Raw genomic sequence first — 72,089 nt, 5'->3', positions numbered from 1 at the left:
GATGTTAGGGAGAGGGATGGAGTCAGTGTCTAGGGAACGGAGTTTGTGGCTGGGACCGAAAACAATGGCTTCAGTCTTCCCAATATTTAACTGGAGAGGATTTCTGCTCATCCAGAACTGTATGTCGGACAAGCAGTCTGACAATTTAGAGACCGTGGAGGGGTCGAGAGAAGTGGCAGTGAGGTAGAGCTGGGTGTCGTCAGCGTACATGTGGAAACTGACGCTGTGTTTTCGGATGATGTCGCCAAGGGGCAACATGTAGATGAGAAATAGGAGGGGGCCAAGGATAGATCCTTGGGGGACACCAGAGGTAACGATGCGGGAGCGGGAAGAGAAGCCGTTGCAGGTGATTCTCAGGCTACAATTAGATAGATCAGAATGGAACCAGGCGAGTGCAGTCCCACCCAGCTGGACGCCTGCCTATACCAGTGTAAGAGTTTAAACGAATATAAAAATTAATTCTTTTCAATTATTTAAACATTAAAACACTGGTAAAATAAGTTACAGTTATTTTTAGCCGCTTCAAAACATTTAAATTGTATTTTAAATATGTAATGATTTTTTTTTATTTATTTGTTATGTAATTGTGTTTTTTTATGTGATCTTCATTCATGCGTATGTGGATTCTGTACGGATATGGAATCCTCATAGGCATGAATGGGGATCCCTTTCTTTCACTGGCTGGGCCGGCCCACGTGATCCCGCCTGCGCCCCTGGGGTACCTGGGTCTCTGCGCATGTGTCCGTGTAGAGGCCCAGGAGCGCGAGTCTCAGTGTAGAGGCCCAGGAGCGCGAGTCTCAGTGTAGAGGCCCAGGAGCGCGAGTCTCCGTGTAGAGGCCCAGGAGCGCGAGTCTCCGTGTAGCGGCCCAGGAGCGCGAGTCTCCGTGTAGAGGCCCAGGAGCGCGAGTCTCCGTGTAGAGGCCCAGGAGCGCGAGTCTCCGTGTAGCGGCCCAGGAGCGCGAGTCTCCGTGTAGAGGCCCAGGAGCGCGAGTCTCCGTGTAGAGGCCCAGGAGCGCGAGTCTCCGTGTAGAGGCCCAGGAGCGCGAGTCTCCGTGTAGCGGCCCAGGAGCGCGAGTCTCCGTGTAGCGGCCCAGGAGCGCGAGTCTCCGTGTAGAGGCCCAGGAGCGCGAGTCTCAGTGTAGAGGCCCAGGAGCGCGAGTCTCCATGTAGAGGCCCAGGAGCGCGAGTCTCGGTGTAGCGGCCCAGGAGCGCGAGTCTCCATGTAGAGGCCCAGGAGCGCGAGTCTCCGTGTAGAGGCCCAGGAGCGCGAGTCTCCATGTAGCGGCCCAGGAGCGCGAGTCTCCGTGTAGATGCCCAGGAGTGCAAGTCTCGGTGTAGCGGCCCAGGAGCGCGAGTCTCCATGTAGAGGCCCAGGAGCGCGAGTCTCCGTGTAGAGGCCCAGGAGCGCGAGTCTCGGTGTAGAGGCCCAGGAGCGCGAGTCTCCGTGTAGAGGCCCAGGAGCGCGAGTCTCAGTGTAGAGGCCCAGGAGCGCGAGTCTCAGTGTAGAGGCCCAGGAGCGCGAGTCTCAGTGTAGAGGCCCAGGAGCGCGAGTCTCCGTGTAGAGGCCCAGGAGCGCGAGTCTCCGTGTAGAGGCCCAGGAGCGCGAGTCTCCGTGTAGATGCCCAGGAGCGCGAGTCTCGGTGTAGCGGCCCAGGAGCGCGAGTCTCCATGTAGAGGCCCAGGAGCGCGAGTCTCCGTGTAGAGGCCCAGGAGCGCGAGTCTCGGTGTAGAGGCCCAGGAGCGCGAGTCTCCGTGTAGAGGCCCAGGAGCGCGAGTCTCAGTGTAGAGGCCCAGGAGCGCGAGTCTCAGTGTAGAGGCCCAGGAGCGCGAGTCTCAGTGTAGAGGCCCAGGAGCGCGAGTCTCCGTGTAGAGGCCCAGGAGCGCGAGTCTCCGTGTAGAGGCCCAGGAGCGCGAGTCTCCGTGTAGAGGCCCAGGAGCGCGAGTCTCCGTGTAGAGGCCCAGGAGCACGAGTCTCCGTGCAGAGGCCCAGGAGCGCGAGTGTCCGTGTAGAGGCCCGGGAGCGCGAGTCTCCGTGTAGAGGCCCAGGAGCGCGAGTCTCCATGTAGCGGCCCAGGAGCACGAGCCTCCATGTAGAGGCCCAGGAGCGCGAGTCTCCATGTAGAGGCCCAGGAGCGCGAGTCTCGGTGTAGCGGCCCAGGAGCGCGAGTCTCCGTGTAGAGGCCCAGGAGCGCGAGTCTCCGTGTAGAGGCCCAGGAGCGCGAGTCTCCGTGTAGAGGCCCAGGAGTGCGAGTCTCGGTGTAGAGGCCCAGGAGCGCGAGTCTCCGTGTAGAGGCCCAGGAGCGCGAGTCTCCGTGTAGAGGCCCAGGAGCGCGAGTCTCGGTGTAGAGGCCCAGGAGCGCGAGTCTCAGTGTAGAGGCCCAGGAGCGCGAGTCTCGGTGTAGAGGCCCAGGAGCGCAAGTCTCGGTGTAGAGGCCCAGGAGCGCGAGTCTCGGTGTAGCGGCCCAGGAGCGCGAGTCTCCGTGTAGAGGCCCAGGAGCGCGAGTCTCAGTGTAGAGGCCCAGGAGCGCGAGTCTCGGTGTAGAGGCCCAGGAGCGCGAGTCTCGTTGTAGCGGCCCAGGAGCGCGAGTCTCCGTGTAGAGGCCCAGGAGCGCGAGTCTCCATGTAGAGGCCCAGGAGCGCGAGTCTCCATGTAGAGGCCCAGGAGCGCGAGTCTCCGTGTAGAGGCCCAGGAGCGCGAGTCTCCGTGTAGAGGCCCAGGAGCGCGAGTCTCCGTGTAGAGGCCCAGGAGCGCGAGTCTCCGTGTAGAGGCCCAGGAGCGCGAGTGTCCGTGTAGCGGCCCAGGAGCGCGAGTCTCCATGTAGAGGCCCAGGAGCGCGAGTCTCCGTGTAGAGGCCCAGGAGCGCGAGTCTCCGTGTAGAGGCCCAGGAGCGCTAGTCTCAGTGTAGAGGCCCAGGAGCGCGAGTCTCCGTGTAGAGGCCCAGGAGCGCGAGTCTCCGTGTAGAGGCCCAGGAGCGCGAGTCTTCATGGATCCGGGACCAGCAGGTGAGGTGCGTAGATTTATTGCGGTACAGAGGCCTCCGCCCGCGGGAAACCTCCGACCACAAATTCAGGCCCAATATCTCGAACTTCGAGCTTCAGCGCACAAAGAGCCCGAAGTCTCAGCGAAACGCTTTGGGACAGTTCTGAGAGCTTGATACCGAGTTAGATAAATAGAAGTCCTTTATTTTAGAACGTCGAGGCCCAGCGCAGGAAAAAGAAAAACAACTCCATCCATCGAGCACTTTGTCACATCTCTCAGCATTTTACCCAAATTACTTTTTTTGTGACACAGATTTCTGATAATTGGCAAAAGAACCAGGGGGGGCCGAGGGAAAAAAAATTCACCCCCCGTGTCCTAACTCGCACCGAGTCCCGTTCACCCATCACCCCCCCGTGTCCTAACTCGCACCGAGTCCCGTTCGCCCATCACCCCCCGTGTCTTAACTCGTACCGAGTCCCGTTCGCCCATCACCCCCCGTGTCCTAACTCGCACCGAGTCCCATTCGCCCATCACCCCCGTGTCCTAACTCGCACCGAGTCCCGTTCACCCATCACCCCCCCATGTCCTAACTCGCACCAAGTCCCGTTCACCCATCACCCCGCCGTGTCCTAACTCGCACCGAGTCCCGTTCACACATCACCCCCCGTGTCCTAACTCGCACCGTCCCGTTCACCCATCACCCCCCGTGTCCTAACTCGCACCAAGTCCCGTTCACCCATCACCCCGCCGTGTCCTAACTCGCACCGAGTCCCGTTCACACATCACCCCCCATGTCCTAACTCGCACCAAGTCCCCTCACCCATCACCCCCCGTGTCCTAACTCGCACCGTCCCGTTCACCCATCACCCCCCGTGTCCTAACTCGCACCAAGTTCCGTTCGCCTATCACCCCCCGTGTCCTAACTCGCACCGAGTCCCGTTCACCCATCACCCCCTGTGTCCTAAATCGCACCGAGTCCCATTCACCCATCACCCCCCGTGTCCTAACTCGCACCCAGTCCCGTTCATCCATCACCCCCTGTGCTCGCTGACCTACATTGACTCTCGGCCCACCAGCGCCTCGATTTCAAAATTCTCATCCTTGTGTTCAAATCCCTCCATGGCCTCGCCCCTCCCTATCTCTGTAACCTCCGCCAGTCCCACAACCTCTCCACGGCCCCCCTCCCGTCCCCCCCCCACCACCGCCGAGTTCTCTGCGCTCCTCCAATTCTGGTCTCTTGTGCATCCCCGATTTCCATCGCTCCACCATTGGCGGCCATGCCTTCAGCTGCCTGGGCCCTAAGCTTTGGAATTCCCTCCCTAAACTTCTCCGCCTCTCTCTCCTCCTTTAAGACGCTCCTTAAAACCTACCTCTTTGACCAAGCTTTCGGTCACCTGTCCTAATATCTCCTTATGTGGCTCGGTGTCAAATCTTGTTTGCTAATCGCTCCTGTGAATCACCTTGGGACGTTTTACTACGTTAAAGGCGCTATATAAATACAAGTTGTTGTTGATTTAAAGTGAGGTAACGGGCACGTTTTCAGATTAGTGACCATTGCGCATTCTCAGACAGAAGTCGAACAACACATTATCCGTTGACAAAAGAACATAAGAACTAGGAGCAGGAGTCGGCCATTCGGCCCCTCGAGCCTGCTCCACCATTCAATAAGACCATGGCTGATCTTCGACCTCAACTCCACTTTCCCGCCCGATCCCCATATCCCTCGATTCCCCTAGAGTCCAAAAATCTATCGATCTCAGCCTTGAATATACTCAAAGACAGAGAACTAAGCACGGAGAAACTTCAGGTAAGAAAGCTCCCCAGACAAAACCATCACCCGTAAAAAAAATATACACCACTGAAATCATTCAAAAAATACCATCCAGCAGGCAAAGTAACTTTAACATCCGCCACTAAATAATGAACTGATCGCGTCAGATTGTTCCTGCCCACAGGAGGAAGCTTTGAATTAGAATGTAAAGTACAGCATTGTCTCATCTGAAATCCTGCTTGTAGATCATGTAAAATTGTTATTAGGATCTGAGTTTGGTTACGAATCCTTGAGTAAACACTGAAAGTGTTCGCACTCTCCTTCCAGATGCAGCATTACGTTTTCAATTAGAAGTTAAACATCTCACAGTGAGTCATTTGAATAATTCTAAAATGATATACCAGAACTGTGTAATAATTAATATTGCAGTACCCAGGCTACAGAACCGTTGGACACAGAAGATAAATACTATGAGGAAGCATTTTCATTAAAGACTTTCTACACAAGCTCATTTCTCACAAGAATGCTTCTTGTTTAAGAATGTCTCCTTGTTTGACATTTATTTCAGGCAAAAGAGAAGCATTTCTCTTGGTCAAGACTGCCGGAGAGGATTTGGCAAGAAACCAGACACTCTGTTCAGTTCTTCCAGACTCTGCACCCAAGCCACCCCCCAATCCTAACCCTAACCCCCACCTGATTTCGCCTCTCTCCCTTCTCACAAAGGCTGAACCCAACTCACTGTTCAGCTCTAAGCTGAGCCTCAAATTTCAATTCTCCTCCATCACCAAAACAGCCTAATTCCACCTCGGCAACATTGCCCATCTCTGCCTCGACCTCAGTCCCACTGTCGCTGAAACCCTCGTCCACAATTCTGTCCCTCCCGGGCGCCACTTTTCCAAAGCTCTTCTGGCCAATTTCCACTGCGCCCAAAGTCCAAGTCCGTATCTCCGTCACCAGCGCCTTATCCCGTCCCAAGTCCTGCTCACCTCGGTCAGCTCTGGCCCCCACCCCCGGCTCACCACCACCTCCCAGAATGGATCATCTTTCACAAATCCTTCAGTGACCTCTCCTCACTCGATTCCCCGCCACCTCCTCGCAGCCTTGCACCTTCCTTGGGCTTCTGAGTCCGGGTTGGAGGGGGGGTTGCTGGGCAACACCCTTCCTCTCCGCACCGCTGTGCCATCCCAGGCAGACCCCTCACTTTCCCGTTGCCAGCAAAACCGGGCAAACCTCAGCCAGCAAGCGGATCATCGAAATACGGCAGCTTTCGACAACGACATTCAAAATGCAGGAACTTTTTTTTCACGTAAGTGAATAAAAGTCAAAACCCAGATTTTACTCACCCAGTCAAAATGGTTAAGATAGCAGAACGAGAGCCGGAGCGATTATTGGTTAAACGTTCAAACTCTGGACAAGTCAACCACTTATTCGCCCCGTCTGCAAAATATCGTTTTAGTCGCTAACCAATGGACCACAAACAACAGGAAAACCTTCAGTGTGGTTCATGAAGGATTTACAGTATTGCTGCTCTTTGCAAAGAAAGACTTCAGACAGACTTGCATTTCTATAGCGCCTTTCACAACCTCAGGATGTCCCAAAGCGCTTTATAGCCAATGAAGTACTTTTTATTTTGAAGTGTGGTCACTGTTGTAATGTAGGAAACGCGGCAGCCAATTTGCGCACAGCAAGCTCCCACAAACAGCAATGTGATAATGACCGGATCGTCTGTTTTTGGTGATGTTGATTGAAGGATAAATATTGGCCCCAGGACACCGGGGAGAACTCCCCCTGCTCTTCTTCAAAATAGTGCCGTGAGATCTTTTACATCCACCTGGAGAGCAGACGGGGCCTTGGTTTAACGTTTCATCCGAAAGACGGCACCTCTGACAATGCAGCGCTCCCTCAGCACTGCACTGGGAGTGTCAGCCTAGATTTTTGTGCTCAAGTCTCTGGGAGTGGGAGTTACTGGAATTTTTTCCTCAATGGGGCGGTAGTTTATCCAGTAACTGAGCCCCACGGACAAGGAAGGCTCCTGGCTTGATCCTCGGTCTGTGCTAAGTTCGCAGATCTACAATTGGTCTCAGCATCTTGTATTTTGGGGGGGGGGCGGAAAGACAACAGTCAGCGCTCCCGCTGCTGCTGATTATCCAGTGTGCCTCCCCCCCGCCCCCCCTCCCACTGTAGGATGAGCTTGAGTCCCAGGTGTGGGCACGATTGAGCACAACTGTGAGGTGTTCCCTACTCACTATCGCGTTGTCACCTGCAGTCACGCACCCACGAAGGGGTGTACACACATGTAATGACTACTGAGGTCATGTAAAGACAAAGGGGGAAAAATTGGGTGAGTAGCGCCACCTGTTAGCGCCTAAAGAGGCAGTCAGTGGCTGTAGCACCACTGGCTGCGCCTCCCGCGATATTCAGCAGGGGCGCTAATGGTGGCGTTAGCCATTTGTGCTGCGCCACCACCAATGACATCATCGGTGTGCGCAGCGCCCCATTCGCGCCCCGTTCGCGATATTTGGTAGCGAACGCCGCAGTTGCGCCGTTCGCTACCCGCGCCCGGTTCACGGGGCCTTGCTGTGCCGGCAGCGACGCAAGTTAAGGTGGAGGTGCGGGGGCGGCCGCCTGCCAGCACCTCCGTCCCCGGCCTCCTAGCCCCCCCCCCCCCGCGGCATTGCCGGCTGTTTCCCGAGAGCCCGGCACTTCTCCTCGGTGCCGGGCTCGTTTGCCGGCACTCGCGAGCGGGGATCGCGCTGTTGCAGGCCCCTCCCCCTTAACAATGGGAGGAAGGCCTGCAGTACCGCAGCGTGCCGTGCCGCAGCATGTGGCGCTGCGGCACGTTGTACTGCGATATTCAGTTTCAGCGCCCTAAGAGGGACGCGGAGCGCCTCGAGCCTCGCCCCGTCTCCCTCTAGGGGCAATGAAACTGAATATCTGACGATCGCTAAAGCCTCGAACGCTGCGCTAAATCCTGCGCTCAGGCGACTTTGGCGCCCCAACCCAATTTCTAGGCCAAAGAGTGCAAAATCAAGGAAGTTACGATGAACCTTTATAAGACACTGGTGTGGTTCAATTCTGGGTGCCGCACTTTAGGAAGGATGTGAAGGCCTTAGCAAGGGTGCAAAAAAGATTTACGAGAATGATTCCAGGGATGAGGGACTTCAGTTACGTGGAGAGACTGGAGAAGCTGGGGTTGTTCTCCTTAGAGCAGAAAAGGTTGAGAGGAGATTTGATAGAGGGGTTCAAAATCATGAGGGGTCTGGATAGAGAGAAACTGTTACATTGGCGGGTCGAGAACCAGAGGACACAGATTTAAGGTGATTGGCAAAAGAACCAAAGGCGACACAAGGAAAAACTTTTTACGCAGCGAGTGGTTATGATCTGGCATTCACTGCCTGAAAGGGTGGTGGAGGCAGACTCAATCACGGCTTTCAAAAGGGAATTGGATAAGTAGCTGAAGGAAAAAATTTGCAGGGCTATGGGGAAAGGGCGGGGGAGTGGGACTAGCTGAAATGCTCTTGCAGAGAGCCGGCACAGGCTCGACGGGCCGAATGGCCTCCTTCCACGCTGTAACCATTCTATGATTCTATGATTGTGCAGAGTAACACTGATCAACAGGAGCTTGTGGACTCGTTCCTTGAAAGGAGCCAACACCATTAAGAACGGAGCAGGAGAGATAATTGGCAGAAAGGGCAAGGGAAAGGAAGGAAGGGGTTGGGGGGAGAGACAAAGGCCAATTAGATTTGTGTACATTTACTAACAGCCTGAGTCAGGGCATCAAGGGACGGGCAATAAATGCTGGCCTTGCCCGCGACGCCCATATCCTGAGAATTCATTTTTTTAAACACTTAGCAAGAGTCTGTTGGCAGGTGATGGGGGAATGGGCACCATAGCCAAACCAAACCTGTTATCTACGGGATGGCAGTCAGAAATGGGAACCTACCTAGTTTGCTCCCTCTTCCCTACCCAACAGAGGTGGAAATTGTGTGATGTCCTCTCTGGAATGCCCACTGAGCACAGTCCAAGTCTCAATCTGGGATCCTCCATACAATTCATCACCACACCAGACTTACCTACTGAACCATAGCGTTTTCACCAAGATATGATTGGACTACCGCGCTCCTTCCAACAAGCGATTAGCTATTAAGCACCTTGGGACGTTTTACTATGTTAAAGGCGCTATATGAATGCAAGCTGTTGTCACTGCTGCTGATGTTGAGCAGCAAGAACTTCCTTGAGGACCCTTGTGCTCGGAGCTCTGCGTGCTGAATGGACAAGGAGGGGGAGGGTGGAAATTCCTTTATGTGTCGCAAGATGTCATGGGAAATAAAAACAAGTTCACGTCTATCCTGCTAATTTTCCCAGATTCATTACTCATCTTATCCATGGCATGTGAAGCCCCATTTCTGTTGATGGTGAAGACTACTTCAAAAAAGTAGTGCCAATCCACCCTCGTAAAACACTGTCTCCGGGAGCCAGACATCCTGTACAAGTGATTTGGGTGAGGGGACCAAATGTAATATATCCAAGTTTGATGATACAAAGCTGGGTGGGAATGTAAGTTGTGAGGAGGATGCAAAGAGGCTTCAAGGGGATATAGATAGGCTAAGTGAGTGGGCAAGAACATGGCAAATGGAATATAATGTGGAGAAATGTGAAGTTATCCACTTTGGTAGAAAAAAATAGAAAAGCAGAGTACAGGAAACTTTCGTTTATCCGGAGGTTAACTGTCCGGAATGCTCGATCCACCGGCAAAATTCAGGAGTCGGTTCAGTAAGTTTTTTTTCTTTTCGTTGCTTTTTTTCTCCAGTCAGGCTCTGCAAGGTCTAGCTGAAGCTGTTGCTTAGCTACAGAGATGCTTGCAAGCTACGGCTGACTGTTTTGAAGCTGTTGCTAAGAAACAGGGTTTGTTGCTTCACACGGAGCTCAAAAGCTCCGTATGTTTTAACATTAGCGCTGGTTTGTCCGGCAGTTTTGATGGGACGGCAACAGCTCGGTCCCATCAGTGCCGGATACCAGAAAGTTTCCTGTATTTTTTAAATGGTGAGAGATTAGGAAATGTTGGTGTTCAGAGGGACCTGGGTGTCCTTGTACATGAATCACTGAAAGTTAACATGCAGGTACAGCAAGCAATTAGGAAAGCAAATGGTATGTTGGCCTTTATTATCGAATGCCTTCTGGAAATCCAAATACACCACATCCACTGACTCACCTTTATCTACCCTGCTCGTTACATCCTCAAAGAACTCCAGCAAATTTGTTAAACATGATTTCCCTTTCCTAAAACCATGCTGACTCTGCTTGACTGCATTATGATTTTCCAAATGCCCTACTACTGCTTCCTTAATGAAGGACTCCAGCATTTTCCCAACGACAGATGTTAGACTAACTGGTCTATAGTTTCCTGCTTTCTGTCTCCCTCCTTTCTGAAATAGGGGTGTTACATTTGCAGTTTTCCAATCCGCTGGGACCTCTCCAGAGTCCAGGGAATTTTGGTATATTGCAACCAATGCATCCACTATCTCTGCAGCCACTTCTTTTAAGACCCTGGGATGCAGGCCATCTGGTTCAGGGGACTTGTCGTCTTTTAGTTCCATTATTTTACCAAGTACTTTTTCCTTAGTGATAGCGATTGTCTTTAGTTCCCCCCTCCTTGTGGCCCCTTGATTGTCCATTATTGGGATGTTGTTAGTGTCTTCTACCGTGAAGACAGACGGATGCTGCCTGGCCTGCTGAGTGTTTCCAGCATTTTCTGTTATTACAAAATATTTGTTCAGAGTCTCTGCCATTTCCCCATTCCCCATTATTAAGTCCCCATTCTCATTGTTTACTTTAGCTACTCTCTTCTTTCTTATATACCTGTAGAAGCTCTATCTGTTTTAATATTTCTGGCCAGTTTACTCTCATAATTCATCTCTCTCTTTATTTTTTTTTAGTCATCCTTTGCTGGTTTTTAAAAATTTCCCAATCCTCTGGCCTCCCACCAATCTTGGCAACATTGTATGCCTTCGTTTTCAATTTGATACCATCCTTTACTTCCTTAGTTAGCCACGGATGGTGCTCCCTTCTCTTAAAATCTTTCTTTCTCACTGGAATATATTTTTGTTGAGAGTTATGAGATATCTTCTTAAATGTCCGCCACTGCATTTCAACTGTCTTACCCATTAATTTATTTTTCCAGTCCACTTTAGCCAGTTCTGCCCTCATGCCATTGTAATTGCCTTTGTTTAAGATCAGGACACTGGTTTGAGATACAACTCTCTCATCCTCCAACTGAATTTGAAATTCAACCATGTTATGACCACTCTTACCTAGAGGATCCTTTACTATGAGATCATTTATTAATTCTATCTCATTACACAGTACCAGATCCAAGATAGCCTGCTCCCTGGTTGGTTCCATTACATACTGTTCTAGGAAACCATCCTGGATACACTCTATGAACTCCTCCTCAAGGCTACCATGGCCAATTTGATTTGTCCAATCAATATGGAGATTAAAATCACCCATGAATATTACCATACCTTTTTTACAGGCCTCCATTATTTGTTGATTTATACTCTGTCCAACAGTATTGCTACTGTTCGGGGGCCTGTAGACTACACCCACCAGAGACTTTTTCTCATTGGGGCAGAAATTCGGGTCGGGGGCTTGCCGCGCGTGCAAGCCCCCGATCTGCACTTACCCGACGCGCCTGCCGTTCACCTCCAGGGACGCCTGGAATTCCTGTTTGAAAGAGAAGAATCCCGGGCAGCGTCTGACGTCACGCCGCCCAGGAGTGCAGCCAGCGCGAAGCCTGGAGCGCGCAGTGCAACTGAGACACGCCCCTTGAGGTCTCAGTTTAATAGGACACGCCCCCAATGTTTCTCACAAGCTGAAAAGCATTTTTACATGCAGAGCAGCATTTCAAATAGGTTTTTGGTATTTTTATGAAGCTTTTGGTAACTTTTATAAACTTTTAAAAACGTTTACATTATTTTGAAGAATCTGAAGTAGTTTTAAATAGAATTAAAGTAATTTAAAGACTTTTAAAAGCCCTGAAAGAATTGTTTTCATTCCATTTATTTATTTAGCAATGTCGTCGTCATACGTGTCTTCACACTGTTCCCTTTGGGGAACTGTATGAAGTGGTGGAAGGATTTATGGCCGTGATTAACGCTCCTTCCGTGACCGTAACCATCTTTGAACCAGCCATTAGGGTGGTTAGTCCTATGGCGGGAGGGTTTTACGGGCTCCCACAAGCTATACGAGGAGGGGGGGCCACCCACACCCACGGACGCAAATATCCCACTGGATGTCAACCCAGAATTTAGAGCCGGAGCTCCGACTCCACTTGCCGGGACTGTCTGGAGCGGGGTTCGAAACCCTACCCCGTCTGGCCCAGCGGCGGGGATCCTACCGCTACGCCAAAGGCCCACTCCGATTAGCAACGTGAAATGGCTGGAATGAGCACAATTCACGGCATTAAAAGAACTCACAATTGAACTGATGATGACCTCAGCAATCTCCTCAACGAGGTGGAGGCGCAGCGCCTGCTCATCATTGGTAATGAGAAGTCAAAGGCGCCGCAAAAAGGACAGATGATAGCTTGGTCTTTCAAGTGGCAGCATAGGGCTCCAGTCACAGGGAGGGAAAAGGCGCAGGAAACGTATGGGTGTCACCTTTTGCGCGGAGTGGGCCTTTTGCGTAGCGGTAAGCATCCCCGCCACTGGGCCAGAAGGAGTAGGGTTTTGAACCCCGCTCCAGACAGTCCCGGCAAGTGGAGTTGGAGCTCCAACTATAAATTCTGGGTGGACATCCAGCGGGATACTTGCGTCCGCGGGTGTGGGTGGCCCCCCCCCCTCAGATGGGTTGTGGGAGCCCGTAAAACCCTCACGCCATAGGACTAACCACTCTAATGGCTAGTATGAAGATGGTTATGGTCACGGAAGGAGCGTTAACGTGGCCAGAAATCCTTCCACCACTTCATACAGTTCCCGAAAGGGAACAGTGTGAGGATACGTACGACGATGACCTCTTGCGCAATGCACCTCCTTGGACCCTCAGTCGCCGATGCGAGGGGGCAAATCGTGCAATTGTTAAATTTTTCATTTTATTGACATGTAAAATGTTGGCCCAGTAATTCCGTTCCAAACGCATGAGTACGGTCGGGGTACTCACGCGTCTGGCCGGAGGAAATGCCGGTTTTCAGCATGCACAGCGCATGCGGGGAAAACCGGCATTTCCTGTCCTCTGAACGAAGGGGTTCAGAGGCAGAACGCGTGCGACTGCACAGGTAGCGCGTGCGCAGTAAAATTCGTCGGTTTCATTCATGCTTTCAGTGAGGTTAAGTCCTTACAACTTACACATGAAAAAAGCATGAGTACAGTTGCTCCAGAGGCTGCGGAGAAAGATATGTTTTATCGTGGAGCTTCTGAAAGGCAATATTTTTGTTTGGGAAAGGGAGGAAAGTTATTTTAAGAAATGCTGAGGTAAGTTTTAAAGTTTATTTTTGTTTTTTAAAACGGGTTTTCAGTACTGTAGGTAGAAGGAGCAATTGTGGCTATGTGAATTGAATTTGCTGTGTTTATTAAATGTGAAAATGACTCCAACATTTTTAAGAAAGAAACTTTTCATCAGTAATATATTCTTTTAAGTAATTATGTATGTATGTCTGTATATATTCCTTTGCATATATGTATGTATATATTCCTTTACTTATGTGTATGAATGTATGTATTTAATTATGACTTTCAGAGAAAGTAACTTATTGGAAAATCATAATTAAATACATACATTCATACACATAAGTAAAGGAATATATACATATACGTACTGTTGGAAATGTTTTAAACAGCAAATTCAATTCACACACCAAACTGCTGACCACCCAACTTCCTTTTCTGGCTCCTATGTTAGCGGACATTGTTAATGGTTCTCTCTCCCTCTCCCTCAAATCTGCCGTCATCATCCTACTCCTTAAAAAAAACCTTCATCCCTCCGTCCTTGCAAACTATCGCCCCATCTCCAGCCTCCCTTTCCTCTCCAAAGTCCTTGAACGTGTTGTCGCCTCCCAAATTCGTGCCCATCTTTCCCACAATTCCATGTTTGAATCCCTCCAATCCGGTTTCTGCCCTTGCCACAGTACCAAAACGTCTCTCATCAAAGTCACAGATTACATCCTTTGTGACTGTGACAAAGGTAAACTATCCCTCCTCGTCCTTCTTCACTTGCCTGCAGCCTCTGACACGGTTGACCACTCCATCCTCCTCCAACACCTCTGCATCGTCGTCCAGCTGAGTAGGACTGCATTCACCTGGGTGGGACTGCATTCACCTGGTTCCATTCTTATCTATCTAATCGAGGCCAGAGAATCACCTGCAATGGCTTCTCTCCCGCTCCCGCATCGTTACCTCTGGTGTCCCCCAAGGATCTATCCTTGGCCCCCTCCTATTTCTCATCTACATGTTGCCCCTTGGCGACATCATCCGAAAACACAGCGTCAGTTTCCACATGTACGCTGACGACACCCAGCTCTACCTCACTACCACGTCTCTCGACCCCTCCACGGTGTCTAAATTGTCAGACTGCTTATCCGACATCCAGTTCTGGATGAGCAAAAATGTTCTCCAATTAGCTATTGGGAAAACCGAAGCCATTGTTTTCGGTCCCCGCCACTGACTCTATCCCTCTCCCTAACATCTGTCTGAGGCTGAACCACACTGTTCACAACCTTGGTGTTGTACTTGACCCTGAAATGAGCTTCCGACCACATATCCGCAGCATAATAAAGATCACCTACTTCCACCTCTGAAACATCGCCCGTCTCCACCCTTGCCTCAGTTCATCCGCTGCTGAAACCCTCATCCTTGCCTTTGCTACCTCTAGACTTGACTATTCCAATGCACTCCTGGCTGGCCTCCCACATACCACCTTACATAAACTTGAGGTCATCCAAAACTCGGCTGCCCATGTCCTAACTCACACCAAGTCCCGTTTGCCCATCTCCCCTGTGCTCGCTGACCTACATTGGCTCCCAGTTAAGCAGCGCCTCAATTTCAAAATTCTTATCCGTTTTCAAATCCCTCCGTGGCCTCGCCCCTCCCTATCTCTGTAACTCCTTCAGCTCCACAAGGCCCCCACGCCCGAGATATCTGCGCTCCTCTAATTCTGCCCTCTTGAGAATCCCTGATTATAATCACTCAACTTTTGATGGCCGTGCCTTCGGTTGCCTAGGCCCTAAGCTCTGGAATTCCCTGCCTAAACCTCTCCGCCTCTCTTTCCTCCTTTAAGATGCTCCTTAAAACCTACCTCTTTGATCAAGCTTTTGGTCACCTGCCCTAATTTCTCCTTATATGGCTCGGTGTCAAATTGTTTGTCTTAAAATACTCCTGTGCAGCACCGTGGGACATTTTACTATGTTAAAGGCGCTATATAAACATATAAGTCGTTATATTCTCTATTTAGAAGAATGAGGTGATCTCATTGAAACATACAAAATTCTTACAGGGCTTGACAGGGTAGATGCAGGGGAGTCTGGAACCAGGGGTCACAGTCTCAGAATAAGGGGTCGGCCATTTAGGACTGATATGAGTAATTTCTTCACTCAGAGGGTGGCGAATCTTTGGAATTCTCTACCCCAGAGGGCTGTGGAGGCTGTCGTTGAGTATATTCAGAGATCCATGGATTTTTGGATATTAAGGGAATCAAGGAATATGGGGATAGTGCAGGAAAGCCATGATCTTATTGAATGGCGGACAGGCTCGAGGGCTGAATGGCCGCCTCCTACTCCTAGTTCTTAAGTGCGTGTGGTATTCATGATGTTTCGTGGGGAAGAAGAACTCCCTCCAACCTTATAGGAAGCATCTTTATTTTAATTATGATTCAAGACCAATTATCCTGAGCTGTTAATCAATTCTGCCATTGAGCTTTAGAGCAATGTTGAAGCTGCCTTGACTGTCAGCAGCTGACGATTCAGGGGAAGATATGTTTTAATCTGCAATTGAATCCATTTCATTGTATCGTCACTGCACTTCTCGTGTGAATGTTACCTGAATCCGGAGTCAGGGCCCCATCCGGACTGAAGTGAGGCGAGACTGCCTTAAAGAAGGAATCATAATCTGCTTTGGAGTCAGTTCAGGTGCCAGTGCCCGATTCGCACAGCTTCATAATTCACATTAAGCTTGTATTTTAAAGTGGCATGAGGTGGCAAAGGAAGTGAAAGCACATTAACAAGTGCCAACAAGACAACCGCAAATGATAAACCACTTGACACAAGCGGGTGTTATCATAACCATCCATCAAATGTTGCATTAGATAAAATGAAAGAGAGCGTGCCCAAGAGGTACCAGTCCTCCAGCTCACATCACACAGAAACCACAGACCAGCAAACCAATACTTCGTTTATATTTAACAAGAGGGGTTTGGCATGACTTCCTTGTTTTTTTACAAACCAGAGGGCAGCGAGTTGTTGTGATCTGGAACGTGCTGCCTGAAAGGGCGGTGGAAGCAGATTCAGTAGTAACTTTCAAAAGGAAATCGGGGATAAATACTTGAAGGGGAGAAATTTGCAGGTCTATGGGGAAAGAGCAGGGGGAGTGGGACTAATTGGAGAGAATCTTTCAAAGAGCCGGCACAGGCACGATGGGCCGAATGGCCTCCTCCTGTGCCGTATCGTTCTATGGTATGATTCGGCCTATCGTGTCTGTGCCGGCTCTTTGAAAGAGCTCTGCAATTAGTATAGAATTAATCAAATTCTGCCCTGAACAAGAGTTGCAATAAGATTGCTTTGGTGAATTGTGTGATATATAAATGATGGGATTTTACTGTTCAGTTGTATACAGTTTAAATGTATTAATGAGGGACTGAATGGCCTACTCCTGTTTCTAATTCACATTCCATATACTAGAATGTTAAAATCCTGATCTGGATTATCGAGTGACATCGAATCTATAGCTCAGAAACAGGCCATTCGGCCCAACTGGTCCGTGCCGGTGTTTGTGCTCCACACGAGCCTCACCCCATCAGCATATCCTTCTATTCCTTATAGGTCGCTGTTGTTTAAATATCATTCAGGGAGTCTGGACTGTTCAATGAGTGGTGTAGCAGCAACCTCCTGGTCCTCCCGCTTAGCGCCAGCTCTTCTCTGTCATGTGTCCTCCTCTCATGGATATCAACAAAAGGCAGAAACCTTCAACACCGTCCACCACATTGGCAACTGCGCCGTCTCGGCTCCATGTTATGTGCGTAGGCAACAGTTAGAGTATGGTCTGACCTCCTCCGAAAAGGCTCTCAATCGCTCCCCCTCCCCAACCCACTCAAACCACACAGACTCAAAACAGCACCAGAAAGATTTTCTATATTGGCCACACATCTATTACAAAGTTGTTTTTTTAAAAACCGCGATGACTATAACTGAAAACAGAAGATTACAACCACTCGGAAAAATTCACCAGATAGTGTTTCATTTCTACAACCGATGAACGTCTCTACACTCTTGTAACGACTGTTATTCCAAAGCCCAGTGAAGTGTGACCAGGTCCTGTTTCCGTCTCAGTAAGCCCTCGGCTGGCTCGAACTCCAAGGGGGCAGATTTTGCTTTTTTCTTTGGTTCTTTTTCAAACAGCTGTTTTAAAAAAAAAACACAAATACATCGATTGAGAGAACTGAAGGTGATGCAGTCTATACCTTGGAGTTTCCAGCCATCAAGGCCCCCCCCCCCAGTCTTTTGGTGTCACCCCACTCCCCCTTTGCCTCGCCGCCCACGTTGCTTCTTCTTTCTGTTGTGCTTTGGGATGTTTTTCTATAACCTGGCAGGGCAGGTTGAGAAATCGGTTAACAAAGTAAAATGTGATCCTGGGCTTCATGAATAGAGGCATAGAGTACAAAGGCGAGGAAGTTACGATGAACCTGTATAAAACACTGGTTCGGCCACAATTCTGGGCACCGCATTTTAGGAAGGATGTAAAGGCCTTAGAGAGGGAAAAAGAAAAGATTTACGAGAATGATTCCAGGGATGAGGGACTTCAGTTACGTGGATAGACTGGAGAAGTTGGGGTTTTTCTCCTTGGAGCAGAGAAGGTTGAGAGGAGATTTGATGGAGGTGTTCAAAATCATGAGGGGTCTGGATAGAGTAGAGAGAGAGAAACTGTTCCCATTGGCAGAAGAGTCGGGAACCAGAGGACACAGATTTAAGGTGATTGGCAAAAGAACCAAAGGCGACACGAGGAAAAACTTTTTTTTACGCAGCGAGTGGTTAGGATCTGGAATGCGCTGCCTGAAAGGGTGGTGGAGGTAGACTCAATCATGGCTTTCAAAAGGGAGTTGGATAAGTACCTGAACGAAAAAAATTTGCATGGCTACGGGGAAAGGGCGGGGGAGCTGGACTAGCTGAAGTGCTCTTGCAGAGAGCTGGCACGGGCTCGACGGGCCGAATGGCCTCCTTCTGTGCTGTAACCATTCTATGATTCTAACCATTCTATGATTCTAACCTTCCGAGATCTCTGAGCTCCTTCAATTCTGGCCTCTTGCGCATCCCCGATTTTAATCGCTCCACCATTGGCAGCCGTGCCTTCAGCTGCCTGGGCCCCGAGCTCTGGAATTCCCTCCCTAAACCTCTCCGCCTCTCTCTCTCTCCTCCTTTAAGACGCTCCTTAAAACCTGCCTCTTTGACCAAGCTTTTGGTCACCTGTCCCAAGATCGCCTTATGTGGCTCGGTGTCAAATTTAGTTTGATAATTGCTCCTGTGAAGCACCTTGGGACGTTTTACTAGTTAAAAGGCACTATATAAATGCACACTGTTGTTGATCAAGTGTGGTAATTGTCCTGGGGCCAATATTTATCCCTCGACCAACATCACTAAAACAGATTATCGGGTCATTATCACATTGCTGTTTGTGGGAGCTTGCTGTGCGCAAATTGGCTGCCGCATTTCCTACATTACAACAGGGACTACACTTCAAAATAAAAAAGTGCTTCATGTGTAAAGCGCTTTGGGACGTCCGGTGGTCATGAAAGGCGCTATAGAAATGCAAGTCTTTTTTTCTCGGTCAGGCCCCATATCCAGCGACGGCGAGTTCACCTGCTGTGGCTCATCTCTTAACTAGTTCTTCTCCATGCCCAGTTTGTGTGTGGGCTGTACAGGAATCAGAGGTATCTCAATATTGGGGGTGGGGGAGTAACTAAAGAAACCCACAGAATCTGATGACCGTGTACAGATACCACAGCACTGTGCGGCATTCAAATACTATTAACGTGCTATGGAACGCACTGAAGCTCGGAGTGTTATTGCTTCCACTGCAGTGTGGACTCTGTTTGTAAATCAGACTATTTTCTCACTCCCTCTCTCCTCCAAAAAAATCCTCCCTTCGTACACAAAGTGCAAGGACATAGCATTTCATCAAGAATATCGAAATGTGTTAGGCACAGATGTAGCAGAATTGTCCACTTGCTTCGGGTCTTTTGGAGGAAGATCAATGAACTACAGAGGTTTCAGCATGGAGTCCATTCGGCCCATCGAGCCTGTGCCAGCTCTTTGCTGGAGCAATCCCAAACTAATCCCACTGCCCCGCTCTCACCATAGCCCTGTATCAATCCCCAAACTAATCCCACTGCCCCGCTCTCTCCCCATAGCCCTGTATCAATCCCAAACTAATCCCACTGCCCCGCTCTCTCCCCATAGCCCTGTATCAATCCCACTGCCCCGCTCTCACCATAGCCCTGTATCAATCCCCAAACTAATCCCACTGCCCCGCTCTCTCCCCATAGCCCTGTATCAATCCCAAACTAATCCCACTGCCCCGCTCTCTCCCCATAGCCCTGTATCAATCCCAAACTAATCCCACTGCCCCGCTCTCTCCCCATAGCACTGTATCAATCACAAACTAATCCCACTGCCCCGCTCTCTCCCCATAGCCCTGTATCAATCCCAAACTAATCCCACTGCCCTGCTCTCTCCCCATAGTCCTGTATCTTCCTTAGCTTCAAATATTGATCCAATTCTCCCGTACAAAAATTATATGATCTCAGCCTCAACACTCCCCGTGGGGAAAGCAGCCCTCTGTGTACAATGCATGTGGCATTGCACTGAATGAGAGTTATAAAGCAGAGTCCATGTATTTACTCCCGTTGGCCTATATTTGGACGTTCAGAAGGCTTTCGATAAGGTCCCGCGTAAGAGATTAGCGTGTAAAGTTAAGGCACATGGGTTTGGGGGCAAGGTATTGACTTGGATAGAGAACTGGTTGGCAGACAGAAAGCAAAGAGTTGGAATAAACGGCTCTTTTTCCGAGTGGCGGGCAGTGACTAGTGGGGTACCGCAGGGATCGGTCCTTGGACACCAGCTATTCACAATATATATTAATGATCTAGACGAGGGAACTAGATGTAATATCTCCAAGTTTGCAGACGACACAAAGCTGGATGGGCGTGTGTGCTGTGAGGAGGATGCCGAGAAACTCCAGGATGATTTGGACAGGTTGGGTGATTGGGCAGAAGCATGGCAGATGCAATATAACGTGGATAAATGTGAGGTTATCCACTTTGGTGGCAAAAACAGGAAGGCAGAATATTATCTGAATGGCAATAGATTGGGAGAAGGGGAAGTGCAACGAGACCTGGGTGTCCTTGTGCACCAGTCGCTGAAGGTAAGCATGCAGGTGCAGCAGGCGGTTAAGGCGGCAAATGGTATGTTGGCCTTCGTAGCGAGAGGCTTTGAGTACAGGAACGAGGATGTCTTGCTGCAGTTGTACAGGGCCTTGGTGAGACCACATCTTGAGTATTGTGTGCAGTTTTGGTCGCCTTATCTGAGGATGTTCTTGCCATGGAAGGAGTTCAGCGAAGATTCACCAGGCTGATACCTGGGATGGCAGGAATGACGTATGAGGAGAGATTGGGTCGATTGGGCTTATACTTGCTGGAGTTTAGAAGATTGAGAGGGAATCTCATTGAAACTTATAAAATTCTGACAGGACTGGACAGACTAGATGCAGGAAGGGTGTTCCCGATGGTCAGGGAGTCCAGAACCAGGGGTCACAGTCTAAGGATAAGGGGTAAGCCATTTAGGACAGAAATGAGGAGGAATTTCTTCACCCAGAGAGTGGTGAACCTGTGGAATTCTCTACCACAGAAGGCAGTAGAGGCCAATTCATTAAATATATTCAAGAAGGAGTTGGATATATTTCTTAAGGCTAAAGGGATCAAGGGGTATGGGGAGAAAGCAGGATGATCAGCCATGGTCCCATTGAATGGCGGAGCAGGCTCGAGGGGCCGAATGGCCGACTCCTGCTCCTATCTTCTATGAATCTATATAACATAAAGAAACATTCCCAAGGCATTTCACAAATGGAAAAAAGGGAGAACAATGAGTGCACTTCAAGGAATCTCATTGAGTTTGAAGCTCTTTGGGACCTGCCCGGGGAGGTGATGAGTTGCTCTATATATATGCACGAGCCCTTTCTTTCTTATTGCCCTTCCTTATTGGAACAGTTTTTCTTGCAGACTCCAAAATAATCGATGGCTCACACAAGCAATTCATACAATATTCATCCGAGGCGCTGCACCAATGTCATTATCGAATACGCAACTCCTCGCTCATTCCAACAGATTTCCTGCACCACTCCTTTTATGAAACGCTCAGCTAAGCCACAGTAACGAGCTCACAGAACGTCAACTGATGTTCGTTCAGCTGCCCTTCAGCTGAATACAACCAACTTTTTTTAATGTTTTATTCTCGGGATGCGGGCGTCGTTGGCAAGGCTGGCATTTCACTGCCCACCCCTAGTTACCTCCGAGAAGTTGGTGGTAGTGGGCCTTCTTCTGAAACTGCTGCAGTTCTGGAGCTCCCGACAATGGTCAGGAATTCCAGGATTTTAACCCAGCGGTGAGGAGTAATTGAAATGTTAATGGCCAACTTGCCAATTCAACTGGGTCCAAACAGCGTCATTTGTGACTTTGGTACTGCGAGTGATTTGTCACGGGTTATTTCTCTTCTTTGACCTCCCACTTTCCTCCCATGCAAGCCACTCACCACCAGAAGTCCCTCGGCTTCTCAACAACCAGTCCAGGACCTGAGGTTTAAGTGAAGCATCTTTCACTCTCAGGAGGAAGTGTCCCTCACTTTCGAAAGGGACTTTGTGGCCGGAACAGGAACTGAAGTGCGCTCAGCCAATGGAAGTAAGCAAACCCGAGTCGCAGGCCGCAGTGCAACCCCAGGTCGGAAGTCAAGTAGAGAATCACAACTAGGCCCCCCTCTATCTTCATTCCAAGCAACAATCAGCAAGGCTTTTCAAAAGTTAATGAGAGCCAACATCTTCTCCATTAGCCAGCAAATACCTTCGGAAGCCCCACTTTCATTAAATGAGAATCTGGAATTTCCATTTGATCTGTGGGTGTCACTGGCAAGGCGGCACTGATTGACCATCGCCGGTTGCCCTTAGAAGCTGTTGCTTTCACAACTGAGCGGCTTGCTGGGCCACTTCAGAAGGCATCAACAATTAGCCACTTGGTGTAGGGACTGGAGTCACATGCAGACCGGACCGGGTAAGGACAGCAGGTTCCCGTCCCTGAAGATCAGTAGTGAAAAATATATTCCACTGAGGAAAAAAGGGTGTAAAAGAAAAGATAGCCATCCGTGGCTAAGTAAAGTAATTAAGGATAGTATCCGACTAAAAACAAGGGCATATAAAGTAGCCAAATCTAGTGGGAGGATGGAAGATTGGGAAGTCTTTAAAAGACAGCAAAAAATAACAAAAAGATTGATTAAGAAAGGGAAGATAGATTATGAAAGTAAATTAGCAAAAAATATAAAAACAGACAGTAAAAGTTTCTATAGTTATATAAAAAGAAAAAGGGTGGCTAAAGTAAATGTTGGTCCCTTAGAGGATGAGACCGGGAAATTAATGGTGGGAAACATGGAGATGGCAAAAACACTGAACAATTATTTTGTATCAGTCTTTACAGTAGAGGACACTAAGAATATCCCAACACTGGACAAACAGGGGGCTCTAGGGGGGGAGGAACTAAATACGATTAAAATCACTAAGGAAGTGGTACTTGGTAAAATAATGGGACTCAAGGCGGATAAATCCCCTGGACCTGATGGCTTGCATCCCAGGGTCTTGAGGGAAGTAGCGGTAGGGATTGTGGATGCATTGGTAATAATTTTCCAAAACTCACTGGACTCAGCAAAGGTCCCGGCAGATTGGAAAACTGCTAATGTAACACCCTTATTTAAAAAGGGTAGTAGGCAGAAGGCTGGAAACTATAGACCTGTTAGCCTAACATCTGTGGTTGGTAAAATGTTAGAGTCCATTATTAAGGAGACAGTAACGGGACATTTGGATAAACATAATTTAATAGGGCAAACTCAGCATGGTTTCATGAAGGGGAAGTCATGTTTAACAAATTTGCTTGAGTTTTTTGAGGAAGTAACATACAGGGTGGATAAAGGGGAACCAGTGGACGTAGTGTATTTAGACTTCCAAAAGGCATTTGACAAGGTGCCACACAAAAGATTATTGCTCAAGATAAAAAATCACGGGATTGGGGGTAATATTCTGGCGTGGGTGGAGGATTGGCTCTCTAACAGAAAGCAGAGAGTTGGGATAAATGGTTCGTTCTCAGATTGGCAACCAGTAACTAGTGGTGTTCCGCAGGGGTCAGTGCTGGGTCCCCAACTCTTTACAATCTATATTAACGATTTGGAGGAGGGGACCGAGTGTAACATATCAAAGTTTGCAGATGATACAAAGATGGGACGGAAAGTAGTGAGTGAGGAGGACATAAAAAACCTGCAAAGGGACATAGACAGGCTAAGCAAGTGGGCAGAGATTTGGCAGATGGAATACAATACTGGAAAGTGTGAGGTTATGCACTTTGACAGGAAAAATCATAGAGCAAGTTATTATCTTAATGGCAAGAAACTGGAAAGTACTGTAGTACAAAGGGATCTGGGGGTCCTGGTGCACGAAACTCAAAAAGTTAGTATGCAGGTGCAGCAAGTGATTAAGAAGGCCAATGGAATGTTGGCTTTTATTGCTAGGGGGTTGGAATATAAAAACAGGGAGGTATTGCTGCAGTTGTACAAGGTATTGGTGAGGCCGCACCTGGAATACTGCATACAGTTTTGGTGTCCATACTTAAGAAAAGACATACTTGCTCTCGAGTCAGTACAAAGAAGGTTCACTCGGTTAATCCCGGGGATGAGGGGGTGGTCATATGAGGAGAGGTTGAGTAGATTGGGACTCTACTCATTGGAGTTCAGAAGAATGAGAGGCGATCTTATTGAAACATATAAGATTGTGAAGGGGCTTGATCGGGTGGATGCGGTGAGGATGTTCCCAATGATGGGTGAAACTAGAACTAGGGGGCATAATCTTAAAATAAGGGGCTGCTCATTCAAAACTGAGATGAGGAGAAACTTCTTCACTCAGAGGGTGGTAGGTTTGTGGAATTTGCTGCCCCAGAAAGCTGTGGAAGCTACATCATTAAATAAATTTAAAACAGAAATAGATAGTTTCCTAGAAGTAAAGGGAATTAAGGGTTACGGGGAGCGGGCAGGAAATTGGACATGAGTCTGGGTTCGGAATGGTCATGGCCCTGTGGGTAGTGGAGCGGGCCCAGGGGCCGTGTAGCCTTGTTCTGCTCCTACTGTGTTCTAATTCTGTTAGATTTCAGGAGATGGTTTTATTCCTGTTCCTGGCTGGGGTGGAGATCGCCTTTACAGAAGGTAAGTACTGTAGAAAATATAGGGACAGAGTGATCTCCTGGAAGAATTTCGATCGCCTAGATGGGTCGGAGAGGAATTTCCCAGATTTTTTTCTCCCAAATTGGCCATTGGGTCTTTATCTGGTTTTTCGCCTCTCCCGGGAGATCACATGGGTTCGGGTGGATGCAGAGTGATAGAAGATTAGAGGTTAGGATCAGATCAGCCATGATCTTATTGAATGGTGGAGCAGGCTCGAGGGGCCGATTGGCCTACTCCTGCTCCTATTTCTTATGTTCTTATGTAACCAGTTGGGTTTTTACAACAGTTCGCCAGATCTCATGGTCATTTTACCCGGGGCCACAGCCCATACACTACCAGGTTTGAACTCATGACCTCTGGGTTGCGAGTCCAGTACCAGAAACACTGGGCCACCGTATCTCGGCATTCCATGATTCGGGAAGTTGATGATTAAACGCGTTGCATTGAGAGAATAAATCATGGGAATTATAAAAAGAAAAAAAAGACAGACTTGCATATCGCCTTTCACGACCACCGGACATCCCAAAGCGCTTTACAGCCAATGAAGTACTTTTTGAAGTGTAGTCACTGTTGTAATGTAGGAAATGCGGCAGCCAAATTGCACACAGCAAGCTCCCACAAACAACAATGTGATAATGACCAGATAATCTGTTTTTTTGTGATGTTGATTGAGGGATAAATGTTGGCCAGGACACCGGGGAGAACTCCCCTGCTCTTCGTCAAAATAGTGCCATGGGATCTTTTACATCCACCCGAGGGGACAGACGGGGCCTCGGTTTAACGTCTCATCCAAAAGACAGCACCTCCAACAGTGCAGCACTCCCTCAGCACCGCCCTGGGAGTGTCAGCCTAGATTATCTGCTCAAGTCTCCGGAGTGGGACTTGGACCCACAACCTCCTGACTCAGAGGCAAGAGAGAGCGCGCTGCCCACTGAGCCACAGCTGACAATTAGGACATGGGATTCTTATGGGAGTTTCGATGATTCTATCCATTTTTCTGCGAAAATCACTAATCTTGCTGATCAGCAATGTACAGACCAAAATACTGCAGACGCTCAAAGATATTACTTACCACGGAGACAGAAAGATCGAGGAGTGTGCATAAGTCAGCCTCTTGGTTTGACAAATCTTTATTTATTTTAGCTGCTGCATTGGCGACGTCTGGATGGTAATGTTTCTGCAGCGTCTGGACGGGAGACAGAGAACAAAACAAAGTTGGCACCGATCCACCTTGAACAGAACTTCAGTCATATTCAAACACCGAGCAGAATTCGACGGGAGAAGGTTCACTGCACCACAGAACAAAACTGGAGAGCACAGTCCGTGCACAATACACTAAACTAGAGAGCACAGACCGTGCACAATACACTAAACTAGAGAGCACGGTCCGTGCACAATACACTAAACTAGAGAGCACAGACCGTGCACAATACACTAAACTAGAGAGCACAGTCCGTGCACAATACACTAAACTAGAGAGCACAGTCCGTGCACAATACACTAGGGAGCACAGTCCGTGCACAATACACTAAACTAGAGAGCACAGTCCGTGCACAATACACTAAACTAGAGAGCACAGTCCGTGCACAATACACTAGAGAGCACAGTCCGTGCACAATACACTAGGGAGCACAGTCCGTGCACAATACACTAGGGAGCACAGTCCGTGCACAATACACTAAACTAGAGAGCACAGACCGTGCACAATACACTAAACTAGAGAGCACAGTCCGTGCACAATACACTAAACTAGAGAGCACAGTCCGTGCACAATACACTAGGGAGCACAGTCCGTGCACAATACACTAAACTAGAGAGCACAGTCCGTGCACAATACACTAAACTAGAGAGCACAGTCCGTGCACAATACACTAGAGAGCACAGTCCGTGCACAATACACTAGGGAGCACAGTCCGTGCACAATACACTAGGGAGCACAGTCCGTGCACAATACACTAAACTAGAGAGCACAGTCCGTGCACAATACACTAGAGAGCACAGTCCGTGCACAATACACTAAACTAGAGAGCACAGTCCGTGCACAATACACTAGGGAGCACAGTCCGTGCACAATACACTAAACTAGAGAGCACAGTCCATGCACAATACACTAAACTAGAGAGCACAGTCCATGCACAATACACTAAACTAGAGAGCACAGACTGTGCACAATACACTAGAGAGCACAGTCCGTGCACAATACACTAAACTAGAGAGCACAGTCCGTGCACAATACACTAGGGAGCACAGTCCGTGCACAATACACTAAACTAGAGAGCAGTGTCTCACACACCCACCAAATAAAGAACGCAGAACTCTGTGCGCACAAAGTAAAGCTAGGGAACAGAGTGCCTACAAACTAGATTGATCCCTGGGATGAGAGGGTTGTCCTATGAGGAGAGATTGAGTAGATTGGGCCGATATTCTCTGGAGTTTACAAGAATGAGAGGTGATCTCACTGAAACATATAAAATTCTTACAGGGCTTGACAGGGTAGATGCAGGGAGGTTGTTTCCCCTGGCTGGGGAGTCTAGAACCAGGGGTCACAGTCTCAGAATAAGGGGTCGGCCATTCAGGACTGAGATGAGGAGAAATTTCTTCACTCAGAGGGTGGTGAATCTTTGGAATTCTCTACCCCAGAGGGCTGTGGATGCTGAGTCAATGAGTATATTCAAGGCTGAGATCGATAGATTTTTGGACTCTAGGGGAATCGAGGGATATGGAGATCGGGCGGGAAAGTGGAGTCGAGGTCGAAGATCAGCCATGATCTTATTGAATGGCAGAGCAGGCTCGGGGGCCGTGTTGCCGACTCCTGCTCCTAATTCTTATATTATAAAGTTAATGGAAATGTCCCTGTGTACTTGGCATTAAATTCCTTGCATTTTCCATAATGCAGGTACCTGGGATTAGAATAACAACAGACGTCTCTGGGTGCCCTGCATAGATATAGGAGAGCACATTCCCAACGTGCCGGAAACACTACTGACAAAATAACCAACCTGTAGTTCCCATAGAGAACTCTCCATCGCTCGGCACTTGGCAGGATCTTCCTCGTCCATTATGTATGGATCAGCGGAAAGATCTGGAAAACAGTTAATACAAAATGACTCTTCACTGGAGTAAGACCTTGAATTGATTACTAAAGCAGGGCAGAATAAAATTAAATAAAAATCACACAGATCAAAATGAAAGAGAATAAAATTAAACAATAATATGAAATGAAACTGTAATTTGCACACACCAATTTTGGAAATCACTGAATGATACAGCACAGGAGGAGGCCTGTGCCGGCTCTCCAATTAGTCCCACTCCCCCGAGCTTTCCTCATAGCCCTGAAAATCTTTCCTTATAGCCCTGAAAATCTTTCCTTTTCAAGTATTTATGCGATTCCACTTTGAAAGCTTAAATTCCGTCAACTCAATAAAATAATCCGAAATGCCTTTTGCTCCAAGTTCACTCTATTTCTGACACGTGGGAGCTTCGACTTGCTTTTCATCAGCAAGGCGTATCTCAGATTGTATTAAATTTAAGATGACACATGGAAAATGTGCAGCAACTGTTGAATCGCAGCAGTGAAGTTACACGGCAATACACAAAATAAAACCCCACTTCCAACGCAGATAATCAACAGTAGCCACGACAACGGTGAAAGGAGCAGTACCTTGCGCTGCGCCGGGCCGGTGAACGAGGGCCTTGCACGACGGATGCCGACGGATGAGATTACATATCAATGGAATGACCATCAGCAGGGCCGGAGGTGGTGCGGTAAGGCTCAGCCGGGATAACCGCTTGCTAAATGCTGCTACAAGATAGGCTGGCAAATGGCTGGATACAGGAAAAGAAAAAATTCAAACACCAACAGGTACGTACACAAACAGAGGCATAGAGAACAAGAGCAAGGAAGGTACGCTAAACCTTTACACAACACTGGTTAGGCCTCAGCTACAGTATTGTGGCCAATTCTGGGCACCACACTTTAGGAATGATGTCAAGACCTTGGAGAGGGCGCAGAAGAGATTTACTAGAATGGTACTCGGGACTTCAGTTATGTGGAGAGAGACTGGAGAATCACAGAATCACAGAAACCCCACAGTGCAGATAGAGGCCATTTCGGCCCATCGAGCCTGCACCGACACATATCCCACCCGATCCCCGTAACCCCTACACCAACACATATCCCACCCTATCCCCGTAACCCCACGTATTTAATCCCCCTAACACTAAGGGTCAATTTATCATAGCCAATCAACCTAATTCGCACATCTTTGGACTGTGGGAGGAAACCGGAGCACCCGGAGAAAACCCACGCAAACACGGGGAGAATGTGCAAACTCCACACAGACAGTCGCCCGAGGCCAGATTCGAACCCGGGTCCCTGGCGCTGTGAGGCAAGAGTGCTAACCACTATGCCACCGTGCTGGGCTGGGGTTGTTCTCCTTAGAGCAGAGAAGGTTTAGGGGAGATTTAATAGAGGTGTTCAAAATCATGAGGGGTTTTGATAGAGTAATTAAAGAGAAACTGGTTGGTAACCAGAGGACACAGATTGAAGGCAATTGGCAAAAGAACCAGAGGAAGATGAGGAGACTATTTTTGTTACGCAGCGTGTTGTTGTGATCTGGAACTGAAAGGGCAGTGGAAGCAGATTCAATAGTAACTTTCCAAAAGAGAATTGAATAAATACTTGAAGGGAAAACAATTCCCAGGGCTGTGGGGAAAGAGAGGAGTGGGACTAATTGGAGAGCTCTACCAAAGAGCCAGCACAGGCACGATGGGCCGAATGGCCTCTGTCTGTGCTAATTCTACTTCACATACAGAAACATACAGGGTAGCGAGCTATGGAGAGAGAAGTTAGAAGGGGCTTGTCGAAAAGATGGGTCTCAATAAAGTGGGAGAAAAAAAAGAGTGGAGGGGGTCAGTGAGGGAGTTGCAGAGAATTGGGGCGAGACGGTTGAAGGTACTGCCACTAATGTGAAGGGGGCTGCGTTGAAGGCCAGAGTCAGGGGACCATATATTGAAAGCGAGGGAAAAAATTCTGAACTCGTGAAAAAAAACAGTTGCAATGAGGGCGGATGAACTGATTATATCTACTTTTACTGTCAGAGCAGGATACGCAGAAATCTAACCAAATGTACAGGGTTTGGTAATGTGGCTTAGAAACCATACTTTAAAATGTAAACAAGAGCCGAACGCAGTTCATGAAGGGCCGCGTGGACACAAGATACTGACCTGGAAGACAGGAAGAGATCAAACAGATGGAAGAATCTTGCCCGGTACTTCACATGGAGCACAGATGGGTCCAACAAGCTGTAGAGCTTTTTGTAAAAGTCTGGGTATTCTCTACACACACACACACAAAAAAAACAGAGCCAGCATTTACACAATTCAAAAGGAAACAGGAAAAGGTCAAAAAGTCCCTTAAGCAAACTACGCTTTCACAATTACAGTCTTCTGAAGCAATTAAAAGCAGCTCTTCGCATCAGAGAATCACAAGTGTCGAGGAGATTTACTGGAAGGGTACCAGGGATGAGGGACTTCAGTTACGTGGCGAGACCGGAGAAGCTGGGGTTGTTCTCCTTACAGCAGAGGCGGTTATGGGGAGATTTAATAGAGGTGTTCAAAATCATGAATGGTTTTGATAGAGTAAATAAGGAGAAACTGTTTCCAGTGGTGCACACACAGAATCCACATGGACAATACAAATTCGGAGACTGCATGTACATGGACTGCACACCAACGATACACATGCACAGACTGCAAGTGGAGAATACATGATGAGAATACACATTCACTGTGTGCACACACACACACGAGATGTGCCGGTTAATCAACTGCTGCTCGTCCTTGTTTATAAAAAGGCAAAATCTTCACCAAATCGGATTCCAGATTTCGAGAGCTGGCCATGGTCCACTGAGGGACCCAGGGCTGTGGTTTATTAACTGTTCACATTCAACATTAGAGAAAGACTTACAAGTTGTGATGATGGATGAGGTAGAAGAGTCCGTTTAAGGCAAGTAGACTAATAGCTCCTCCTACAAAAGTCAAGGATACAACGTCGGTTAAACCATTCACAGAGGGCAGAGTCCACAGTCAGCAAGACCCTGAGCCAGTCACCTGCCCTTATACAGCACATGTATGACATAGGGAAGCGTTCCAAAGCACTTTACAATGAGGAGACTGGACACCAGGCAGGATTTTGGGAGGAGGGATGGGGCGGGGACTAAAGGCATCGTTGAGGAGGCTTTTCAAAGTTGGGAGAAGATGGGGAGGAGGCAGGAATTGACGCGGCAAGATGGAGGAATTTGGGGACGGACCTACAGTGACCCAACCTGACAGCTAACGACCCTACCAATGATGATGGAGTCGAAAGCAAGTCTTGCATTTCTATAGCGCCTTTCACGACCTCAGAACGTCCCAAAGCACTTTACAGCCAATGAAGTACTTCTGAAGTGTAGTCACTGTTGTAATGTGGGAAATGCGGCAGCCAATTTGCGCACAGCAAGCTCCCACAAACAGCAATGTGATAATGACCAGATCATCTATTTTTAGGCGTTGATTGAGGGATAAATATTGGCCCAGGACACCGGGGAGAACGCCCCTGCTCTTCTTCAGCTGCCAAATGAGCTCTGTGACAGCCCACAGGGTGATGAGTCGCAGGCACTACCACACAGTACGCTGCTCGGAGCTCTTGGTCTCAGCTGTGGTGGGCTGCTTAGCTGGAACTGGTGGGTGAGCCAATCCTGGCTTTCCTCCCAATGGCTCATCAGTAAAAGCTGGGATGAGGTCCCCTGCTTGGGGATCATATGGTTTCAGGAAAGCTTTTTGCAGGGAAAATAGTCACTTTGTTCCTTTATAATTCACTCCCGGCCTTGGCTGGGAGGGAGCCACACATCAGTATGTATACCCGCTGCGGTATTGCCTGCCCTCGCCCCCTTCCTCACCCCCCACTGCCACTGAAAGCTTCATCCATTCCTTGGGTCACCTACAGGCTCAGCTTCTCTTAACATCCTCCTTGCCCCACCACACATTGCCTCCATTCTGGCGTGGATAGGGGGCTCGTTATAATTTACATTATAGGAGCAAGGAGCAGAGAGGTTTAGGGAGGGAATTCCGGAGCTCATGAGCCCAGGCAGCTGAAGGCACAGCCACCGCGGTGGAGCGATTAAAATCAGCCATTTGCAGAGATCTCGGGGGTTGTGGCGCTGGAGGAGGTTATGGAGATAGGGAGGGGTGAGGCCAAGGAGGGATTTCAACACGAAGATGAGAATTTTAAAATTGAGGCTTTGCTGGACCAGGAGACAATGTAGGACAGCAAGCACAGGGGTGATGGGTGAGCGGGACTCGGTGTGAGTTAGGCTGAAGGGTCAAGAACCTGGACACAGATTTAAGGTCTTGACAAAGGGTTTGACCCGAAACGTTGACTCTATTTTCTCTCCACGGATGTTGCCTGGCCTGTTGAGTTTTTCCAGCATTTTCTGTTGTTATTTCGGATTTCCAGCATCTGCAGTATTTTGCTATCGTACAGATTTAAGGTGATTGGCAAAAGAACCAAAGGTGACATGAGGGAAAAGTGGTTAGGATCTGGAATGCACTGCCCGAGAGGGTGGTGGAGGCAGTCTCAATCGTGGCTTTCAAAAGGGAATTGGATAAGGACCTGAAGGAAAAACATTTGCTGGGCTACGGGGAAAGGGACTAGCTGAAGTGCTCTTGCAGAGAGCCGGCATGGGCTCGACAGGCCAAATGGCCTCCTTCTGACGACAAGGGACCTCAGTGTTACACTTCCAAATCATGCCACTGTATAATTAGATATTAGCCAATCCCTGGTTGTATGGGATGCAAAGTCTGCTTATGGGAAAGACCAGAGGCGCTGAACCAAGAGAATACCTAGAGCCGATGTTTTTTTAAACCGTATACGCTCTGCATTATTGTTCACATACCTATCTCGTAGGCAGCAGTGAGGAAATCTATCATCAGGGTTGGGTTGCTCATGTATGGCAATATGGACTCATGCAAAATCACCAGCACCTTCTTGTAGAGATTAGTTGGTAGCTGTGAAAAAAAATCAATGTCTTGTTTAAAACCATCAGCAATATTGCAGCCATTAGCGGATATCCCATGGTTACTGTGGTAACAAATGGTTGTTAGTCCTGCAACAATAACTTCCGCATGATTCTGGCCCGAGTGGTTTTACCCAACAAGCTTCAATATACATTGACTAATCTAAAATCCAGGCCGACACTCCCAGTGTAGTGCTGAGGGAGTGCTGCACGGTCGGAGGGGCCGTCTTTCAGATGAGACGTTAAACCGAGGCCCCGTCTGCTCTCTCAGGTAGACGTAAAAGATCCCGCGGCCACTATTTCGAAGAAGAGCAGGGGAGTTCTCCCCAGTGTCCTGGGGCCAATATTTATCCCTCAATCAACACCTAAAAACAGATTATCTGGTCATTATCACACTGCTATGTGTGGGACTTACTGTACGCAAATTGGCTGCCGCGTTTCCTACATTACAACAGTGACTACACTTGAAAAAAAAAATGTTCTTCATTGGCTGTAAAACGCTTTGGAACGTCCACTGGTCGTAAAGGGCGCTATATAAATGCAAGTCTGTCTTTTTTGACTGATAACAATACTGTTCTTATACAACTGTTCTACAGTATTACATTAAGTGACAAGCAATTAATATAACCCGTTTTCCCTGCGGATTTCAAGGGGATCAGACTTGTCCTTTGTGGGCTACCGTTAAGGCAAATGGACTTCCGACTGTCCCGAGAGCTCCCACAAACACTGACCACTAGCCCTATAATTATATCCAATAAACCAGGGTCTAATTACGTACATACTGGCCTTGCCCCTGCCCCAGGGTATATTGGCCTCAGAGGGAGTGCTGCGCAGATTCAACAGAATGATACCCAGATTCCAAGGGTTAAATTCCCTGGAATTTAGAAGATTAAGGGGTGATCTGATGGAAGTTTTCAAGATATTAAGGGGAACTGATAGGGTAGAGAGAGAGAAACTATTTCCTCTTGTTGGGGAGTCCAGCACAAGGGAAACAGCCGAAAAATGAGAGCAGAGGCATTCTCTCATTTAAATAAACGGCGGTACCACCTGCATTACAACAGCACGAAGAGGAACGTTACACGAGCCCGCTAAGATTTCACGTGACAGTAATTTCTGGGCTTCAATAGTTCGTGCACACGAGGGATGCAGATATCTGAATGGTCACCACACCACACTGCAATCCGCCCAACTCGTGCGACTAAAGCATTCAGTGTAATGCATTCACTCGTAAAAATAAATCTATTTAACGTTGATGGACCGCTAACACTGAAGGCTTACAAATGACATCTTTAACTATTGCTATTGATAGGAAGAAACCCAGAGATTTGATTCTCACGGGTCGATGAGTCATTTGCTTCTTGCATCTCACCACAGTCAAGATCCATTATGACACAGAAGAACTTAAGAAATAGGAGGAGTCGGCCATGTGTCCCCTCGAGCCTGCTCCGCCATTCAATAAGATCGTGGCTGATTTTCGACCTCAACTCCACCTTCCCGCACTATCCCTCGAATCCCCTAGAGTCCAAAAATCTATCGATCTCAACCTTGAATATACTCAACGACTGAGCATCCGCAGCCCTCTGGGGCAGAGAATTCCAAACATTCACAAACCTCTGAGTGAAGAAATTCATCTTCATCTCAGTCTTAAATGGCCGACCCCTTACCCTGAGACTGTGACCCCTGGTTCTAGACCCTCCAGCCAGGAGGAAACAGCCTCTCTGCATCTACCCTGTCAATCCCCCTCAGAATACGAGAGATCGGCAGGATGGACCAGTAGTTCTGTCATTTTTCACATGTTTATAATTGAGCATTTGTTTCCTTAAAGTTTATTAATGTGCAACTCCTCACTACAGTTCTCAATTCTATAGATGATAAACAACAACACTGATGGCTATGAAATGATACTGCGGCACTTCCAGAAGGTTAATCTTTCAGTAAACAGATTTAAAATCTTATTAAATTACTGAGGTAACAAGTGGAGGCGTTTTATCACTCCTGTTGCTCCCAATATAAAGGGACGGGGGATTATTAATGGCCCATTTACTAATCTCTTACAGCAGTATTACCAAGCGCCGAAAGCGTAGCCTGGTTATAGGGAGATCCTTGCAGTTGGGGAACAGGAAGTGCGTGTCAGGAGGATGAAGTAGAAAGGAAATTTTATCAGAGAATCTTGCAGCACAGGAGGCCATTCAGCCCATCGTACCTGTGCCGGCTCTTTGAAAGAGCTCTCCAATCAGTCCCACTCCCCTGGCTCTTTCCCCAGAGCGATTCTCTCCAATCAGTCCCACTCCCCCTGCTCTTTCCCCAGAGCGATTCTCTCCAATCAGTCCCACTCCCCCGCTCTTTCCCCACAGCGATTCTCTCCAATCAGTCCCACTCCCCTGCTCTTTCCACAGAGCGATTCTCTCCAATCAGTCCCACTCCCCTGCTCTTTCCCCAGAGCGATTCTCTCCAATCAGTCCCACTTCCCCGGCTCTTTCCCCAGAGCGATTCTCTCCAATCAGTCCCACTCCCCTGCTCTTTCCCCAGAGCGATTCTCTCCAATCAGTCCCACTCCCCCTGCTCTTTCCCCACAGCCCTGCAAACTTCTCCCCTTCCAAGTATTTATAAGAGCTTAATTTTTTTTTTTTTTTTTTACAGTAACTAAAATGCCTTAAAAAGAGATTAACAATGTCAGTGTTCAACTGAGGCATTGCAAACTGCTGCTTTCCATAATGAGCACAATATATTTATAGTCACCACCAGCGATCTGTGATATTACACAGGCTATACAGGACAGAAACAGGCCATTCGGCCCAACCAGTCCATGCCGGCATTTATGTTCCACTCGAGCGTCCTCCCATCCTTCCTCATCTAACTCTTAGCAGCATAATTCGCTATTTCTTTCTCCCTCATGTGCTTATCTAGCTTCCTTTAATGATGTTCCTCTCAACCACTCCCTGCACTCGGCACTCTCTGGGTAAAGAAGTTTCTTCTGAATTCCCCTTTCGATTTCTTGGCGACTATCTTATATTGATAGCCTCTAGCTTTGCTCTTCCCCACAAATGGAAACACTCTCTCTGTATCCACTCTATCAAAACCGTTCATGATTTTAAAGACCCCTATAAAAGATCTCCAGCCTGTTCATCCTTTCCTGTTGGGTATACCCTCACACCTTGTGAATCTTTTTGTACCCTCTCCGATGCCTCTACATCCTTTTTATAATATGGCAGCCAGAATTGTACACAGTACTCGAACTGTGGTCTAACCAAGATTTAATACAAGTTCAGCATAACTTTGCTATTTTCAATTCTATCTCGCTAGAAATAAATCCGAGTGCTTGCCTCTTATTACACGAGAGAAAGACACATCCTGTTTACCGCTTCAATCAACACACCTCAAAGTTTGAAAATAACAAGTTAACCGCTTGCAGTGACGTAAACTGACTAGCGCTCGACAGAAATAAGCTCGTCAGGGACAAATCAGAAGCAGGGCTCTGTGGCTGAAGCTCGCCATGGTCTTGTACCTGAGATAGATTAAGAAAAAAAAAGAACTTGCATTTCTACAGCGCCTTTCACGACCTCAGGACGTTCCAAAGCGCTTTACAGCCAATGAAGTTTTTTTTTTGAAGTGCAGTCACTGTTGTAATGTGGGAAACGCAGCAGCCAATTTGTGCCCAGCAAGATCCCACAAACAGCACTATGATAATGACCAGATAATCTGTTTTTAGTGATGTTGATTCAGGGATTAAATATTGGCCCCAGGACACCGGGGAGAACTCCCCTGCTCTTCTTCAAAATAGAGCCATGGGATCTTTTACATCCACCTGAGAGAGCAGACGGGGCCTCGGTTTAACGTCTCATCCGAAAGACGGCACCTCCGACAGTGCAGCACTCCCTCAGCACTGCACTGGGAGTGTCAGCCTAGATTTTTGTGCTCAAGTCTCTGGAGTGGAACTTGAACCCACAACCTTCTGACTCAGAGGCGAGAGTGCTGCCCACTGAGCCACGGCTAACAGGAACGCAAAGGTCCAGAGTTCCTGGACTCTGTGTTTCAGGAGATGGTCACACCTATGAAGTTAATTAATTCAGATGTAGCCCATGGTCAGGGACAGGACGGTGTGACTACGAGTGAGGCAGGTACGGGGATCCAGGAGGTAGTGTTGGAGGAGCCGCAGCCCTTGCTCTTGTCCAACAGGTTCGAGGTTCTTACTCCCTGTGGGGACAGGAGCAGGGGCTGCAGGGAGGATGAGCAACCTGGCCACAGCACCGTGGAACAGGGGGCCGTTCAAGAGGGGGGAGTAAATAGAAATGTTGTAGTGGTAGGGGATAGTATTATTAGGGGGATAGATAGAGTTCTCTGCAGCCGAGAGCAAGAGTCCCGAGGGCTGTGTTGCCTACCCGGTGCCAGGGTTAAGGACATCTCCTCTGGACTGGAAAGAAACTTGCAGTGGGAGGGGGTGGATCCAGTTGTCGTGGTCCATGTTGGTACAAACGACATAGATAGGACTAGGAAGCCGGTTCTGTTAAAGGAGTATGAGCAGCTAGGGGTCAAATTAAAAGACAGAACCTCAAGGGTAATAATCTCTGGATTATTACCTGAGCCACGAGCGAATTTGGCTAGGACAAATAAAATTAGAGTGTTAAATGCGTGGCTCAAAGACTGGTGTGGGAGAAATGGGTTTTGCTTCCTGGGACACTGGCACCAGTACTGGGGCAGGAGGGAGCTGTTCCGTTGGGACGGGCTTCACTTGGCCAGTGCTGGGGCTAGAGTCCTGGCGGATCATATAACTAGGGCTGCAGAGAGGGCTTTAAACTAACTAGTGGGGGGGAGGTTCCTAGAGGGCAAATAATAAAAATGACAACAGAGAAGGTCATAGACTTAGGTAGCAGTGGGGAAATTAAAAATCAGAGCGTATCAGGAATGGGCAGAAGGTATGGAGTAAAAGGTAAAGTAATAAAAAGGGCAAAAGTAGGAACGAAGTGTCACAAAACATATTTGAAAGTTCTCTATCTGAATGCACGTAGCATTCGTAACAAAATAGACGAGTTAATGGCACAAATAACTACATATGGGTATGATCTTGTGGCCATTACAGAAACATGGCTGCAGGGTGACAATGCCTGGGAATTAAACATACCAGGTTATTTAACGATCAGGAAGGACAGGCAGGAAGGAAGGGGAGGTGGGGTGGCTATGTTAATAAAGGAAGGAATCACTGTAATACAGAGAAATGATATTGGGTCAAAAGATCAGGATAATGAAACAGTTTGGGTGGAGATAAGGAATAATAAGGGGAAAAAAACACTAGTGGGCGTAGTCTATAGGCCCCCAAACAGTTGCAACTCTGTTGGACGGAGTATCAATCAGGAAATAGTTGAGGCTTGTAATAAGGGAACATCTATAATTATGGGGGGTTTTAACTATCATATTAATTGAACAAATCAAATTGGGCATGGCTGCCTTGAGGATGAGTTCATTGAGTGTATTAGGGATGGGTTTCTTGAGCAGTATGTAACTGAACCGACCAGGGGGCAAGCAACCTTAGATCTGGTCCTGTGTAACGAGACAGGATTAATTAAAAATGTCCTAGTAAAGGATCCCCTTGGAATGAGTGACCATAACATGGTTGAATTCCATATTCAATTAGAGGGTGAGAAGGTTGGATCTCAAACAAGCGTGCTAAGCTTGAATAAAGGAGACTATGAAGGTATGAGAGCGGAATTGAGTAGAGTGGATTGGGAAAATAGATTAAAGGGTAAGACGATACATGATCAGTGGTGTACATTTAAGGAGTTATTTTACAACTTCCAAAAAATATATATTCCACTGAGAAGAAAAGGGTGTAAAAGAAGACAGCCATCCGTGGCTAAGTAAAGAAATTAAGGATAGTATTCGACTAAAAACAAGGGCATATAAGGTAGCCAAATCTAGTGGGAGGATAGAGGATTGGGAAAACTTTAAAAGACAGCAAAAAATAACAAAAAGATTAATTAAGAAAGGGAAGATAGATTATGAAAGTAAATTAGCAAAAAATATAAAAACAGATAGTAAGAGTTTTTATAGTTATATAAAAAGAAAAAGGGTGGCTAAAGTAAATGTTGGTCCCTTAGAGGATGAGACCGGGAAATTAATGGTGGGAAATATGGAGATGGCAAAAACACTGAATGAATATTTTGTATCAGTCTTTACAGTAGAAGACACTAAGAATATCCCAGCATTGGACAAACAGGGGGCTATAGGGGGGGGGAGGAGCTAAACACGATCAAAATCACTAAGGAAGTGGTACTCGGTAAAATAATGGGACTCAAGGCGGATAAATCACCTGGACCGGATGGCTTACATCCTAGGGTCTTGAGGGAAATGGCGGTAGGGATTGTGGATGCATTGGTAATAATTTTCCAAAACTCCCTGGACTCGGCAAAGGTCCTGGCAGACTGGAAAACTGCTAATGAAACACCCTTATTTAAAAAGGGCAGTAGACAGAAGGCTGGAAACTATAGACCGGTTAGCCTAACATCTGTGGTAGGTAAAATTTTGGAGTCCATTATTAAGGAGACAGTAACAGGACATTTGGATAATCATAATTTAATAGGACAAAGTCAGCATGGTTTTATGAAGGGGAAGTCATGTTTGACAAATTTGCTGGAGTTCTTTGAGGAAGTAACATATAGGGTGGATAAAGGGGAACCAATGGACGTAGTGTATTTAGACTTCCAAAATGCATTTGACAAGGTGCCACACAAAAGATTATTGCTTAAGATAAAAAATCACAGGATTGGGGGTAATATTCTGGCATGGATAGAGGATTGGCTATCTAACAGAAGGCAGAGAGTTGGGATAAATGGTTCATTCTCAGACTGGCAATCAGTAACTAGTGGTGTTCCGCAGGGGTCAGTGCTGGGTCCCCAACTCTTTACAATCTATATTAACGATTTGGAGGAGGGGACCGAGTGTAACATATCAAAGTTTGCAGATGATACTAAGATGGGGGGGAAAGTAGTGAGTGAGGAGGACATAAAAAACCTGCAAGGGGACATAGACAGGCTAAGTAAGTGGGCAGAGATTTGGCAGATGGAATACAATACTGGAAAGTGTGAGGTTATGCACTTTGGCAGGAAAAATCGTAGAGCAAGTTATTATCTTAATGGCAAGAAACTGGAAAGTACTGAAGTACAAAAGGGATCTGGGGGTCCTGGTGCACGAAACTCAAAAGGTTAGTATACAGGTGCAGCAAGTGATTAAGAAGGCCAATGGAATGTTGGCTTTCATTGCTAGGGGGATATAATATAAAAATAGGGAGGTATTGCTTCAGTTGTACAAGGTATTGGTGAGACCGCACCTGGAATACTGCACACAGTTTTGGTGTCCATACTTAAGAAAGGACATACTTGCTCTCGAGTCAGTACAAAGAAGGTTCACTCGGTTAATCCCGGGGATGAGGGGATGGACATATGAGGAGAGGTTGAGTAGATTGGGACTCTACTCATTGGAGTTCAGAAGAATGAGAGGCGATCTTATTGAAACATATAAGATTGTGAAGGGGTTGGATCAGGTGGATGCGGGGAGGATGTTCCCGATGATGGGTGAAACTAGAACTAGGGGGCATAGTCTTAGAATAAGGTGCTGCTCTTTCAAAACTGAGAGGAGGAGAAACTACTTCAGAGGGTGGTAGGTCCATGGAATATGCTGCCCCAAAAAGCTGTAGAAGCTACATCATTACATAAATTTAAAACAGAAATAGACAGTTTCCTAGAAGTAAAGGGAATTAAGGGTTACGGGGAGCGGGCAGGAATTTGGACATGAGTCTAGGTTCGGATCGGTCATGGCCCTGTGGGTAGCGGAGCGGGCCCAGGGGCCGTGTAGCCTGATCCTGCTCCGATTTCGTGTGTCTAATTCTGTTAGATTCAGGAGATGGTTCTGTGATAGTAGATTGGCGGTTAGGATCAGATCAGCCATGATCTTATTAAATGGCGGAGCAGGCTCGAGGGGCCGATTGGCCTACTCCTGCTCCTATTTCTTATGTTCTTATGTAATACTTCCCTATTATGATAATCACCCACCCCCCCCACACAGTGAGCCATAAAGTGGAGATACTGGTGGGAGGACATGCTCATCAAGAGAATACCATGAGAAGTTATGTTAAACTTGTATAGAACCTTGGTTAGACCACACTTGGAGCACGGTGAACAGTTCTGGTCTGCATTTTATAAAAAAGGATACAGAGGCACTGGAGAAGGTGCAAAAAAGATTTACTTGAATGATACCAGAACTAAGAGGTTATACCGATCAGGAAAGATTGAAATGGCTGGGGCTCTTTTCTCTAGAAAAGAGAAGGCTGAGAGGCGACCTGATAGAGATCTTAAAATTACAAAGGGGTTTGAAAGGGTAGACATAGAGAAGATGTTTCCACTTGTGGGGAAGACCAGAACTAGGGCCAATCAATATAAGATAGTCACTAATAAATCCAATAGGAAATTCAGGAGAAACTTCTAAACCCAGAGTGATGAGAATGTGGAACTCACTACCACAGGGAGTGGTTGAGGCGAATAGCCGAGATGCATTTAAGGGGAAGCTGGATGAGGGAGAAAGGGATAGAAGGATATGCTGATAGGGTGCGATGAAGAGGGGTGGGAGGAGGCTCGTGTGGAGCAGAAACACCAGCACAGACCAGTTGGGCCGAATGGCCTCTTTCTGTGCTGTAAATACTTTGTCATACCATGGTGTTACAAAAGGAATACTTCTGTTTTTCCTTTCTCTTAATACCTTGGATTTAAGAGCATGTTAACTGGAAGGAACACGATTGATTGCTGCACTTGGTGCAAATGAAGACGAGCTGTAGGTGTGAACATGGTGCGTGAAATACGGCCTCACTCCAAAGCAGAACACACGTACAGCAAATGGGTGAAAGAAAACGCTCACGAGACGCGTTATTTTTAGGGACACGGTGGAGAACAAACTTACCTTGTGTTTAAGGAACACCAGCCACAGTCGCTCAAACATTCTTCTGTGTTCCTGTTGGTGAGAAGGGGGATATTTGTAAAGCAACGCACTGAAATTGGTGGCTTGCTGAACCCATAATTAGCTGCTCAGGTTGGACCAACAGTACCGAACTAGTTCATTCCACGTTACACATTCACAAGACAAGTTCACATCGAGTTGCTGCAGCAGTACAGGAGTGACGGGTTTCTCGTTTCCGACACTAGTTTGACTTTTCCCACTTTCCTCGCTCCCAGGCATTGCCGAGACAATTTTACTTCCGATGGTGCTGGGAGAATGGGCCAACTTTAGTGCAGCTATACACAAGGACCAAGGGATTTATGTTTCCGTTAAAATACTGGTTCTGTAATAAAACGCCTTTAAAGAAATCTTGGACATGACGGACCCTTGAAGAGTCATAAAGGCTTTGATGACATTAGGAGCGCTAATTGTTTTGTCATCGGATCTAAGCAGCCAGGACCACAGACTTGCTGCAAAGTCAGGGGCAGCGAGGGAACCTGAACGTACTTTATAAACCACCAGTGAAGCTCGTGGTCTTAGTGAGCATGTTTGTGCTGGCTGTAAACGGTAACTGATTTTCTCTCTTGAACCCAGAGTCTTATGGTAGAGTGCGATCCAATGCTCCTGCTAAGCTACTCACACGTGGCCGCACAATCACCTGCAAGGTCCCGCGCAGGCCGCACCCCGGCTTTTGCACTGTAAACACCGCACCTCTGCAGAAACTTACCGCGCAGAACAAAGCGCAGCATATTGGTGCTCTCTCCGCATGTCGTCTTAGCCTAGTGAGTTATGGTCGGGTGCTGACAATGTCCCCGTTAAGCTGCGCGGCCAGGCAGCAGTCTGGAGGCCCCGCACAGGCCGCTCACCGGCTTTTGAATGGGAAAACCCCGCATTAAGGGGCCGCGCACCCAAAAAAAAATTAGAGGGAACATTGGTGCCGTCTCTCCCTTTGTCTCTCAGAAATGGAAATGTTTCTGGACTCCCCAAGTCCAGATGAGTGAAGGTGTGCGTGATATTCAAACAGTACCTTCAGTTTTGCTGCCTTCCATTCATCATGTTTACCTGCAAATAGAAAGGTTTCAGTCTTAATAACTTTCTGCAAGAATCGAATTACTAAAAGCACTTACAGCACAACCATCTCGATTTTGGTCATTACAGAAAAACAAAAATCATTATGTTAACAGATGCTGTCACCGTCTCCAAGTATAATTAGGTTCTGAGCAGAAACGTTCTCTGGCATGAATACACCTCACTTCCAAGCTTCCGTCACACAACCAATGCAGAGGAGGAAGGCCATTCGGCCCATCTTATCCCATCCATCCCACCAAAAAAGGAAAAGTTACATTTCCGACCCCCCCCACCAAATCCCACACTCCAACAGGTTCCCGCCCTCATCACTCTTCCTGCGCACATTGACTATTCTTTGTGTGAGGAAATGCTTCCCGGCATCAGTCCTGAATTTGTCCTTCATCACTTTGAAGATATCTCTCCCTGCCTGCCCTTGCCCTGTTACTCTGGTTTAGCTTAAAGCAATGCTCTCGGTTATCGTTTCTTCACAGCTGAAATATCTTGTGTAGAAAGAAAGAACGAACTTGCCTTTCTACAACGCCTTTCGCAACCTCAGGACGTCCCAAAGCGCTTTGCAACCAATAGGTGTGTGGATGAGGGTAGTGCAGTTGATGTAGTCCACATGGACTTCAGTAAGGCTTTTGGCAAAGTCCCACATGGGAGACTGGTCAAGAAGGTAAGAGCCCATGGGATCCAGGGCAATTTGGCACATTGGATCCAAAATTGGCTTAGTGGCAGGGGGCAGAGGGTGATGGTCGAAGGCTGTTTTTGTGACTGGAAGCCTGTGTCCAGTGGTGTACCGCAGGGATCGGTGCTGGGTCCTTTGCTGTTTGTAGTGTACATTAATGATTTAGATATGAATGTAGGAGGTATGATCAGTAAGTTCGCAGATGACACAAAAATTGGTGGAGTGGTAAATAGTGAGGAGGGAAGCCTCAGGCTACAGGACGATATAGACAGGTTGGTCAGATGGGCAGAACAGTGGCAAATGGAATTTAACACTTGAAAAGTGTGAGGTGATGCATTTTGGGAGGACTAACAAGGCAAGGGAATACACAATGAATGGTAAGATCCTAGGAAGGACAGCGGATCAGGGGGACCTTGGTGTGCATGTACAGAGATCCCTGAAGGCTGCAGGACAGGTAGATAAGGTGGTTAAGAAGGCATATGCGATACTTGCCTTCATTAGCCGAGGCATAGAATATAAGAGCAGGGAGGTTATGATGGAGCTGTACAAAACGCTAGTTAGGCCACAGCTGGAATACTGCAGTTCCGGTCGCCACACTAAGGAAGTATGTGACTGCATTAGAGAGGGTGCAGAGGAGATTCACCAGGATGTTACCTGGGCTGGAGCGCTTCAGCTATGAAGAGAGACTGGACAGGCTGGGGTTGTTTTCCTTAGAGCAGAGAAGGCTGAGGAGGGACCTGATTGAGGTGTACAAAATTGTGAGGGGCATTGATAGGGGAGGTAGAAAGGAACTTTTCCCCTTAGTAGAGGGGTCAATAACCAGGGGGCATAGTTTCAAGGTAAGGGGCAGGAGGTTTAGAGGGGATTTGAGGAAAAACGTTTTCACCCAAAGGGTGGTTGGAATCTGGAACTCACTGCCTGAAAGGGTGGTAGAGGCAGGAACCCTCACAACATTCAAGAAGCATTTAGATGAGCACTTGAAGCACCATAGCATACAAGGCTACGGACCAAGTGCTGTAAAATGGGATTAGAATAGACATGACTTGATGGCCGGCGCGGACACGATGGGCCGAAGGGCCTCTTTCTGTGCTGTATAACTCTATGAAGTACTTTTTGAAGTGTAGTCGCTGTTGTAATGTGGGAAACGCGGCAGCCAATTTGCGCACAGCAAGCTCCCACAGACAGCAATGTGATAATGACCAGATAATCTGTTTTAGTGATATTGATTCAGGGATAGATATTGGCCCAGGACACCAGGGAGAACTCACCTGCTCTTCTTCGAAATAGCGCCGCGGGATCTTTTATGTCCACCTGAGGGGGCAGACGGGGCCTCAGTTTAACATCGCATGTGAAAGACGGCACCTCCAACAGTGCGGCGCTCCCTCAGTATTGCACTGGGAGTGTCAGTCTGGATTAGATGCTCAAGTCTCTGGAGTGGGGCTTGAACCCACGACCTTCTGACTCGGGTGAGAGTGCGACGCACTGAGCCACAGCCCTCCCAGTCAATTACCTTTCCAGGGTAAACAGCCCAAGTGTCTCTAATGCACCCTCATAACTCGAACGCTGTGTGTCAGCCCCATGCCTCCCTGCCGTCCACTCAAACAGCAACATTGATTATAGACTGGAAGTAGGGTGCACTGGAAATGCAGACGCTCACAGATGGTTGTTTCAAGGTCACGTCTAACCAATTCAGTCCCAACTTACAAGTGCAGATAGGCCCAGTCTCTCGTACAAGAGCTGACTTCCAGAGAATTAATGAGCACCCTGCCATAGGTCACTGGGTTCAGGGGACATGGGGAGAGAGCACCCTGCCATAGGTCACTGGGCTCAGGAGACATGGGGAGAGAGCACCCTGCCATAGGTCACTGGGTTCAGGGGACATGGGGAGAGAGCACCCTGCCATAGGTCACTGGGTTCAGGGGACATGGGGAGAGAGCACCCTGCCATAGGTCACTGGGTTCAGGGAATCATGGGGAGAGAGCACCCTGCCATAAGTCACTGGGTTCAGGAGACACGGGGAGAGAGCACCTTGCCATAGGTCACTGGGTTCAGGGAATCATGGGGAGAGAGCACCCTGCCATAGGTCACTGGGTTCAGGGAATCATGGGGAGAGAGCACCCTGCCATAGGTCACTGGGTTCAGGGGACATGGGGAGAGAGCACCTTGCCATAGGTCACTGGGTTCAGGAGACACGGGGAGAGAGCACCCTGCCATAGGTCACTGGGTTCAGGGAATCATGGGGAGAGAGCACCCTGCCATAGGTCACTGGGTTCAGGAGACATGGGGAGAGAGCACCCTGCCATAGGTCACTGGGTTCAGGAGACATGGGGAGAGAGCACCCTGCCATAGGTCACTGGGTTCAGGGAAGCATGGGGAGCACCCTGCCATAGGTCACTGGGTTCAGGAGACACGGGGAGAGAGCACCCTGCCATAGGTCACTGGGTTCAGGAGACACGGGGAGAGAGCACCCTGCCATAGGTCACTGGGTTCAGGAGACATGGGGAGAGAGCACCCTGCCATAGGTCACTGGGTTCAGGAGACATGGGGAAGAGAGCACCCTGCCATAGGTCACTGGGTTCAGGGAAGCATGGGGAGCACCCTGCCATAGGTCACTGGGTTCAGGAGACACGGGGAGAGAGCACCCTGCCATAGGTCACTGGGTTCAGGAGACACGGGGAGAGAGCACCCTGCCATAGGTCACTGGGCTCAGGGAATCATGGGGAGAGAGCACCCTGCCATAGGTCACTGGGTTCAGGAGACACAGGGAGAGAGCACCCTGCCATAGGTCACTGGGTTCAGGAGACACGGGGAGAGAGCACCCTGCCATAGGTCACTGGGTTCAGGAGACATGGGGAGAGAGCACCCTGCCATAGGTCACTGGGTTCAGGAGACATGGGGAAGAGAGCACCCTGCCATAGGTCACTGGGTTCAGGGAATCATGGGGAGAGAGCACCCTGCCATAGGTCACTGGGTTCAGGGAAGCATGGGGAGCACCCTGCCATAGGTCACTGGGTTCAGGAGACACGGGGAGAGAGCACCCTGCCATAGGTCACTGGGTTCAGGAGACACGGGGAGAGAGCACCCTGCCATAGGTCACTGGGTTCAGGGAATCATGGGGAGAGAGCACCCTGCCATAGGTCACTGGGTTCAGGAGACACAGGGAGAGAGCACCCTGCCATAGGTCACTGGGTTCAGGAGATATGGGGAGAGAGCACCCTACCATAGGTCACTGGGTTCAGGGAATCATGGGGAGCACCCTGCCATAGGTCACTGGGTTCAGGAGATATGGGGAGAGAGCACCCTGCCATAGGTCACTGGGTTCAGGAGATATGGGGAGAGAGCACCCTGCCATAGGTCACTGGGTTCAGGAGACATGGGGAGAGAGCACCCTGCCATAGGTCACTGGGTTCAGGGAATCATGGGGAGAGAGCACCCTGCCATAGGTCACTGGGTTCAGGGGACACGGGGAGAGAGCACCCCGCCATATAAATTGGCCAGAAAGAGCAGTAAACCTGAGGATTGGGAGCAGTTTAGGATTCAGTAAAGGAGGACAACGGGATTAATTAAGAAGGGGAAAATAGAGTATGAGAGTAAGCTTGCAGGGAACATAAAAACTGACTGTAAAAGCTTTTATAGATATGTGAAGAGAAAAAGATTGGTGAAGTCAAATGTAGGTCCCTTGCAGTCAGAATCAGGGGAATTTATAATGGGGAACAAAGAAATGGCAGACCAATTAAATACATATTTTGGTTCTGTCTTCACAAAGTTAGACACAAATAACCTCCCAGAGATTGTCAGGGAACATAAGGTCTGATGAAGGGGAGGAACTGAAAGAAATCAGTATTTGTAAGGAAATGGTGTTAAGGAAATTGATGGGACTGAAGGCCAATAAATCCCCAGGGCCTGATAATCTACATCCTAGGGTACTTAAGGAAGTGGCCCTAGAAATAATAGATGCATTGCTGATCATCTTCCAACATTTGATGGAATCTGGAACAGTACCCATGGATTGGAGGGTAGCTAATGTTACCCCACTATTCAAAAAAGGTGGTAGAGAGAAAACGGGGAATTATAGACCGGTAAGCCTGACATCGGTAGTGTGGAAAATGCTAGAGTCCATTATAAAGGATGTAATAGCTGAGCACTTGGAAAACAGTGACAGGATCGGACAAAGTCAACATGGATTTACAAAAGGTAAATCGTGCTTGACTAATCTACTGGAATTTTTTGAGGATGTAACTGGTAAAATAGATAAGGGAGAACCAGTGGATGTGGTGTATTTGGACTTTCAGAAGGCTTTCGATAAGGTCCCGCGTAAGAGGTTAGCGTGTAAAGTTAAGGCACATGGGATTGGGGGCAAGGTATTGACTTGGATAGAAAACTGGTTGGCAGACAGAAAGCAAAGAGTTGGAATAAACGGGTCTTTTTCCGAGTGGCAGGCAGTGACTAGTGGGGTACCGCAGGGATTGGTCCTTGGACCCCAGCTATTCACAATATATATTAATGATCTAGACGAGGGAACTAGATGTAATATCTCCAAATTTGCAGACGACACAAAGCTAGGTGGGCGTGTGTGCTGTGAGGAGGATGCCGAGAAACTCCAGGATGATTTGGACAGGTTGGGTGATTGGGTAGAAGCATGGCAGATGCAATATAACGTGGAAAAATGTGAGGTTATCCACTTTGGGGGCAAAAACAGGAAGGCAGATTATTATCTGAATGGCAATAGATTGGGCGAAGGGGAAGTGCAACGAGACCTGGGTGTCCTTGTGCACCAGTCGCTGAAGGTAAGCATGCAGGTGCAGCAGGCGGTTAAGAAGGCAAATGGTATGTTGGCCTTCGTAGCGAGAGGCTTTGAGTACAGGAACAAAGATGTCTTGCTGCAGTTGTACAGGGCCTTGGTGAGACCACATCTTGAGTATTGTGTGCAGTTTTGGTCGCCTTAGCTGAGGAAGGATGTTCTTGCCATGAAAGGAGTTCAGCGAAGATTCACCAGGCTGATACCTGGGATGGCAGGAATGACGTGAGGAGAGATTGGGTCGATTGGGCTTATACTCGCTGGAGTTTAGAAGAATGAGAGGGGATCTCATTGAAACTTATAAAATTCTGACAGGACTGGACAGACTAGATGCAGGAAGGATGTCCCCGATGGTCGGGGAGTCCAGAGCCAGGGGTCACAGTCTAAGGATAAGGGGTAAGCCATTTAGGACAGAAATTAGGAGGAATTTCTTCACCCAGAGAGTGGTGAACCTGTGGAATTCTCTACCACAGAAGGCAGTAGAGTCAATTCATTAAATATATTCAAGAAGGAGTTGGATATATTTCTTAAGGCTAAAGGGATCAAGGGGTATGGGGAGAAGGCAGGGACAGGGTACTGAATTTGGATGATCAGCCATGATCCCATTGAATGGCGGAGCAGGCTCGAGGGGCCGAATGGCCTACTCCTGCTCCTATCTTCTTTTTCTATGTCTATGTTTTACCATAGGTCACTGGGTTCAGGGAATCATGGGGAGAGAGCACCCTGCCATAGGTCACTGGGTTCAGGAGACATGGGGAGAGAGCACCCTGCCATAGGTCACTGGGCTCAGGAGACACGGGGAGAGAGCACCCTGCCATAGGTCACTGGGCTCAGGAGATATGGGGAGAGAGCACCCTGCCATAGGTCACTGGGTTCCGGAGACATGGGGAGAGAGCACCCTGCCATAGGTCACTGGGTTCAGGAGATATGGGGAGAGAGCACCCTGGCACCCTGCCATAGGTCACTGGGTTCAGGAGATATGGGGAGAGAGCACCCTGCCATAGGTCACTGGGCTCAGGAGACACGGGGAGAGAGCACCCTGCCATAGGTCACTGGGTTCAGGAGATATGGGGAGAGAGCACCCTGCCATAGGTCACTGGGTTCAGGAGATATGGGGAGAGAGCACCCTGCCATAGGTCACTGGGCTCAGGAGACACGGGGAGAGAGCACCCTGCCATAGGTCACTGGGTTCAGGAGATATGGGGAGAGAGCACCCTGCCATAGGTCACTGGGTTCAGGAGATATGGAGAGGAAAATTAGAGGGGGTTAGGGCAGTTTTGGGTCCTCATTTCACAATCTTAATGCACCCTGGTCCCCTACAGCCAGTGTGGGAGAGATTTTCACACCGTTGTCTTTGACTAGATTTAAACTCAGATGGTGCCAACTCACCCAGTCTCTCCACAAAAATAAAGAGAGAGAGAGAGATAGTAAGAGTCCCATATTTAGCACTGGAACACACGATTATTATTCAGCTAGAATGCAGAAAGGTTTTGAGGGGAGACTGAGCAAACTTGGGCTGAACTGCCCAGAAATGAAGCGGTAGACAACAAGCTGCTTCTGTGTAGGCTGAGGGATGTTCTAATTCAGACCTTTCCGGTTTCCTCTACATTACAACAGCGACTACACTTCAAAAGTACTTCATTGGCTGTAAAGCGCTTCGGGATGTCCTGAGGTCATAAAAGGTACTGCAGAAATGCAAGTTCTTTCTTTTAAAATAATGAAGATAATTGACCAGGCAGACTGGGGATGACTCCTCCATTTGGTAAAGGAGTCCAGAGCCAAGGGACATAAGCAAGTCCAGTGAAATATTCAATACACAAAAGGGCAGAGAGATTGTGGAACCCACTGCCCCAGAAGACCATAAATACAAAGTCAACTGAGGTGTTTAAAAATGAGATAGATATTTACTTGGGGATTAAGGGATATGGGGAAAGGGCTGGGAACTGGGATTAAAAAGTTAAAGCTCCCACGGAGAAACAGTCTTGATGGGCCAACCCCGTCTACATCCCTTCTTACTCTATTTGGGCACTTGGCTTTATCTGCTCATTTTGATCATAGGAACAGGAGGAGGCCATTCAGCCCCTCGAGCCTCTTTCGCCATTCCAAGGCTGATCTGTATCGTAACTCCATCTCCCTTGATAACCTTACCCGACATAAAAATGTCGATCTCGGTCTTCAACATTTCAATTGAACCAACATCCACAGACTTTTGAAGTGTATAAATTTCTCTCAGTCCAAATTATTTCCTGTTGTAACCCGCACTCACCATCCAGTGATACTTACTTTCTTGTTTCACGAGGAAATTCTTGAGTTCACTCTCTTCCCCTGGCATGTGAATCGAGGACAAAAGGGTGAACGTGTTTTGTTGATAGACAGGAAGCAAGGCCTGCACAAAGAGGAGAGGGAAATGATCAAAGTATAATGGTGCGCGTGCGGATTCAGGTCAGCGCCAAACACAAAGTGTGGATGGTTACCCCTTTAGAGTTCTGAATCACTCTCGGTATATTTGCAGCAGCAGAGACCATCACGTAGTAACGGACGTCCTCATATTCCAAATACTCCTGAAATCGGGCGAGCAGGGACGAGGAATCTCTTCCAACCTGAAGCAACTGATCCACAAGCGACTGAAAAGGAAATGGACACTTGTAAAGATAAAGCTGAACAAACAGCGGTTTGAAACAATTGCACCGTGAATTGTCCCTACTAACTAGACTTTTCATCCATATAGTGCCTGGAACAGCGAGATGCCCCAAGATGCTACATAAAGGGAGAGGGGAGAGCAGGAGAAATGGTCAGCAAACATAGAAACACAGAAGATAGGAGCAGGAGTAGGCCATTCGGCCCCTCGAGCCTGCTCCGCCATTCAATGCGATCATGGCTGATCATCCAAATTCAGTACCCTGTCCCTGCTTTCTCCCCATATCCCTTGATCCCCTTAGCCTTAAGAAATATATCCAACTCCTTCTTGAATATATTTAATGAATTGGCCTCAACTGCCTTCTGTGATAGAGAATTCCACAGGTTCACCACTCTCTGGGTGAAGAAATTCCTCATCTCTGTCCTAAATGGCTTACCCCTTATCCTTAGACTGTGACCCCTGGTTCTGGACTCCCCCACCATCGGGAACATCCTTCCTGCATCTAGTCTGTCTAGTCCTGTTAGAATTTTATAAGTTTCAATGAGATCCCCTCTCATTCTTCTAAACTTTAGCAAGTGTCTACCGGACGCACTGCCAAGGGTTCTTTGGCAGCACCTCCCAAACACGCGGCCGCCACCACCTAGGAGGACGTTGCCATTGGTGGCGTGCAATCTCAAGTCCTCATCATAAACAGTTTGACTCACACACATCACGTACGTGCATAAAGATGGCTCAGTGAGCATACCACCACACCGAGGGAAAGCAATTCACTGTCTCTCTAACCTCAACCCACCCTCCACCCTTAAATCCAGGTCAGGTCGCATGCAGAAATGAGCAAACGCAACCCAATTAAGTTCTTATATTTGGCCCACCCGCTCAATTTCAGTCCACACCCATCACAACCCAAACCACTGACACTATCCATAACACATCTCAACGAATAACACTCTTATTTGGGTTTAATTTCTATCCTTCAGTCTACGAAGCAACGGAGAGAATTTCTAAAGCAGTGGGGTTATCCAATTCCTAACAAATATTGACACACTCCCGGGGACCCCCTGTAAATACTGACACTCCCGGAGACCCCCTGTAAATACTGACACACTCCCGGGGATCCCTGTAAATACTGACACACTCCCAGGGATCCCTGTAAATACTGACACACTCCCGGGGACCCCCTGTAAATACTGACACATTCCCGGGGACGCCCTGCAAATACTGACACACCCCCGGGGACCCCCTGTAAATATTGACACACTCCCGGAGACCCCCTGTAAATACTGACACACTCCCGGGGATCCCTGTAAATACTGACACACTCCCAGGGATCCCTGTAAATACTGACACACTCCCGGGGACCCCCTGTAAATACTGACACATTCCCGGGGACGCCCTGCAAATACTGACACACCCCCGGGGACCCCCTGTAAATATTGACACACTCCCGGGGATCCCTGTAAATACTGACACGCTCCCGGAAACCCCCTGTAAATACTGACACGCTCCCGGGGACCCCCTGTAAATACTGACACACTCCCGGGGACCCCCTGTAAATACTGACACACACCCGGAGACCCCCTGTAAATACTGACACACACCCGGGGACCCCCTGTAAATACTGACACACACCCGGGGACCCCCTGTAAATACTGACACACACCCAGGGACTCCCTGTAAATACTCCCCAGGCGCTCCTCTCTCAATGTCTGGAAGTCAGTTTCAGATAGCAAAGGAGAACAGTAGGGCATCATTGTAGAAAATATTTTTATTTTACTTTGTAAATGCGGTGATGGAACTAGAATTCCAGCGTAGGCCCCTTACTGTCCAGGGACCCCACTTTGAAATCCACAACAACAACTTGCATTTATATAGTGCCTTTAACGTAGTAAAGCATCCCAGGGCGATTGACAGGACCGATTATCAAACAAAATTTGACACCGCGCCACATAAGGAGATATTAGAAATAACAACAGAAAATGCTGGAAACACTCAGCAGGCCAGGCAGCATCCACGGAGCGAGAAACAGAGTTAACGTTTCAGGTCTGTGACCCTTCGTCAGAACTGGAAAAAGTTAGAGATGTGACAGGTTTTAAGCAAATGCAGAGGCAGGGAAGGGGGGGAAAGGAAGGAACAAAAGGGACGGTCTGTGCTAGGATGGATGGCAGCAGAGATCAAATGTTGCAAATGGGGATGGCAGAATCATCCACATTAAGGAGATACTAGGACAGGTGACCAAAAGTTTGGTCAAAGAGGTAGGTTTTAAGGAGCGTCTTAAAGGAGGAGAGGTGGAGAGGCGGAGAGATTTAGGGAGGGAATTCCAGAGTTCAGTCCTCGGCAGCTGAAGGCACGGCCGCTGATGGTGGAGCGATTGTAAATCGGGGGATGAGCAAGAGGCCAGAATTGGAGGAGTGCAGAGATCTCGGGGGGTTGCAGGGCTGGAGGAGGTTACAGAGATAGGGAGGGGGAGAGGACCATGGAGGGGTTTGAACACGAGGATGAGAATTTTAAAACTGAGGCATTCACGGACTGGGAGCCAATGTAGGTCAGTTAACACAGGGGGTGATGGTGAACAGGACTTGGTGCTGGTTAGGATAATGCACTATTCCTTAACTAACTGGTCAGCTTGCTTTGCTCAGGTCAATTAGCAGTTGAGTAATTTTAACAGATCGTCAGACTAATTAGAATTGAATCTGACCTTCCTTTTTGTATCCTTTTAAAAATAATAGAACGCAGGAATTTGCAGGTGACATTCGAAGCGAGGCCAATACTGACGCACGCTAATCGGACGTATATTATACAGGAGCGCACACAGACACATTGTTATTGTGAAAATCCTGTGGCATTGCTGACTGTTGTAGCAGATTAATCAGTCTAATTAGAGGTCTAACTGACTTTTTATTTAAATCCTAGGACACAAAATGGTGGAAAGCAAGTGTAGGACTGATGTCAGGAAACACATCTGGACAAAGAGTGATTAATAGCTGGAGTGGTCTCGGAGTAGGGATCGTGGAGGCAAAGGATGCTGGAGGCAGTCAGAGGCTGTAACTCTTGATTCGCATGGAGGGGTGAGCTAGATGGGCTGAATGGCCACCCTCATTGTAAATCTGCTCACCTTCCACTGGCACCTGCACCGTACACCTAGCCAGCAGCATAACGTCACTCCCCGCACACTTCCTCATCAACCGAAACCCCCCCCCCCAACCAGCTCTGTACCGTTACATCCGAAGTCTGTCGAGGAATGGGCGCACCTACGGCGGAATCACGACTCACCGTTAACAACTCCCGGGGGAAGACGTAATGCGTGGCCTCCTCATATTTGATAAGCGGCCACCTTCCTTCTGTCTGAACAAACTTCATCAGGGTGCAGAGTGCCACTTCCTACAGGAAAAGGAATCAGGAAGTGACAGGTTTTCACCACGGTGCAAAGCCCAGACTCGGTAAAATCAGGGACACAGTTTGGGATAATCTCCCTACATTTGTTCGTAATCGTTGTGGGGGGTCAGAGAATACAAATTTCCCTCTTAATAGCCACAATAACAGTTTTTAAATAAGATTCAGAGCAGTCCCTCAGGCTAGATCATCTACTCCAATCTGGAGTGGAACTTGAGCCCATTACCTTCTGACCCAGCGGTGAGGCTGCTACCCACCAAACTGACCAAGAAAAGAGCAGCGAACACTAAAATCAAAGCAATAGAATTACATCGAATGTGCAGCACAGAAACGGGCCATTCGGCCCAACAGGTCCATGCCTACTCCTCCCACCCACCTTCTCGAGGGCAACTAGGGATGGGCAATAAATGCTGGCCTTGCCAGCGACGCCCACATCCCATAAAGGAAAAAAAATCTCACCCCTATCAATGTATCTTTCTATTCCTTTCTCCCTCATGTGTTTATCTAGTTTCCCTTCTGCTATTTGCCTCAACCACTCCCTGTGGTAGTTATGATGCCGGTTATGTAAGCACAATTAGATCCTCCCATGTAAATGCATCATTTAAAATAATGCACTATTGATGTGCACAGCACAGAAGCACCACATTAAAGATGAACCCGCGACCCTCTCTACTGAAGAACAATACTAGCCCAGTTGTCAGTATGTCCTGCTTAATTATTTCTAATACATGGGAATGATAGCATAGTGGTTCTGTTACTGGACTAGTAATCCAGAGGTCTGGACTAATGATCCAGAGATAGGGGGGTTTCAAATCCCACCACAGCAGCTGGGGCATTTAATTAAATAAATCTAGAATTAGTAATGGTGACCATGGAAATACCAGATTGTCGTAGAAACCCATCTGGTTCACTGATGTCCTTTAGGGAAGGAAATCTGCCGTCCTTACCCGGTCTGGCCGGTATGTGACTCCAGACCCACAGCAATGTGGTTGACTCTTAACTGCCCCCCTGAAATGGCCGAGCAAGCCCCTCAGTTGTAACAAACTGCTACAAAGAAGTATCATGGGCTGTAGCAGTTCAAGAAGGCAGCTCACTACCACCTTCGCAAAGGCAATAAATGCCAGCCTTGCCAGCGACGCCCACATCCCGTGAACAAATGGAAAAAGTCAATCTCTCACAGCGCTGCGCATGGAAGGTCAAGACAAAATACAGTGCTCGGGCCAAGCTGGGTTAGAGGGCAGTGGGATAACTGCACCGAGACGGGGAGGGAGCAAGGACTGTGGCAGATGTTGGGAAGGGAAAGTAGAAATAAATTTGCCGTAATACAATTTTTAACGAGTTATTTTCCTTTGGCAGTTTGGTGCAAGATGCCAAGCTGAGGGCAGGAGCGCACCAGGAAACTCACCTGCACCTGATCAGACTTGTGCGTCATCAGATGTAACAGCTGCTTGATGCAACTGCGATAGCGATGCCTCATCCAGATCTTGTACTTTTTCTCTGCACTGTAGTCAGCTGAAATTAGATGAACAGAAGTGTTGTGGGTTTCTTGTAACTCCCAGAGTAACCCAGAAAGAAAGAACTTGTCTTTCACCACCTCAGGACGTCCCAAAGCGTTACAGCCAATGAAGTACTTTTTGAAGTGTAGTCACTGTTGTAATGTAGGAAATGTGGCAGCCAATTTGCGCACAGCAAGCTCCCACAAACAGCATTTATAATGACCAGGTAATCTGTTTTTGTTATGTTGATTAAGGGATAAGTGTTGGCCAGGACACCGGGGAGAACTCCCCTGCTCTTCTTCAAAATAGTGTCATGGGATATTTTACATCCACCTGAGAGGGAAGACGGGCCCTCGGTTTAACGTCTCATCCGAAATACAGCACCTCCGGCAGTGCAGCACTCCCTCAGCACTGTACTGGAGTGTCAGCCTGGCTTAGGTGCTGAAGTGGGATTTGAACACACAACATTCTAAATCAGAGGTGAGAGAGCCACCCACTGAGCTGAGGCTGAAAGAACAATTGATTTTCTCTAAATCTGTTCCCTAACATGCACCTCGACTGCTGTGGAGCAACTGAAGACAGCGCTCCCTGCTGGGCATGAGTATGTCAGCAAAACTCAAGGTGAACACTAGTCTACATCAGTGTGTGCATGTATGTGTGTGAATGTGGGGGGACAGGGGGAATCACCCCATAAATATCGATACCCCCATGTCCAAACTTCTGAAAGACAAGTGTCAGATATGTCACACAGGATATCTTAGCAACTGTAGAAGACTAGTATAAATTGTGTGTGTGGAACGTGTTGTGTTATATTATCAGGTCAGATGCAGCCTGCTCACTAGCATAGGCCTCAGCGTGCAAAGGTCAGCCTATCAGAGGATTACTAATTTAAATTTATTTCTTCTTGTTCTACCGATCTGACTGGAAAGTTAATTCTAGGCTCATCTCATCCAATTTAATACTTTATATACCTCAATGAAGACCCCCTTGACCTTCTCTCCACACTGTAGGACTTAAGCTTCTCCAATCTTTCCTCCTAGTTCATGTCCCTTACTTTTGGGATCATTCTTGTTGCTCTTCTCTGCACTGTCCCCAACGCACGTGAGTCCCTTTTCAAATGTGACAACAACTTTACACGATATTCCACGTGCGGCCAAACCAGTCTGTCTAGCTGTGGTCACGGGGACAAGATATTCCAGCCTTAGAGCAAATGTCCTTTACCCTGTGGGTATTGGCTTTCAGCTCAACCCAACAAACGGGATGGTTCCTCTTTGCCAGCTGCAAGGCTTCTTCGGCAGCACCTCCCAAACCCGCCACCTCCACCACCTAGAAGGACAAGGGCAGCAGGCGCATGGGAACACCACCACCTCCAAGTTCCCCTCCAAGTCACACACCATCCTGACTTAGAAAAATATCGGCCGTTCCTTCATCGTCACTGGGTCAAAATCCTGGAACTCCCTCCCTAACAGCACTGTGGGAGCACCTTCACCACACGGACTGCAGCGGTGGCTCACAACCACCTTCTCGAGGGCAACTAGGGACGGGGAATAAATGCTGGCCTTGTCAGCGACGCTCACTTCCCAGGAACAAATAACAAAAAAGGATCTTGCTTGAAATGAGTGTGAAAGGCTCCAATGGACATGACCCAGAGCTCACCACAAACTGCCATCACTGGGCTACTCCACTCAGGTTGGGCAGGGTGGAGGGAGTTTACACTCGACTATTCCAACGCTCTCCGGGCCGGCCTCCCATGTTCCACCCTCCTTAAATGTCAGCTCATCCAAAACTCTGCTGCCCCCGTGTCCTAACCCACACCCACTCCCGTTCACCCATCACCCCCCGTGTCCTAACTCACACCCAGTCCCCCTCACCCATCACCCCCCATGTCCTAACCCACACCCACTCCCGTTCACCCATCACCCCCCGTGTCCAAACTCACACCCAGTCCCACTCACCCATCACCCCCCCCGTGTCCTAACCCACACCCACTCCCGTTCACCCATCACCCCCCCGTGTCCTAACTCACACCAAGTCCCCCTCACCCATCACCCCCCGTGTCCTAACCCACACCCACTCCCGTTCACCCATCACCCGTGTCCAAACTCACACCCAGTCCCACTCACCCATCACCCCCCCCCGTGTCCTAACCCACACCCACTCCCATTCACCCATCACCCCCCGTGTCCTAACTCACACCCAGTCCCCCTCACCCATCAAGTCCCGTTCACCCATCACCCCCCGTGTCCTAACTCACACCCAGTCCCACTCACCCATCACCCCCCCGTGTCCTAACTCACACCCAGTCCCCCTCCACCCATCACCCCCCCCCCCCGTGTCCTAACTCACACCCAGTCCCCCTCCACCCATCACCCCCCCGTGTCCTAACCCGCACCCAGTCCCATTCACCCATCAGAAGGACTGGTGAGAGTTCGGACACAGGCAGCAGAGTTTTAGATGAACTTATTTTTTTATAGAGGGTGGATGATGGGAGGCCAGCCAGGAGTTTCACACCATATGTCGTCAGAGACACCCTGCAAAACCCATCACCGTCTCCTAAAATTACTGCAAAACACAGCGTCCGACGGACTCCATGCAAAGCGAAGTTTCACCAATGCAGAGCTTTACACCTGGACCATTCCAGATGTTTCTGTCTCCTGAAATTACGATATAAGCTGGTTTCCCTCTAACTGAAACTACACCTGCCCTCTTTTCAAATCACGGTACAAACCAAGAACGCCCCCCAACTAGCAGGCCGAAGCACCTGTGGCTGTCTTTCCTCCGCCCAGTGGGACTCCTGCCTTGTCTCCATTTTGTTGGGTGAACGGTAACTGGGCTCTTTCTTCTTACTGTTGTCGGTGCAACCCCTAACATGCCGCTGACCCAGTTTGTAGAAGCAGGTTTCCTGACAAACAGTCTCTGAGTGTTTACTCCTTACCTGACAGAGCCGCCTCTTCCCCAGGCAGCTGGCCAACGAAAAGGTCTCCTCGTTGCAGCAAGGTGCAAAATAACTTGTTGCAGGTTCTGATAGCAGCGAGGATTTCAGCTTCCAACTCAGCCTAGTGAGAGACGCACAGAAACGCACGGTTAATAGGTGCCAATGCTGTCAGCCTTAGACAGTCGCTAACAATGTTCCCTGTAAGTTGTGCTTTGTTCTGCATTGCCGGTTTCTTTTAATGCGGGGTCCCTTTAAATTTCTGTGCATGCGCGGTATTTACAATGTAAAAGCCCAAGAGCGCCCTGCGCGGGACCTTTTATATCACTGCGCTGCCACGCACACGTGCACCTTAGCAGGAACATTGGTCACTGATTGTAAAGACTGAGTGAAGACTCTGTTGAGTTGTACTCATGCGAAGAACGAACATGCATTTGTGCAGTCCTTAGAAGTGCTGCAGCGCCAATCAACTACTTTCCAAATGTAACCATAGTTTTGTAGGCAAATGCAGCAGCCAATGTGCAGACAGCGAGCTCTCACAAACAGCCACGACAACAAAGAACTGTGTTTCTATAGCACCTCATAATAATCTCGGGACGTCCCAGAGCTTTATAGTCAGTGCAGTACTTATAAAATGTAATGTAGGAAACGCAGCAGCCAACTTACACACAAGCTCCCACAAACAGCAATGTGATAATGACCAGATAATTAGTGATGTTGGTTGAGGGATAAACATAGGCCAGGACACCGGGAAGAATTCCCCTGCTCTACTTCGAAATAGTGCCACGGGATCTTTTACACCCAACTGAGAGAGCAGACGGGGTCTCAGTTAACGTCTCATTCGAAAAACTGCACCTCCACCAGTGCAGCGGAGGCTCTCTCAGTACTGGCACTGGGAGTGTCGGTCTGGATTATGTGCAATAATGATAAATGATCAGTTTTCGTTGGGAAGAATGTTGGCCAAGACACTGGGAGAACTTCCTGCTGTTCCTAGTTAGCTCGCTCCTTGAGACTAGTTAAGGTACAGGTGGACTCAGCAGAGTGTCAGCTTGGTTCCGCTGGTAGCACCCTCGCCTCTGGAACTGAAGGTGGCGCACTGAAGCTTTAAACCAGAGATGGCAGCCTGACCAGCATTGCTCCCTAAACCAATATTGACAACAAAAGATTAACTGGTTACATTCCTCACTACTGTTAATGGGATTTTGCAGCGTGCAGACTGCCATGGCTGCCTAGATAAAAATCACTGCATTTCAAAAGTAATTTGTGTGTGTGAAATGCTTTAATTACAAACCTTCTTTGTTGCCCCAGTGCGCAGTCTTTCATTCTAGCTCTTAATACTGTTAAAGTAGCAAAGACTGTAGAATCCAGCCACATACTAATGGAGCAATTGCAATAGGGCATCAGAGCACCACGATTCCCAACAGATAACTGGCACAAGAAATAAAGGGACTTCGGGCTGAGGTCCACAGTGAATCATTTGCATGTAAAACGGGAAACTAAAATTACACTGAAACAAAAGGCTCCACGCGCTGTGCAAACATACTTCAGACAGGTGCCTTAGTGGAGCATTTATGCACCGACAGAAAGATAAATACGGGCGGTTTCCAATTTCCCCCTCACAAGCTAGACTGTCTGCTGTAGTGCAACGGATCTCAAAGCTGAGATGGTGCTGTCTCTAGTGTATCTGTCGGACTCTAAGTTTCGCTCCACATCTGTATCTGTACAAGTCTTACTGGAAGTAAAATCTGTTCCAGTTGCCCAGTGAGCACCTTATCCAAAACCTCCCTCTTAACATCTCAGGTACGGGGCTCTAACCCACAGTCTTCTGACCCACAGGCGATGAGATTTCAGCCCTTTGCTCTGCTGAATATATTAAATAGGTTGAAGGTTTTGATGTGTCTCACTCTTTTTGATCAGAAGCCTCACTCCCAACAGTGACTGCACCTCAGTGTAACTCGCTGCATGTGAAGTGGGATGTTTCTGCGAGACGAGATAGTAGGGCTAATATAAACACAAGTTCTTTCTTTAAGTCTCACTCCTAATAAGCTGTGCAGCGCTCCAGGGAGCCCATGCAGCCGGCTTTTCAATGCGAAAACCCCTTAAAGGGGCCGCATGGCGCCAAGAAAAATTACAGGGGACATTGCTCTTAACTTTTCTTACAGATTTGTCACTTTATATTGAGAAATATGCTGTACTGTATCGCAAAAGCTGTTGTTTCATTCTAACTAAAGATAAAGGCATCTGGTGACGGACAGGCCTGGCCTCAAGCACTTTTGAACCAGAGTCCTCGACTGCTCACAGCAAACAGAACCTCCACAAAGAGAACTTATTTTTATGGTACAAGTCAAACCCTGAGGATGTCCCAAAGCGCTTCACAGCCAATGAACTTAAGTAATGTAGTCACTGTTCATATATAGGGAAACATGGCAGCCATTCAGCACACAAGAAAAATCACAAAAACAGCTTGAGCAGTTCATGTGTTTCAGTGATGTTGGTTGAGGGATAAATATTAGCCAGGACACTGGGGAGAACTCCCCTGCTCTTCAAATAGCGGTTGTGGGATCTTTTACGTCCACCCAAGAGAACAGCTGAGGCCTCGGTTTAACGTCTCATCTGAAAGACGGCACCTCTGACAGCGCAGCACTCCCTCAGTACTGCCCTGGAGAGTCAGCCTAGATTTTTGTGCTGAAGTCTCTGGAGTGGGACTTGAACCCACAACCTTCTCACTCATTCTAACCGGTCGGTGATTAATGTTTCCCCGGAGGTCCCGTGCAGGCCACTCACAAGCTGCTGCTGCTGGAAGATACCGCAGGTAAATTTAAAGGGACCGCACACAGAAAAACAAAATTAGAGGGAACATTGCCGGCAATCTCTCTTTTTATGGTCAGAAACCTCACTCCCAACAGCGACTCCAGGTTTCCCAGAGATGTGACAAAGGGCTCAGATCGCACGGCACTATTTGAAGAGCAGGGGAGTTCTCCCCGGTGTCCTGGCCAATATTTTACCCTCAATCAACATCACTAAAAAAAACAGATTATCTGGTTATTATCAAGGGATGAGAGGGTTATCCTATGAGGAGAGATTGAGCCGATACTCTCTGGAGTTTGGAAGAATGAGAGGTGATCTCATTGAAACACAAGATTCGGAGGGGGATTGACAGGGTAGATAGAAACATAGAAGATAGGAGCAGGAGTAGGCCATTCGGCCCCTCGAGCCTGCTCCGCCATTCAATGTGATCATGGCTGATCATCCAAATTCAGTACCCGGTCCCTGCTTTCTCCCCATATCCCTTGATCCCTTTAGCCTTAAGAAATATATCCAACTCCTTCTCGAATATATTTAATGAATTGGCCTCTACTGCCTTCTGTGGTAGAGAATTCCACAGGTTCACCACTCTCTGGGTGAAGAAATTCCTCCTCATTTCTGTCCTAAATGGCTTACCCCTTATCCTTAGACTGTGACCCCTGGTTCTGGACTCCCCCGCCATCGGGAACATCCTTCCTGCATCTAGTCTGTCCAGTCCTGTCAGAATTTTATATTTTTCAATGAGATCCCCTCTCATTCTTCTAAACTCCAACGAGTATAAGCCCAATCGACCCAATCTCTCCTCATACGTCATTCCTGCCATCCCAGGTATCAGTCTGGTGAATCTTCGCTGAACTCCTTCCATGGCAAGAACATCCTTCCTCAGATAAGGCGACCAAAACTGTACAGATGCTGAGAGGTTGTTTCCCCCTGGCTGGAGATTCTAGAACCAGGGGTCACAGGCTCAGGATAAGGGGTCGGCCATTTAGGATGTGCGGGATAGGTTGATTGGCTATGATAAATTGACCCTTAGTGTTAGGGGGATTAAATACGTGGGGTTACGGGGATCGGGTGGGATATGTGTCGGTGCAGGCTCGATGGGCCGAAATGGCCTCTATCTGCACTGTGGGGTTTCTGTGATTCTGTGACTGAGATGAGGAGAAATTTCTCCACTCGGAGGTTGGTGAATCTTTGGAATTCTCTGCCCCAGAGGGCTGTGGATACTCAGTCGTTGAGTATATTCAAGACACAGATCGATAGATTTTTGGATATTAAGGGAATCAAGGGAATATGGGGATAGTGCAAGAAAGTGGAGATGAGGTTGAAGATCAGCCATGATCTCACTGAATGGCAGAGCAGGCTCGAGGGGCTCAGTGGCCTCCTCCTCCTGCTCCTGATCTCCGTGCTGTGTGGGATCTTGCTGATCTCAGTGCTGTGTGTGGGATCTTGCTGATCTCAGTGCTGTGTGTGGGATCTTGCTGATCTCAGTGCTGTGTGTGGGATCTTGCTGATCTCAGTGCTGTGTGTGGGATCTTGCTGATCTCAGTGCTGTGTGTGGGATCTTGCTGATCTCAGTGCTGTGTGTGGGATCTTGCTGATCTCAGTGCTGTGTGTGGGATCTTGCTGTGGTGACATTGGCCGCCGTGTTTCCCACAGTGACCGGCTCCAGTCCTCCTGCGGGCTGGGGAAAGGCCAGTGTCTGAATGTCGGGCACTCGCGGCCCTCACTCTACCTGCAGCCCCTCCACGATGTCCAGCACCGTGTTGGCGTTCTTTCTGCTGCTCAGCACCAGCTGCAGGCGGGCCTGGGCCCGGGCCTGGGCCGAGGGTTGAGCCTCGGGTTCGAGTTCCGCCGCTCTCTCGCCGGCCGCCGCCATCTTCCCCCGGCTCCCGCCAACCACGTGAAGCCCAGCCGACCAATCGGAGGGCAGGAATCGGCGGAACCGACGCGTCACCCTTTAAAGGGGCAGTCTCTGGGACTAGCACGCTCCCCTTAAAGGGGCAGTCCCTGGGAATAACACACTCCCCTTAAAGGGGCAGTCCCTGGGAATAACACGCCCCCCTCTTAAAGGAGCAGTCCCTGGGAATAACAAGCCCCCTTAAAGGGGAAGTCCCTGGGAATAGCATGCTCCCCCTTAAAGGGGCAGTCCCTGCAAAGCTGGGAGTGCTGATTATTAATTGGCACTTAAAGGGAAATGGCATGGTTTCCACAGAAAATTAAATGTCCAAATAATCCATAACTCCCCCATCCCATCCAATAAAAGAGGAATCTCGCTTATTCAGTCACCATGGACCAGTGACCCTGATCATAGAATAGAATCATAGAAATTTACGGCACAGAAGGAGGCCATTTGGCCCATTGTGTCCGCGCCGGCCGACAAAGAGCTCTCCAGCCTAATCCCACTTTCCAGCTATTGGTCTGTAGCCCTGTAGGTTACAGCACTTCAAGTGCATATCCAAGTACTTTTTAAATGTGATGAGGGTTTCTGCCTCTACCACCATTTCAGGCAGTGAGTTCCAGACCCCCACCACCCTCTGGGTGAAAAAGTTCTCCTCCACTCCCCTCTCTGAGGAGGGGCTGTGGGCTAGTGTTGCCAACCCAGGTTTCACAAACCCCCAGATCTGATGTAAGGTCATCGACAATGTTTCGACTAATTATTTTTTTGGGTGCGCAGACCCTTTAACGGGCTGTGCGGCCCATTCAAATTTCTGCATGTGCGCAGTTTTTCCATTTAAAAGCCGGTGAGCCGGCTGTGTGGCCGTGCAGCTTAATGGGAACATTGGTCATCGACCTGAAACGTTAACTCTGCTTCTCTCTCCACAGATGCTGCCTGTCCCGCTGTGTGTTTCCAGTATTTTCTGTTTTTATTTCAGGTTTGACGTATTCCTGGGGGTTACATAACATGAACTCCCGTCTCCAACCGCCCCACCCAGTCAAACAGCCTTCTTTCCCCCATCTTCAATATAACTTATAAACAGAAGAATTCAAAGAATTTTTTTTTTAAAACACCATTCTTTTTATTGCCCCAATGATTTTTCTACCGGTTTTTGCTCGTAGCAGTGTCCTGAAGATTAATCTTCAATTCCTGGAGATTCCAGGCCAATCCTGGAGTGTTAGCAACCCTACTGTGGGTAGTTTATATCCAATAGGTAAGATTCTGTTACAGAGTCGGGTTTGCTGTACACACTTTCTCAGGTTCAGTGGGATCAGTGTCTCCATTAAATAGTTTGAGTGTCTTTAATGGGAGTTGGCTTACACTATCCTGCATCTTCTTGATAGTGTAGCCCACGATTGTGACAATGGCAACCCCTTGCAATCTGAATTGGATCAGTACAACTTGTCTTTGAATAATAATAGAAAAGTAATGAAGATGCTACACTTCCCTACATCAGTGGGTTGTCTTGTTACACTTAAAACAAAGTAATTTCTAACTCCCCTGCACTGCATCCTTCTCAGAGCCTTGAGCTGGTTTAATTTAAGTATATGTTTGGAATAAGTTTTAAATAGGAAATAAGTTGATAGATTGTAGAGTCATTTGGGTGATGTTATTGTGAAAATTCTTTGTTTACAGTTCCACTTAAGTTGTAAAGTCACTTACACGAAATAAGACAAATATTTACAGTTACAGTTCAGGCCTTTTCCCAACACCATTCTCTTAGGTACATGAGTTGGCAACAGTTTCATGCATAGACTAAGACTCCTGTGAACTGAAAGCTGTCGTATTGAGATTCGTGTAGTCCAGGTCTAACAACTAATTTCAGGTTGCTTCCTGAGTAAATACAAAGGGTGCCCATTACATCTCATGTCAATTTGGACAACTGAGAGTATCACACCGCTTTCTTCATACTAAACGGCTGCTCAGATTTTACTAACAATTAAAAATAATTCGCAGATACAAAGTGCATGGGCATCATCCTAATACTTGTGAGAGAGAACCAGAACCAGCCTTGTTGATACTTTCAGGCTAACTGCAGTAATTAATGAAACAAAAATTGAAATACATGTTTGGTCTTTAGTTTATTGGGGAGGGAAAGTAAATAGGATTATCTGAAAAATATCTTAAGCAGAAGTTCACTGAGTGTCACAATTTGTAGGGTACACATACGATTAATCTGAACATTGTGCTTTTTAGGAAATAAATTTAGCTGATTCACTAATTGCAAACATGTCCTTTCTGAATACTAAAACAAACAAATTATTCAGTTGGAAATGTTGCCACGCAAGCAACTTATTTCTCCAATCAAAGGTAAAAGACCTTCGGTGATACATGACTGCTTGCTTTCACATTTGTCTTACAAGAATGCAACTTTTAGAAAGTCTAAATTGGCTTTCACTTTTGGATTCTTTGAATTGTTATACAGGAAACTTTGGTTTATCCGGAGGTTGTATGTCCGGAAACCTCGATCTAATGGCAGAAATCAGCAGCCGTTTTGTTAGGTTTTTTTTCTTTATTTTTCTTCTCCTAGCATTTTTTTAAACAGTCAGTCTCTGGAAAGCCTCTCTGAAGCTGTTGCTAAGCTACAGAGACGCTTCCAAGGTACGGGCCGACTGTTTACAAGCTGTTGCTAAGCAACAGTGTTTGTTGTCAGATACGGAGATGAAAACCTCCGTATCCTTCAACATTAGCGCTGGTCTGTCCGGAAGTTTTCATAGATCGGCATCACGCCGGTCCCGTCGGTGCCGGATATCGCGAAGTTTCCTGTATTCAACAAGCCATCAACAGCAGTAAGAAAAATTACATCTAAACCTTTAAGAGACGTTGGGATCAGAATCACATGATCTTCGTATCCCATACTACACACAGATGTGGCCATCTTCAGTTTTTAGTTTTACTGTACATAGCCAGTCAAATGAAATTGAACAAGATTCCTAGCTAACATTGGTTCAAATCAAGAGGAATGGGAAATATACCTTTTGCAAGGTACTACTCCGCTGGGAGTGGAACAACACATCTCTTCTCCATCCAGCATTGCCCACATCATAACAGAATGTTGTACAACAACAACTTCTATTTATATAGCGCCTTTAACATAGTAAAACGTCTCAAGGTGCTTCACAGGAGTATTATAAGACAAAAAATTTGACACTGAGCCACATAAGGAGAAATTAGGGCAGGTGACCAAAAGCTTGGTCAAAGAGGTAGGTTTCAAGGAGCATCTTAAAGGCCCCAAACACCCCTTCCAGGTGAAACAGCGATTTACTTGTACTTCTTGCAATCTAGTATACTGTATTCGCTGCTCACGATGTGGTCTCCTCTACATTGGGGAGACCAAACGCAGATTGGGTGACCACTTTGCGGAACACCTCCGATCAGTCCGTATGGGTGACTCCGAGCTTCCGGTCACCTGTCATTTCAATTCACCGCTCCATTCCCACTCGGACCTCACCGTCCTCGGGCTCTTGCATTGTTCCACGGAAGCTCAGCGTAAACTCGAGGAACAGCACCTCATCTTCCGATTAGGCACTTTACAGCCTTCTGGACTCAATATCGAGTTCAACAATTTTAGATCATAACCTCAGCCCCTATAATATTTTTATATTTTTTATCCACACCTTTGGTTTGTGCCTTTTCCTTTTCCCTCTCTCCCACACGGCAGCTGTCTCCCACTCTGCCAGCGCATTTCACACTTCATCTAGAGCCATTGTCTGTTTCTTTACCTGTCCTATTACCATCTCGTCTCACCTTGAATATCTCTTAATGTCTCTTCTTTCATCCCCTCCCCCATTTCCCAGCCCCCAAACTGCCTTTTAATCTTTTCATTTCCTGCCTTTTTTTCTCAGTTCTGTAGAAGGGTTTTGACCCGAAACGTTGACTCTGTTTTTCTCTCCCCACGGATGTTGCCTGGCCTGCTGAGTTTTTCCAGCATTTTCTGTTGTTATTTAAGAGAGGTAGAGAGATGGGGAGGTTTAGGCAGGCAATTCCAGAGCTTAGGGCCGAGGCAACAGAAGGCACGGCCACCGATGGTTGAGCGATTATAATCAGGGATGCTCAAGAGGGCAGAATTAGAGGAGCGCGGATATCTCAGTGTGGGGGCAGGGTGTTTGGGAGGGGTGGTTGTGGTGCTGGAGGAGATTACAGAGATAGGGAGGGGCGAGGCCATGGAGGGATTTGAAAACAAGGATGAGAATTTTGAAATCAAGGCGTTGCTTAACCAGGAGCCAATGTAGGTCAGCGAGTACATGGATGATGGGCGAACGGGACTTGGTGCAAGTTAGGACATGGGCAGCCGAGTTTTGGATGGCCTCAAGTTTACATAGGGTAGAATGTGGGAGGCCAGCCAGGAGTGCATTGGAATAGTCAAGTCAGGTGTGGATGAGAGTTTCAGCAGCGGATGAGCTGTGGCGAGGGTGGAGATGAATGATGTTACGGAGGTGGAAGTAGGCGGTCTTAGTTATGCTGCGGATATGTGGTCAGGAGCTCATTTCAGGGTCAAATATGACATCAAGGTTGCAAACAGTGTGACTCAGCCTCAGACAGATGTTAGGGAGAGGGGTGGAGTCAATGGCTCGGGAATGGAGTTTGTGGCGGGGACCGAAAACAATGGCTTTGGTCTTCCCAATATTTAATTGTAGTGTAGTTGTTGTAGTGTATGTGCTTTAAGTCAGAACTACTTTTTACAGCTCCTGTATACTGTAGTACCGGCAGTGACCACACCGGTATATAAGCTGTGCACATGCCTCTGTACCCCAGTCTAGAGATTACCCTCCTCCAGTAAAGACCTGTTATTTGTTTATGTACAGCATCCGTGTAATTATTTATCCACTGAACCACGGATCTAACAGTGGCGACGAGTGTTGATGCGAATCTACCTGCAACATAAAAAAAAATAGTCGAGTCCAGGAACACGGGCGTCGACCGCGAGCAACCGCCCAGCAGTCAGGCAGAGATCCAACTTCGCTGGGGAGGCTGTAGAGAGCCGGGCTTGGTTCCCCAGCCACAACGAGCAGTAAGAGACCGACGACAGGTCCAGAGCAGACCCTTCCTGAGCAGCGGCGGCTGGAGCCGACCGACGGCAGAGAGAGAGAGCCGGGCCGCGTCGACGGGGTAAGAAAGAGGGTGAAGAGAGCAGGGCACAGCCGGGGGTTGATCACCGAGCGGCGTCGAGGAAAAATACTGCAAACCGGAGAGAGAGAGGGTAAGAAACAGCCGGGTTCTAGACTGAGCGGCGTCGACAAATATCAAGAGAAGAACGCGCAGAGCACAGCCAGGGATCACGGGCTGATCAGGGTCCGCGGGGCGAAGCAAGGGGAGACGCCATTGAACCACGGAGAAGCAGGGAGAGCGCGGGAGGTGCCATTGAGCCGCGGAGAAGAAGGAAGAGCGCGGGAGACGCCATTTTGCGAAGCCGCAGCGGAGAAGACGGGCGAGCGCGGGAGACGCCATTTTGTGCCAGCGGAGAAGAAGGGGAAGCGCGGGAGGCGCCATTGGGGATAGTTAACGCACAACCAAGGATGCCGAAGAGTGGCAGTATCTCTACGTTCGACAATGAAGTCGAAGATTGGGCGACATATGTGGAACGTATTGGGGTGTACTGCAGGGCGAATGAAGTGCCAGATGCTAATAAAGCACTGGTTCTGTTAAATTCCATGGGTGCAAAAACTTATGGGTTACTGCGAAATCTAATAACCCCAGAGAAGCCGGTAAACAAGAATTTTGAAAGCATAGTAGAAATCCTACAGGACCACTTAAACCCCACACCGCTGCTGATAGCAGAACGATTTAAGTTCCATAAAAGGAACCAACACAAAGACGAAAGCAATGCTGAGTACCTAACGGAACTGCGCAAATACTGCCAGTTTGGAGCGGGACTAGCAGACACGTTAAGGGACAAGTTTGTGTGTGGGCTACAAAGTGAAGGAACCCAGAAACGGCTTCTATCAGAAAAGGACCTTACGCTGGACAAAGCTTTCAGTATGGCAGTATCACACGAAGCAGCTGCAAGGGGCACTGCAGAGATACAACGGAGACCGCAAGAATATGGCACCAACGAAATGACCTATGGAACAGGGAAGTGCTGTCGCTGCGGCAGAACAACACATGACCAGAAAGATTGTTGGTTCAAGGACCAAGTGTGCAGACAGTGTGGGAAAGCAGCACACATAGCAAGAGTCTGCAGGTCTGGGAAGAAAACCAACAGTAAGAAATCTCCACAGGAGAAGTACAAAAAGGTACACCAGGTGATGGACAGTGGTTCAGACGAACAGAAAAGTGACACAGACTCCGGAAGCAAGGAGCTGGGTTGTCTGAAACTACATAATGTAACCAAAATGGTGGATCACCAGACTATCTGGGTTACACTCAAGATAGACGGAGTCCAAGTGGAAATGGAATTGGACACAGGGTCAGCTCTAACAGTCATAAATCAAAGAGACTACAAGTGGCTATTTTCACACATACCCTTGAAAGCTACAGAGATTGTCTTGAAGATGTATACGGGGCAAAAAGTCTACCCCAAAGGAAAAATAAGGGTGAAAGTGACATATAAAGGTCAGGAAATACCTAAAATGGATATATATGTATTGCCAAATGGAGGACCACCACTGCTAGGACGTGAATGGATCCGGAAGATACATTTAGATTGGCATTCCATACAGGCACTGAAGGTGGAGGCCAAAAAGGATGACGACGTCACACCTGGACGACTGTCAAAAATGCTAACTGACGCAAAAGAAGTGTTCCAGGAGGGACTAGGAACACTAAAAGGAATAACAGCAACAATTAAAATAGAGGATAATGCAAGCCCAAAGTTTCTGAAGGCCAGACCAGTGCCTTATGCGATCAGACCAGCAGTTGAAGCAGAGCTGGAAGGGTTGGAATGTTCAGGTGTACTGTCCAAAGTGGACTGGAGCGAGTGGGCTACACCCATCGTTCCTGTAATGAAGAGGTCGTTGAGTAATACGCCTGGGGAACCAAAGAAGGTCCGCATCTGTGGGGATTTTAAGGTGACGGTGAACCCAGTCCTTCACACGGTGCAATATCCGCTTCCACGAATTGAGGATATTTTTGCCTCGCTATCTGGTGGTAAACACTTCACCAAAATTGATCTAGCCCAGGCGTACTTGCAAATGGAGGTAGAAGAAGCTTCGAAACATTACCTTACGATCAACACCCATAAAGGTCTCTATCAATACAACCGGCTGGTGTTTGGAGTAGCCTCGGCTCCGGCTATCTGGCAAAGGGCGATGGATCAGGTCCTGCAAGGGATTCCAGGGACCCAGTGTTATTTGGACAACATCTTGGTCACGGGCGAAAATGATGGTGATCACCTCGCTAACTTGGAGAAGGTGCTCGCCAGATTAAAGGAATATGGGCTATCGCGCCTGCCACTGCCTACTGTGGAGGAAGCACCAGCAGTGGACCCTATCGAGATATTTTATTCGTCGATAATTGAATGATTGCCAGTAACAAACACGGATATAGAGAAGGAGACCCGCAATGATCCGACGCTGTCACGGGTATATGAATTGACGGTAAGGGGATGGCCAACACATGACGACTCACTGTTGCCAGCATTCTCATCCAGAAGAGAACAGCTGTCAGTATGCCAGGGGACAGTGATGTGTGGATCCAGAGTGGTGATTCCACCCAAGTTAAGGGAGAGAGTGCTAAATGAGCTACATGAAGGTCATCTGGGGGGAGTGAAAATGAAAAACCTAGCTAGGGCTTATGTGTGGTGGCCAGGAATCGATCAACAAATCGAAGACCTAACTAAGAGCTGCTTAGGATGCCAGAAGGTCCAAAATGCACCACCACATGCCCCTCTACACCCATGGGAGTGGCCCTCCTCTCCATGGCAACGGGTGCACATTGATTTTGCTGGTCCATTCATGGACTCAATGGCCTAGAAATTGGGTATAGCCCCGCTTGAGGTGTTAGAACTGGCGATGCGCAAAGTTTATAGCCAGACGAGACTTATCTGCGCCTGGCGCGATATTGGGTTGCTTCGCCCCCAAAGGGGATTGAGGTGCTAAATCAGCCGTTGCACGGTGCTCTTAAGGCGCAAAATGTCAGGCGCTACTCAATATCGATGCGGACGGGCGCAGCGCAAGTGAACTCAATTACGGGAAAGCACAAGACCTACAGGCGCCGGCCGGCTCTTAAAGGGGTGGGTCAGTCAGACTGAGCTTCAACACCCAACGCCCTGCAGGCCTCAGATTCGGCGCTCGCCCTTGTCTGGCGGTACAAGGTTGATCATTATGGAGAAGGTTAGGCAGAGATCAGAGTGCTTCAGCGCTGAGGCTCTGGACCACTTGGTGGCTGCAGTTGAACACCGTCGGGAGGTCCTGTACCCGGATAATGGCAAGAGGCCAAATCAGAAGGCTTACCGACGATCTTGGAGGGAGGTTGCTGTGAGGGTGAACTCCAGCAGCATGGCGACCAGGACCCCTGTTCAGTGCAGGAAGAAATTCAACGACCTCACACGGATCGTTAGGGTGAGTGATGGTTTACCAAACTTGTGCTTCCCTCCATCTGCAGCTGACTTCGGGCACCCTGCTGCAATGATGCGCCAATGGCCATCTGTCAGTATGCACCCATGGCCCTTTCTGGGCACACACATGGACAGATGTCTCAAGGCCTCATGTAAGGGCTCTTGCACCATGGGGGGCATGCGAGGAGGTCTCAAGGCCTCATGTAAGGGCTCTTGCACCATGGGGGGCATGCGAGGAGGTCTCAAGGCCTCATGTAAGGGCTCTTGCACCATGGGGGGCATGCGAGGAGGTCTCAAGGCCTCATGTAAGGGCTCTTGCACAATGGGGGCATGCGAG

At 48.2% G+C, this 72,089-nt stretch overlaps 1 protein-coding gene across 1 annotated transcript; it reads right to left on the bottom strand.

The window, feature by feature from the left end:
- Positions 1–17,071: 17,071 nt before the first annotated feature.
- noc4l (nucleolar complex associated 4 homolog) lies at positions 17,072–63,255 on the bottom strand. Its single transcript, XM_086011926.1, has 15 exons — positions 63,055–63,255; positions 58,521–58,641; positions 55,495–55,601; positions 53,970–54,077; positions 50,536–50,685; positions 50,345–50,447; positions 42,535–42,569; positions 41,472–41,522; positions 32,409–32,520; positions 30,443–30,503; positions 29,701–29,811; positions 28,136–28,299; positions 27,474–27,556; positions 25,547–25,660; positions 17,072–17,355 (listed from the first exon to the last, which is right to left on the bottom strand). Exons 1-15 carry the CDS (start codon positions 63,196–63,198, stop codon positions 17,239–17,241), a joined length of 1,581 nt encoding a protein of 526 aa, XP_085868052.1. The 5' UTR covers positions 63,199–63,255; the 3' UTR covers positions 17,072–17,238.
- Between the last annotated feature and the right edge of the window lie 8,834 nt (positions 63,256–72,089).

The sequence above is a fragment of the Somniosus microcephalus genome, chromosome 19 (genome assembly GCF_052327205.1).
Source record: "Somniosus microcephalus isolate GS21.2 chromosome 19, FLI_Smic_1.0, whole genome shotgun sequence".
NCBI lineage: Eukaryota > Metazoa > Chordata > Chondrichthyes > Squaliformes > Somniosidae > Somniosus > Somniosus microcephalus.
This window is presented reverse-complemented; position numbering and strand designations above follow the sequence as displayed.

Excerpts from the sequence above, each read along its gene's own strand:
- noc4l (XM_086011926.1), bottom strand. The coding sequence starts at position 63,198 with ATGGCGGCGGCCGGCGAGAGAGCGGCGGAACTCGAACCCGAGGCTCAA. Across the intron at positions 50,448-50,535 it reads TGATTCAGAACTCTAAAGGG|GCCTTGCTTCCTGTCTATCA; the intron begins GTAACCATCCAC and ends CTCTTTGTGCAG. Across the intron at positions 28,300-29,700 it reads GATCTCTTCCTGTCTTCCAG|CCATTTGCCAGCCTATCTTG; the intron begins GTCAGTATCTTG and ends TCCTGTATCCAG.